This window comes from Podarcis bocagei (assembly GCF_964188305.1).
Source record: "Podarcis bocagei genome assembly, chromosome: 10".
Lineage (NCBI taxonomy): Eukaryota > Metazoa > Chordata > Lepidosauria > Squamata > Lacertidae > Podarcis > Podarcis bocagei.
In genome coordinates, this window is record NC_138135.1 from 61,249,112 (window position 1) to 61,321,200 (window position 72,089).

The window sequence follows — 72,089 nt, forward strand, 5'->3', positions numbered from 1 at the left end:
GAAGGGGAGTGAAAGGCGGGATATCAAATCCAAACTCTTCTTCTTCTTGAAACCTAGGCTAAATGGTTGTAGATTCTTGTAGAAGCAGGTTGTAAAAACTTGAATGGTTCATATGATCTTTGCTTTTTAGTGAGATGAACTGCACTTCTCCTGATTTTATTTGCAGGGAGATAACAGTCTCCTCTCTCTAGGTTATACCACCAAGGACTAGGGATATCAGGAGTGACCATATTCTGTTCCTTTATTGTGCCTCCATTTTGCCCAAGGAACCCCAAATTCGATTCGATTCCATTATACCCAGTGTTCCATTCCTCCTGGGCACCAGTTTACCTCAGAGAACTTCCACAATTAATTTCAGAATTGAAAATGCAGCCATTTAAGGTAGCTCTCTGTTTCTTCAGTTCGTTGTGTCGTTTTCAGCTTTGCGTTACTGGTGTGCTCTTATGTACTGACAAAACAATGCAAAATGCACTTATGTCATGGATGGAGAACCTGTAGTCATCTAGATTTTGCTGGACTACAGCTCCCATCATGCTTGATTATTGGTCATGCTGACTGGGGTTGGGGGAAGTTGGAGGAACAATACGTGGCAAGTCATAGGTTCCCAACGCCTGATTTATATGATTTTATGCATTTTTTTAATACAGTATTTTACAGATGTACACATCAGTCCATGCACATTATTGAAATGCCGCAGAGAAGAATCTTGATACTACTGCGGATACAGTCACATGAAAATTTACATTTTTTCTAGTGTTTTATCAGTGCACAGAAGTGCACAGCCACATTGTTAAAACACCAACGCAATGAATTTTGATGTAGTAGTGCATGTATTTTTTTGGGTATCATACATTTTGCGGTTTCCCCTCTAATGCATACATACAAATTGGACAAAGACACGAAGGAAGGAATTGAAAGCTGTGGCAAGCTCCTTAGGTACAAAGCTCTGTACAGTGGTTCCTTGGTTCTCAAACTTAATCCGTTCCGGAAGTCCGTTCCAAAACCAAAGCGTTCCAAAACCAAGGCACACTTTCCCATTGAAAGTAATACAAAACGGATTAATCCGTTCCAGACTTTTAAAAACAACCCCAAAAACAGCAATTTAACATGAATTTTACTATCTAACAAGACCATTGATCCATGGAATGAAAGCAAGAATCAATGCACTGTACTATAAAATAAGACATAATTTTTTAAAAAAAGATGATAAAAAATTTAATTCCCCCCCTTACCTGCACTGATGATAGTCATTGTTTAGATGGGGGGCTTTTATCCATTTCTGTAGTCACACAATCAATCAATCAGTAGCTGAACTGGGTTCTACACTGTCACAAAAACAAATTAACCGAAAAGCCTCAAAAACAAAAAAGCAAAATACCGTAAATAACAAAAGCGCCAAGCTTCATCCGTTCCAGAAGTCTGCTTGACTTCCAAAATGTTCGAAAACCAAGGCGCAGCTTCTGATTGGTGCAGGCGTCCCGGAAACAATAGCCGAAAGCCGCATCGGATGTTCGGCTTCTGAAAAACGTTCGAAAACCGGGACACTTACTTCCGGGTTTTTGGTGTTTGGGAAGCAAGGCGTTTGAGGTACCACTGTAAATAATTTAGGAATAAAGAACAAAACAATAGAAAATCCCTAATGCAGTTGTTCGGCTGCAGGAGGTGGGCAAACCTGGGTAATCTGGACCTCTAAAATCTGGGCGAAAAATTGGTTGAGGAACATTTTGGAAGTATCACTAAAAGGGGAGGGTCTGTAGTGCCCAAGCCAGTAGCAGCCAGTGTGATGGGGCAGAGTTTACCTGGACAGGGTGGCAGTGAGATTGCACCTGTGTGGATGCATTGAGAGAGGCAATATGGTACTCTTGCTGGTGCCCTCATGCAGCCCTGTCCTCACCACTGTCCTTGCCTTTCCCCTGCTCTGTCCAGGTAAGCTGTCACAACATCAGCATTGACAGGGGACTTCCTTCAGCTCTAATCCACCACACCAACCGCTAATGCCTCAAGCACTGGTAGTAAAGTGAAATTTCCCTTTGCTAGCCCCATTGTTACGATTAAGGACATGTATGTAAGGCCAGGGGCACCTATTGGCTAGTGTCAGTAACATCACGTGAGATGAGATACATCATTTCTCTCATCTGTGGCCATGCAAAGATTGCTGTTGCTTTGAAACTTTCACTTCTGTATATATTTTTTTAAAAAAGCATTGCTTTTATTTAAAAATATGTCAGCATCAAAATATTGATGAGGCATTGTGTTATAATGCCTTAAATGCACGTAAACTATACTGCTTTAAACTGAGTTTGAATGAACGGAATGCTCTGACCCAGATTTCCCTTCCCACAAGTTCAATGTTTTTCTAAAGGATAAATTAATTTTGACATGATTTAAAGCAACAACAACATCTTTCTAGTTCCCTATACAGTGGTACCTCAGGTTACATACGCTTCAGGTTACGTACGCTTCAGGTTACAAACTCCGCTAACCCAGAAATATTGCCTCGGATTAAGAACTTTGCTTCAGGATGAGAACAGAAATCGTGCAGTGGCGGCGCAGCGGCAGCAGGAGGCCCCATTAGCTAAAGTGGTGCTTCAGGTTAAGAACAGTTTCAGGTTAAGAACAGTTTCAGGTTAAGAACAGACCTCTAGAATGAATTAAATTCTTAACCCGAGGTACCACTGTATTCTTGGGCAAGATACATCCCTCACTTTTCTCTACTGCTGGACAGAAAAGGTATCCATCAATGTGTGCTAAATAAATGCTCATTTTGGAGATGCTTTATTCCAGGCTGAGGGCTTCTTTGTTTCTCTACATGAGTGCTGATAAAACCCTTTTAAAAAATGGCATTTGTGAGCAAGTTCCTCCTGCAATTTCCAGCTCCAGGACTCTGAGGACATTCGAGCGTAGTGTCCGTAACTGACCTCTGAGACCTGGAAGAGGTGGGGAATGGAAACTGAAATATTTCTCATGTTACTTCTGACCATCATGGATGTGGTGCTTCTGACCGCCTTGGATATCCTCCACAAAGTGAGAATACCAGCTGTGTCCATAAAAATACAAATCAAAATTTGCAGCATAAAACACCAAATATAGCAGTAGGCTAATAATACCTGTGATATTGTTTGGGCAACTCATAGAACGAATTAACTGTTAATAGGAATGTGTATAAGCTATAAATTCATATCCACGTTACTTATACACGTAATTATGTGCTGTATTTGAAAAAACATTTCCATGTTTCCAGAAGGAAGGAAACATTTCAAATAATGCAGCCAAGTGTCACGTGGGACCTTAAAGACATTTATTATGGCATAAGCATTCATGGACAGGAACTGATTCTTTAATACATTTAAACCATTCCCTTTGCGAGAGTAAAACCAAGTAAATCTTTCTCTTCATTTCATTTGAGGAATTGACAGGGGAAGATAAAGCAAGTTGACGTATTGTTTGGCAGACCACATCAATTTGCTGACTAGAGTTAATTTTGTGAATCAAGGATCCCTTTGAAATGCTCCCATTGGTTTCGGCAAGCTTGGACCTTTAACTCGTTCATTTTCAGGGGACCTTTTTTGTGTTTAAAATATGGAGCAGAAAAATTTCTGCATGCTTTTCTTTTTGGGACTCTCCTATGACTAGGAAAGAGATGTGCATCCTTTGGATGTTTAACTAAGCATGACAATGTGGTATTGACTGAGAAATGTCGGAGAATCTGTACCAAGCTGATAATGAGGTAGCAAACTGAATCATTAGCGCCTATGCTCATTACAGAGTTTGGGTTTAAAACTATGCAAGATAGCCATAGAAGAAAAAGCAGTGGCAGCCGTAACGAAAGACACCAGTGCCCCTTTTTTGTGCAATACACAATAATAAGCAATTTATTTATCATGGGATTTGGATACCACAGATTATTAATTTCCCTAAAATTCAGCTTTGCGTGGTTCAAAACGTGCTTTTTACATATTGCAACTGTAGGGAAATCTCAGCGATACGATTTCTCATTATTCTTGAAAGAGAATATGGAATATTCTATGGCATCTTCTGAAGACTTATTGTGCCCTCCAGTGAAGATTTGAGCTGGTGTAATGATGTCAATTTCCGTGGGAAATCCTGATCAATTAAAAGCAATAGAAAGGTTGCCTACTCATAGCCTAATCTCATGAAGCTTCATTAACAGTTTCATTGGCACACCCAGGTGGCTTCATAACTTTGGAGATGGTAGAGACCATGGTTTCCCCAAGGGAACGTCTCAAGGCTTGCTTGGGGAACATTGCCTTTGTGGGAGAAGAGAGCTTAAAAACAAAGAAAGAAAGTGGGGATGGAGGAAGAAACTTGGATAGCTAACAATAGCAGCTGCAACAGCTTGTTCACGATCCCCTCTATCAGGTCCCACACCCCGCCTACCAGGTGATTCACATTTGTTGTTTAGTCGTTTAGTTGTTTCCGACTCTTCGTGACCCCATGGACCAGAGCATGCCAGGCACTCCTGTCTTCCACTGCCTCCTGCAGTTTGGTCAAACTCATGCTTGTAGCTTCGAGAACACTATCCAACCATCTTGTCCTCTGTCGTCCCCTTCTCCTTGTGCCCTCCATCTTTCCCAACATCAGGGTCTTTTCCAGGGAGTCTTCTCTTCTCATGAGGTGGCCAAAGTATTGGAGCCTCAGCTTCAGGATCTGTCCTTCCAGTGAGCATTCAGGGCTGATTTCCTTCAGAATGGATAGGTTTGATCTTCTTGCAGTCCATGGGATTCTCAAGAGTCTCCTCCAGCACCATAATTCAAAAGCATCAATTCTTTGGCAATCAGCCTTCTTTATGCTCCAGCTCTCACTTCCATACATCACTACTGGGAAAACCACAGCTTTAACTATACGGACCTTTGTTGGCAAGGTGATGTCTCTGCTTTTTGAGATGCTGCCTAGGTTTGTCATTGCTTTTCTCCCAAGAAGCAGGTGTATTTTAATTTTGTGGCTGCTGTCACCATCTGCAGTGATCATGGAGCCCAAGAAAGTAAAATCTCTCACTGCCTCCATTTCCCCCCCTTCTTTTTGCCAGGAGGTGATGGGCCCAGTGGCCATGATCTTAGTTTTTTTGATGTTGAGCTTCAGACCATATTTTGTGCTCTCTTCTTTCACCCTCATTAAAAGGTTATTTAATTCCTCCTCACTTTCTGCCATCAAGGTTGTGTCATCTGCATATCTGAGGTTGTTGATATTTCTTCCGGCAATCTTAATTCCAGCTAGGGACTCATCCAGCCCAGCCTTTCGCATGATTCTAAAATGACAGATTTAAGGACTCTCAGCATTTCTAGGGTCCTCCAGATGTGGAAAAACTGCTTTGGGGTGTTGGGGAGAGCCTGATATGGCCACCTGAATATTCAGCACTATAAGGCAGTCTGCCAGGGTGCGAATGGAGCCCATAGACACTAGCGACATGAGAACTATGGCATGTAGGAAGGCCATGTTGAAGTTCAAGGAACCAGCCTTTCAACCTGCCTCACTGGAGCAAGCATATGAACATGGCCACCCCTCCCAACACTAATATCCAATGGAGGGGATTGTGTAGCTGTGGGAGGGTGGTAGAAAAGGGGAGCACACTGCATGTGGCATGGCCATATGTTCAGCTTTCCATGTGGCATGCTGTTCATATAACTGACCTCATGCTCCATCCCTTTTACCCCAGCTGCCGTGGTTGTTGCCTTCACTGCTATTACTGTCGCCGCACAATCCAGTGCTGTGCCATCATTGTAGAGTAATTTGGCAGCTACTTGGCCCGAGATGCAGAGGCCTGGTAGCTTAATACAGTGTACTGTGGGAGCTGACGGATGTGTATGATAGGAATGGGGGATCTAAGAGGTACCTAGTGAAATTCCTAACTATAGGAATTATCCCCTGCCAGATCCCTCTTGCGTTTGAGGGTTCGGAAAAATACATTACCAACACCCTTAAATTCTTGTTTCTTGGAAGATGTCAACAGGCATGGAAACCAAGGAGAAATAGAATGGTGGGATTATAATGGAACGGAACTTCAGTACACAGAGGGATCTGATAAGGAATGAAGGACCAGGGATGGTTACCATCAAACCTGTTGGAAGCATCAGAGGAAGTGATGAGCAAATAATCTGTCTCCTGCTCTGCCTACATATAGGGTTAGTGTTGGGCCCATGAAAAATATAACAGACTCAGAAGCAATAGTGTAGTGTAAATGGCTTGGCTGTTCAGTGGGGCTGGGGGAAGATGATGGGAGAAGTCATTTCCCAGTAAGGGGCCTCCAAGGAGTCTGCCTGCCTCCTCCCACTCAGCTGCCCTACAGCTGAGGGGGAGGCGGTGGGCAGAACATTTGGCGCAGCGTGGAGCCTGTGAGCGTCCAAGCCACCGCGTCACTCCTAGGAGAGATGCGTGGCTCGGGCACGCTGCAGGCCCCACGGTGAGTGCCACCCTGCATTTTGTCACCCCTCTCCTCAGTGGTGACACCCGGGGAGGCCCGCCCCTACCACACACCCCTTCCTCCACCCCTGGCTAGGCTACTGTACAAAGGCAAAATTTCCATTCATTGATCCACCCACTTTGAATGAAGGGATTTGAACTATTCTACCCATATAGGCATTATGGTGGCATGACAGCAACATCAAAAAATGTTGCAAAATGATGAGCCAATGGAAATGTTTAGCATTGAGATATTGCTGCTGTATGATAAATTTCATCTTGTAAAACACTTCCTGGAACAATTTCTACGTTGTCAATATGTTGTGCATTACATACATTCAACAGCTAGTAATAATAATAAAAAACTAATAAGAACCAGTAGGAGGGGGAAATGTATGTTTTATTTAATGTTTTTATAGTAATCAAACCGACATAGCAGGGTTTTGCTGATTAGTGACGGTTATTTTATCCATTTATGATGTGCTTTTAGAATGTTATTCAAGATTGGTTTGGAAACCTTGCAGGGAACTCTATTGCAATTCTGTTTTTGGAATTGAACTTTCATCAAATGACTGATTAAATTAATGCGAAAATACTGGTTCGCACAAACGAAGGCACACATTTACCTGAGGGTAAGGGACTATAGGGCTGGATTCAACTAAGTAGGGGCACTATTGAGAGCTACCACAAGTCCTGCTTGTGAAACAGGACTTTCTCTCCCACCAACATATGCCCTGCGCACAAGAGGAGGAGAGGAGAGATGCTAGTCAAGTAGAATGATAGCGTTGATAGAAAGTTTGCGTTAGCTTACAACTTGCATAACATCTGAGTAGGCAAGTACATTACAGTGCAATACTATGTGTATCTTCTCAGACTTAGTCCCATCAAGTTTAATGGGGCGTACTCTGAGGAAAGTGGATATGGAATTGCAGCCTTCATCCCAGAGAAACCAATGGAACACTTTAGTAATGACTAACCCAAGCTCCATTGATTTAAATGGGATCAAATCATGACTAACATTACAATCCTATGCATGCCTACTCAAATGTATGCACCACTTAGTTAATTTCACTAACTCCAAGTTTATATAGGATGACAATTGGATCAATCTGCACGTATTTTTCCAGGTCTACAACTTTTAATTCAGGCATGGTGAACCTTTGGCCCTGCAGATGTTGCTGAACTACAACTCCCATCAGCCTCATCGAGCATGGGCAATGGCCAGAGGTGATGGGAGTTGTAGTTTAGCAACATCTGCAGGGCCAAAGGTTCCCCACACTTATTGATCAATTCATGTCAGGGTCTGGGCAGAGGAGGAATGGTGGAGACTGCCTCCCCAGCCTGACCCTTCCAGAGAAGAAGGAGACAGTTCAGAATTACAACAGGGGTTTGAGGGAGGTCACAGCTCAGAGGCAGATGAGGGGGGAAGCTGGGAAATAATGGGAGAGGAAGGAGCACTAGTGGAGTGACAGCTGACAGACTCAGTGTCTTTAGAAAGCATTCCAGACCCGCCCCCTTCTCCCAAAACATTGCGGGCCTTGAAAGTAGTAGAGCAAAGAGCTCAAAGGCCGAAGTTGCTTTCCAGCACCCATAGCAATGACTCATGAGGAAGTGGGAGAGATGGATGGGGTGGGGTTTCACTCAGAGCAACGCCATTATTCTGAGGGGCCACGTTCCCAAGCCTCTCTCTGTAAATATTGAATAAAAGCAGATGGCAAGGACTTTCCTTGTCTTGTCCATTCCTGGCAACCTGCCATGGGCATTGGCTCCTCTGCCACCTGACAATGATGATGATGATAATAATAATAATAATAATAATAATAATAATAATAATAATAATAATAATAATAATAATAATAATAATATATTATTTATACCTCGCCCATCTGGCTGAGTTTCCCCAGCCACTCTGGGTGGCTTCCAATCAAGTGTTAAAAACAATACAGCATTAAATATTAAAAACTTCCCTCAACAAGGCTGCCTTCAGATGTCTTTTAAAAAGAAGATAGCTGCTTATTTCCTTCACATCTGAAGGGAGGGCGTTCCACAGGGCGGGCGCCACTACCGAGAAGGCCCTCTGTCTGGTTCCCTGTAACCTCACTTCTCGCAATGATGGAACTGCCAGAAGGCCCTCAGCGCTGGACCTCAGTGTCCAGGTAGAATGATGGGGGTGGAGACGCTCCTTCAGGTATACAGGACCAAGGCCATTTAGGGCTTTAAAGGCCAGCACCAACACTGAGAGGGGCAAAGTTCTTCCCGACTCTTGGTTGACACTGTTCATTACAGTTTCTTTTTTATCTCTTTCAGTTTTTCCTTTGATGAAGTTACCTCATACTATGAGCCACCTGTGGATTGAATACCTAGCACTGTGGGTGTTGCTGATGGTCGACAACGGAAGTGAAATCATGCAGGCGAGAGCGCCACTGTTCCCTAACAAACCATTTCTAGTAGTTTGGAATGCACCTACTGAGCAGTGTCAGCGGCGCTACAAGGTCGATTTGGACCTCAACGTTTTCGACATCCTGACAAATCCAAATGAGACCTTGAGCGGCTCCAGTGTGACAATATTCTATCACACTCATCTCGGGTACTATCCCCATGTAGAAGACAATGGCGAATCCATCAATGGCGGGGTGCCGCAAAACGAGAGCCTCATCAAACATCTCATCAAAGCCAAGGCTGACATTGAGCGTTCCATCGCCATGAAGAAATTCCAGGGACTCGGGGTCATCGACTGGGAAAACTGGAGACCCCAGTGGGATAGAAACTGGGGCCATAAAGCCATTTACAGAAATAAGTCTCTTGAACTTGTCAGAAAGCAGCATCCTCAGTGGCCTGAGAACAAGATCAAGAAAGTTGCGAAGGAAGATTTTGAAAATGCAGGGAGGGGTTTTATGAACAGCACCCTTTTCCTAGCTGAAGATATGAGGCCAAATGGGCTCTGGGGTTACTATCTCTACCCAGACTGCTACAATTATGATTACAAGAACCACCCAGACAAGTACACAGGCAAATGTCCAGACATTGAATCGTTCCGGAATGATAATCTGCTTTGGCTGTGGAAAGAAAGCACTGCCCTTTACCCTTCCATATACCTGGAATACATGCTGAAGTGCAATCCAAATGCTTTGAAATTTGTACACCATCGGGTTAAAGAAGCAATGCGCATTGCTTCGATCGCTCGGAAGGACTATGCTTTGCCCGTTTTTGTGTATGCTAGGCCATATTATGCCTATACATTCCATGAGTTGACGGAGGTAAGGATGCCGGTATCTAATAAGCTCCCAGATCCACCAACACGTGTTACCCTTTCTGATATTCTTGCATGTTGACGGGATTGTACAGAGGTGAAAACCATAATGTTAGAGAAAGGGACTTATGGAAGATCGCAGGACAGCTTTTGCTAGTAATCTGTACTTTGAAACCAGGACTCCCTGCTATGGAAGGTGGATTGCAGACTTCTCTTAAATCTGAGGGTACACTAGTGATGCCAAACATTCACATGAGCAGCAATATGCATAAAAGAGACGGCAAAGGTGGTATGGGAACCAGGGCCTAGCAGTTAGAGGTCCTCAAAGATGTTTCTTTATGGCAGGGATAGGGAACCTGTAGCTCTCCCAGATATACAACTCCCATCATTCCTTTTTTTTTAAAAAAAATATTTATTAATTTTTCAGGTATACATTTCCCACAATTAAATATACAGCAATACATTGAATGACTTCCCTTCTTCTCCTTCCATGGTTCCTTAGACTTCCAAAATTAACTGCATATTCTGTTTCCTCCATCTAGTTCCCCCCTTTCCATTATATCTTAATCTACATTATACTGTTGGATTTACAATTTTCACTTGCTTACAGTTTTCCAAATAGCCCACAAATATTCTCCATTCCTCTTTATACACCCATTCTTATTGTTTTCTTACCTTGCTGGTTAGGCCTGCTAGCTCTGCACATGCCATCATTTTCAGTTGTTCCTCCTCCTCTGGACCTTCTCCCACCTTCCATTTCTGAGCTAACATAATCCAAGCTGCTGTTGTTGCATACAGAAATAGCTTTTTCTGCCCCCTGTCTGTACCACACCCAAAAGAAATGCCTCTGGGTTTTTTTTTTTTTTGGGGGGGGTGTTCTTTTAAACAATTTTTTCATTTCATTATAAATCATTTCCCAATACAGTCATACCTTGGTTTTCGAACAGCTTAGTTCTTGAATGTTTCGGCTCCCAAACGCCACAATAGTTCAGTTTGCGAACTATTTTTGGAAGCCGAATGTCCGGCGGGGCTTCAGATTGGCTGCAGGAGCTTCCTGCAGCCAATCAGAAGCCATGTTTTGGTTTCTGAATGCTTTGGAAGTCGAACGGACTTCCAGAACGGATTTCGTTCGACTTTCAAGGTACGACTGTTCTCCTTAACTATTCTGCATGACCACCACATATGATGAAATGCTCCTTCTGCTTCTTTCCATTCCCAACAGATACCTGCAACTCCCATCATTCCTGACCATTGGCCACATGGACTGGACTTGATGGGAACTGGAGTCCAACAACATACAAGTTTCCCATCCTCGCTTTAGGGAAATGCATATTAAGCCTATCCCCAAGGCTTCATTGAGAGGGGAGTGGGACTCACCTGTCAAAGCACTCACTGGTGACCATGCCTCAAAGTTTCTGCATTTAGCATCTGTGAGGACGGGGTTTTATGTGGGTACATCTTCATGCTGTTGGGAATCCTGACTGAACCTGGGTTCTTGACGGTACGTGTAACGTCAGGGAACGGTGGCTGGCAGGCATGTTAATCCCATTCCTCTCAAAAAATCACTAAAGTTACCTGTGCCCCATGGGAAGGTGCTTATGTATATACCTCAGCTTGACTGGCAAACTGTTAAATGTCTCATGTAAAAGCACTGATCTAAAATACAGTGGAACCTCAGGTTATGAACTTAATTCGTTCTGGAGGTCCATTCTTAATCCGAAACCATTCTTAACCTGAGGTGCACTTTCGCTAGTGGGGGCCTCCCACTGCCAACGCGCCGCCGGCATGCAATTTCTGTTCTTGTCCTGGGGCAAAATTTGCAACCCAAGGTACTACTTCCGGGTTAGCGGCATTTGTAACCTGAAGTGTTTGTAACCCAAAACGTTTGTTTCCACTGTAACCAGAATAATTATGCAGTGATAGATTGAACTATTTTTATACAATCATGTGCATTCTTTGTAAAGTAATGTATAGCGCTGCATTTTCGCAGTCCACTCTATTTTCTGTGTTGGCCGGTGTGAGGAAAAATACAGGGCTGGCAACAAACAGAGGCTGGTGTGAGGTGTACAGTGGTGGCTCGCAAGACGAAAAGAATCCGTTCTGTGATTCTCTTCGTCTAGCGGTTTTTTCGTCTTGCGAAGCAAGCCCATTGAAGGATTAGCGGATTAGCGCTATTAGCGGCTTTTAGCAGCTTATCTGCTGATCGGATCAGCTGATAAGCGGCTTAGCGGCTTAGAAAAAGGGGGGGGAAGGAAAAAAACCAGCAGGAACTCGCAAGACATTGTCGTCTTGCGAAGCAAGCCCATAGGAAATTCGTTTTGCGAAGCACCTCCAAAACGGAAAACACTTTCGTCTAGCGAGTTTTCCGTCTTGCAAGGCATTCGTCTTGCGGGGCACCACTGTATGAGAATGGGAGGGGACAACAGTGTGTGATTTCTATCACCTCAGTGAGAACAAGGCCTCAGAAGCTGCATCCAGTTAAATGCAGTGTATAATATATCAGCTTTATTTGCTCTCTCGGGTCAAAGAAACGTCACAGGTTGACTGTGGTCACCTGCTGAATTACAAAGGCCAGAGTGAAATTGCCAGAAGCAGTTAAAATGACAAGACCAGATAAAACAAACAAACAGAAAAGCGTACCACTGATTCAGCTAGTACTGGAACTCAGCAGTAATTAGTAATCAGCACCATAAAATACAATACAATACAAAAACAGCTCATTAACTAACACAGAAAGAAAATATTCATCATAAATGTGCACGTAAGGACGATTGAAAGCAAAGAATTAAAAACATATTTTTATTATAATGTTTCCAGGCTGTGTCTCATCTTGGGGAGTGCACAACAGTTAATGAAATACAAAATACTAAAACCATAAAAAGTCTAAAATCAAATATACAATAATTGCAAACAGTACAGATCTCATCCCTCCACAGATGCTCGACAGAACAGAAACATTTTCATGTGGCAATGAAAATTTGGAAAAACAAGCTTTCCCCTTCCCAGCAGTTTTTTTTTTTAAAAAAAGAACTGGCAATATATATTTCCATTTTCACTGTCACTCAGAACCTGCAGAACATGTTTCAAATCAGCTATACTTTCCAGACCATCTTCATGTAAAGCATGTTACAGTCGTACCTTGCTGTTCGAACGCCTAGCGACTCGAACGTTTTGGCTTCCAAATGTGAGTGTTCCGGGTTGCAAACGTTTTTCGGAAACCGAACATCCGACGCAGCTTCTTGGGCTTCTGATTGAGTGCAGGAAGCTCCTGCACCTTGGTTTTTGAACATTTTGGGAATTTGAGCGGACTTCTGGAATGGATTCCGTTTGAGATGGGTACGACAATTCTAGCAAGTAAAGAAGTTACTACTACTACTACTAATTTTTATTTATACCCCGCCCTCCCCAGCCAAGGCTGGGCTCAGGGTGGCTAACAAGCAATAATAAAAACAAGTTGAATGAATACAACTTAAAAACAAGACTAAAACACAACATTAAAATATTGAAACTTTAAAATATTAACATGCAGCCTCATCACAGGAGGAGAAAGGAAAAAGAAAGAGGTGGAGGGAATCAAATTGGCTCCAAGCCAAAGGCCAGGTGGAACAACTCTGTCTTACAGGCCCTGCGGAAAGAGATCAGATCCTACAGGGCCCTGGTCTCATGAGACAGAGTGTTCCACCAGGTCGGGGCCAGTGTTGAAAAGGCCCTGGCTCTGGTTGAAGCTTATCTAACTTCCTTAGGGCCCGGGACCACTAGGGTGTTGCTATTTATGGACCTTGAGGCTCTCTGTGGGGCATACCGGGAGAGGCGGTCCCGTAGGTACGAGGGTCCTAGGCAATGAAGGGCTTTAAAGGTCAAAACCAGCACCTTAAACCTGAACCTGTACTCCACTGGGAGCCAGTGCAGCTGGAAAAGCACTGGGTGAATATGTTCCCATGGCAGAGACCCCATGAGGAGCCTCGCTGCAGCATTCTGCACCCGCTGGAGTTTCTGGGACAGCTTCAAGGGTAGCCCCGCGTAGAGCGAATTACAGTAGTCAAGCCTGGAGGTGACCGTCACATGGATCACTAGGGTGTAGACCATCATGGCTAGGCAACTCCAGGAAGGATTTCAGTTGGCAAACCAGCCATAGATGGCAATAGCTGTGGCTGCATCCACCTGGGTTTCCAATGTTGGTTCTGGGAGTATGTTCACCCAATTATGCACAGATTTCCACTTCAGACCTCCCACATAGGTTTGACACTGAAGCTGATGGAGGTGTTGGGGGGTGAAGTTAGCATCAAGAGCCCCTTCCTCTCTGTCTACATGTAGGAGGAGGAAGGTGGAGCAAGTGATCAGGGCTATGTTGTCTAAACTTTCTATCACTTGTATATATTCAAGGCAGTTCTGGTGGATACAAAATTCCCTACATTTCAGTTCTGTATTCAAACTGTGTACACACCATACGCTTAAAGCCCGCAACTGCCTCTGAAAAATCTGGGGAACTGTAGTTTATTATAAGGGTGGTAGAAATTGGAGCTCCGTAGGAGATAAACTAGGGATGCAGGTGGCGCTGTGGGTTAAACCACAGAGCCTAGGACTTGCTGATCAGAAGGTTGGCGGTTTGAATCCCCATGACGGGGTGAGGTTCCATTTGCTCGGTCCCAGCTCCTGCCCACCTAGCAGTTCGAAACCACATCAAAGTGCAAGTAGATAAATAAGTACCGCTCCTGCAGGAAGGTAAACGGCGTTTCTGTGCGCTGCTCTGGTTTGCCAGAAGCGGCTTAGTCATGCTGGCCACATGACCCAGAAGCTGTACGCCGGCTCCCTCGCCCAATAAAGCGAGATGAGCGCCGCAACCCCAGAGTCGGTCACGACTGGACCTAATGGCCAGGGGTCCCTTTACCTTTACCTAGGAGATAAATTTACAGTTCCCAGGATTCTTTGAGGGCAGCAATCTACTTTAAATGTATGGTGTGTACAGAACCTCTCAAAGCAGGACACTTTATGTCATCTGTAATTCAGGGTTGGTACAGGGATGGGATATCACAGGATCAGTGCTGAATTATAGAGCTGTCAGGGGATGGGGGTATAGCTTTCTGGATTCAGAACTTTTGAGTTTAATAGATGGTTCACTTTGCTTCAAAGGTTATATGTTTACTATGCTCTAACCTGATCATTTGGGTGTCTCTTGAAACCACCACCATTGCTTTTACTGCAGACAGTGTTTGCTTATTTTTAAAAAAAGAGAGTTGATAGTGGTGAGAGAGAGGTATTATTGCCTATGATGTGTGCATTCAACACACTGTGATCTCTGGCAAACAGGCACTACAGAGTATTACTGTAGTGTTTCAAAAGCCATCCAAACTTGTTTCACGAGAGGTGACCCCCCCCTGAAAAAATGGGTGGATACAAAATGGGCAATGATGCTTTGACTGTGCATCATGCTCTATTAGGGTTGCCATGTGTTCTCTTTTTCCAGGACATGTCCTCTTTTTCAGGGGTGAAATTTCTGTCCTGGTGGATTTCCCCCCCAAAAATGTCAAAATGTCTCTGGCTATACTTTCTGGATGAGACGAAGACATAATGGGTGGCTGAAGACTTGCTTTCCTCTTCTCTTCTCCTGATCACCTCAGCAATATATCACAGCTACTATAGGGATGCGGGTGGCGCTGTGGGTTAAACCACAGAGCCTAGGACTTGCCGATCAGAAGGTCGGTGGTTCGAATCCCTGCGACAGGGTGAGCTCCCGTTGCTTGGTCCCTGCTCCTGCCAACCTAGCAGTCTGAAAGCATGTCAAAGTGCAAGTAAATAAATAGGTACCACTCCTGCGGGATGGTAAACGGTGTTTCCGTGCGCTGCTCTGGTTCGCCAGAAGCGGTTTAGTCATGGTGGCCACATAACCTGGAAGCTGTACGCTGGCTCCCTTATTGAGATGAGCACCGCAACCCCAGAGTTGGCCACAACTGGACCTAATGGTCAGGGGTCCCTTTACCCTTTTACTATAGCTTACATGTCATAGGGGTATTTAGAATGAGAGCCGTCTCAGCGTCCTCTTTTTTGCTCGTCAAAATATGGCAGTCCTATTATATTATGCATATCCGTGGCTTACTTTACAGGAAGACTTGGTGAACACTATTGGTGAGAGTGCAGCCTTGGGGGCAGCAGGAGTTGTCCTGTGGGGAAGCATGCAGTATGCCAGTTCTAATGTAAGTGAATTTGGGTTACGAAAATGAGCTGAGTTTTGCAGGAATTCTTGAGATACCCCCTCCTCCTAAACATACCCCCAATCCTCAAAAGATGGCAGCAAAGATAGCAGGTTCTTGCTATTTCTATGGACCACAGATCTGGGAATGGCAATATGCATTCCAAGACTGGCCTTCCCAGAAAAAAAGATCTCCAATGGTTTAGCTCATGGGTAGGCAAACTAAGGCCTGCGGGCCGCATCCGGCCCAATTGCTTTCTCAATTTGGCACACGGGAATCAACGCATTTTTACATGAGTAGAACATGTCCCTTTATTCAAAACACATCTCGGTTATTTGTGGGGCCTGCCTGGTGTTTTTACATGAGTAGAATGTGTGCTTTTATTTAAAATGCATCTCTGGGTTAGTTGTGGGGCTTAGGAATTCATTCATTTTTTTCCCTTCCAAAAACATGGTCCGGTCCCCCACAAGGTCTGAGGGACAGTGGACTGGCCCCCTGCTCACAAAGTTTGCTGACCCCTGGTAGCTCATACAAATCCCCAAATCAAATTTACTTTATTTGATTTGTTGGTACTGATCCAAAGATATACAGAAATACATACCCATTACAAAGTATCTTTTTATAATATACTGAGATAAAATGACTAATTAATCTAAAAAAGAGCAAAGAAAATACAAGAAAATGAGAAATCTAAAGAAGGAGAAAGAAAAAAGAAGGAAAATAAAGAAAAAAACTAAAGAAAGAGCAGAATAAAAGGATTTCTGCTCTCTGCAGCTACATATAACATTCATTCTTTAGAACGCAATCATTCTATCTTCTATAAGCTAGTATTTTTTTCAACCTTCAAATCCAGATATTACAAGTTCATTTTCTCTTTTATTCAAAAGTCCATAAGGAATTTCCAATCCTTAACAAATGTTGTTAATGGTTTTTCCTCTAATTAAGAATGTTGGTTTAGCCATAATTATATCAGCCATTCTTCTGTAAGTGGGTAAGGCACACTCACACATCAAATTTAGAATACATCTGAACAGGACAAGCTCGGTGGCTCATCTGACTGAGAAGTAAACCTAGAGATTTGCATGTGGTTCTTGTGTGCATGCATTTGGAAGAATATGGGCTCAGCTACATTAGTAAAGAAAAAGCGTTTTATATGTGTTATAACACTGTGATGCCAGGTGGCGCTGTAGAGTTCTGTCTTTTGCCAGTGTGATTTCCCACTTTGAGGTTTACAACACGTTTTCCTGAAACGCTTTTCTGATGTGTCTAGATCCAGCCTGTAGTAACACTTGGGGTGTCAAATGTAGAATGCACGGGCTGTACAACATTTTGTGCTGAAGAACTCAAACCCAAATTTTATTTTTTTGGTAGCATGTAATAGAGATATTCTTGGGACGCGGGTGGCGCTGTGGGTTAAATCACAGAGCCTAGGACTTGCTGATCAGAAGGTTGGCGGTTCGAATCCCCGCGACGGGGTGAGCTCCTGTTGCTCGGTCCCTGCTCCTGCCAACCTAGCAGTTCGAAAGCACGTCAAAGTGCAAGTAGATAAATAGGTACCGCTCCGGCGGGAAGGTAAACGGCGCTTCCGTGCGCTGCTCTGGTTCACCAGAAGCAGCTTAGTCATGCTGGCCACATGACCCAGAAGCTGTACACTGGCTCCCTCAGCCAATAAAGCGAGATGAGCGCCGCAACCCCAGAGTCGGTCACAACTGGACCTAATGGTCAGGGATCCCTTTACCTTTTTTCAACAGAGATATTCTAATGAATGTACTCATTTTGTGCATGTGCGATTTTGGCTTCAAAAATCTGTGATCTACCAAACCTATTTATGCTAGACTTTGAATGGCGAAGCAAAGAGGAAGTTACTACTTGCCTTTAAGAGACTGGAGGATGGGGAGAACCTGGTACTAGGATTAGCAAATGTCAGACCAAACACTTTCCTTACCCACACATGTTGTCATTGTACTCCAGAAATTTATGAATAAACAAACAAAGCTGAGATTTTTGTGATTCAAAGAACTTTCATAATCACTCATGACTGAACACATTTTACATCCCCTTGAACAAATATCTGTGCTAGTCATTTAGACAATACAGTGGTACCTCGGTTCTCGAACAAAATCCGTCCTGGAAGCCCGTTTGGCTTCTGAAACATTTGAAAACCGAGGCACGGCTTCCCATTGGTTGCAAGAGCTTCTTGTACTCAGTGGAAGCCTGGAAGCCACGTCAGAAGTTCAGGTTCCAGAAGATGTTCAGAAACCGAAACACTTACTTCTGTGTTTTTGGCTTCCAGGAGCCAAAACGTACAATAACAGAAGCGTTCAGGAACCGAGGTTTGACTGTAGTGCCAACTGCTTAGAGGTGGAATCCTATAGTTCTACTTACCTGGGAATAAGATCCATTGCACTCAGTGTGACCTATATCTGAGAAGACATCTATAGGATTGCTCTGTCTTTGTTTTCTTTTAGGACAGCTGTTTAACTGTGAAAAAGTACGTCGATGGTCTCTTCGGACATTACATCATGAATGTGACCTCTGCGGCCAAGCTCTGCAGCAAAGTTCTTTGTAGGAAGAATGGAAGATGCATTCGTAAAAACAGTGAATCTGGTGCCTACCTGCACTTGTCTCCTGACAGTTTTAAGATTTGGCTCAATATCTCTGAAACGGAGAGAAGAGTAGTTGTACAAGGAAATCTGAAGCAAGAGGACATGGAGGTCATGAAAGAGAAATTCATCTGTCAGTGTTACCAAGGGTGGATGGGGTTATTTTGTGAACTGCCTACTCACCACAAAAAGCAGTGCAAACCTCATTCAGTCTAATATTCAATATTTCATTACCAAACTCTTATTGTGGAGTGTTAGTCAGATTTTAATCAAAAGCAGACAGACGTTTATTGACGGATGAATTCCCCAATACAAAGCAAATTACCCAAGAACCCAAGTATATTCATAAATCCATTTACTCTAAAATCAGCAAGTTGAGTATCCCATACAATTAACAGAACTGTCTTGAGTGAATACTATACTGCAGAACTCTCTGAACTTTTCATGCTGGGGACCAATGCTTCTTTTCTAAAAAAAAATGTTTAGGGGTACTCTCATTTTGACTTAAAGAAAATCACCATTTTATAGGTCAGACCAGGGAAAATAAATACAGAAAATGGACAAAAGTACAAAGATTCACAAAATGTTTAGGGGTACGCATACCCCTGCATCCTCCCAGAAGAAAAGCACTGCTGGTGACATACTTTTTAGATATGCATCATTTCGTGACACCATAATTCAGCTTTATTAGCAAACCGGAGGTTAAACTAACCTCTTTCCAGCCCTGGGAGGAGCGCAGGGAGTGTTTGCATGACACAACTACACAGTGCAGCCGACACAATGACGTGTCGCAACATATGGTTTGGAAAGCTCTGCTATACTGGGTCCAGGAGGATAATCCTCTCAGATTCTGTAAGAACAGGCTGAAGCTATTTCTCACTTTGAGATACCAAAATCTTCCAAAGATCTGTTAAGGAAGTCCTTTAAAAAAACTTTCTACATGCAAAGCTTATGTATCTCAGCTGCTATGCAAAATTAGTGATAGTTCACCTGTTCTCAGAGGGCTTGAGATTGTCCTACCAAAGGGATATACCTCAGCAGAAAAGGAACACAGACACCAGTATCCCCAGTTAGGACTACTGCCAGTCCATACTGAGGTCAATGGACTTGGTATAAGGCAGTTCCTATGTTGCTTGGTGGATAATTGTTTTATACTGTATGTCTTAGCAGAAGAGCTGGTACCCACCCCAGGTTATATCGTTTGTGCCTTCAGGATACACTTATTATTATTATTTATTGAATTTAGATACCACCTTATACCCAGAGGTCTCAAAATTGCATGTAGTATCATCATTGAAATGTGCATCCGTGGTGTGTCGTCGTTTTCAAAGTAACATCACCTTTATAAGAAAACACAAGCCTTGATCAATGATGTGTTGATCTGGTTTGCATGTAACACTAACACTAACACTAACTCTGTTGTAAAGTTCCTGAATTATCTATCTCATGTATCTGTCTCCACTCAGGTAACAAACCAGATCTCATTCACTGCCTCATTCATGGCGCAGAGGTTGCTGTCACTCCTCAATGCAAGGCATAAACAACACTGAGCTTCTTGGCTTCCTAGAAACTTCACCATTAAATAATGCCAAATACTCTACTCAACATAGCTCAGCATGTGAAAAATGGCACCAGACAAATGTTCTACCCAACATAAAAACCAGCACATCCCAGTTTTCCCTGCATTTGCCCATTTATGCCAGACATAGACAATGTGACTCTGACACGGTCCCCAGCCAGCATGGCCAATGCTCAGGGATGACAGAAGTTGCATTTCAGTCCAACAACATCTGCAGGGTATCAAATTGGCTACCCTTGATTCATGACAACTTTCCCCCCATAAGAACAATGCAAGATTCACATTGTGGGTTACTGCAGCAAAATAAAGAAGTACATTCTTCATCAGATCTAAAAGGACTTATGGAATAAGGTGGCATTCCTCTGTTCTTGAGAATGGGCGTCAATACTGTGGGAATTTTTTCAGTTACAGTGGTACCTCGGGTGACATATGCTTCAGGTTACAGACTCCACTAACCCAGAAATATTACCTTGGGTTAAGAACTTTGCTTCAGGATGAGAACAGAAATCGTGCTCTGGAGGCACGGCAGCAGCAGGAGGCCCCATTAGCTAAAGTGGTGCTTCAGGTTAAGAACAGTTTTAGGTTAAGGACGGACCTCCGGAATGAATTAAGTACTTAACCCGAGGTACCACTGTATACGCTCTCTTTAAAGTTCAAGTTCTATATTCTATGGCCCCATTTGCACCATGTCTTTAAATCACTCTTATACCACTTTAACAGTCATGGCTTCCTCCAAAGCATCATGGGAACTGTAGCTAGTTAAGGGAGCTGAACATTCTCAGGAGACCCCTATTCCCCTCACAGAACTACAATCCCCAGAATTCCCTGGGAAGAGGGATTGATTGTTAAAATGGTTCCCCAACAATGTTTATGCCATTAACAAACTGAAATTCTCAGGAGTCCTTGCAGGAAGCCATCATTGCTTAAAGTGATATGATGATGCTTTATGTGTATAATGCAGACCTTATAGCAAACTCCTTTTTCCTGCTCAATTTTGGGTTGTGCCACTTTCTGCGGCTTTCTTTTATTTTGTCCAAAACCCCATTGTTGCCATTGCTAGTTTTAACTTTCATCATTCTGAAGTAAGATAAGAAATACTAAAGGACTTGAATTATCCACAGTATTCATTTCCCAGTGTGCTATGATTTTGTAGAACCAAATCTCTTACACTTCTCATATCTCTCACCTGCACATTTTCTTGGACTGCTTATTGTTTGGTGCTTGCCCCTACATAAGACCTGTTTACAAGATTTTTCAGTGTGTTTGGTGTTCTGTCATGTTCAGTGTTTGCTCTATCCAGATTGAAGAAGAAGAAAATCAGAAAATCTTCCCATCATTCATTCATATTGCAGCAATGAGGTTTACATGACTCTCTGAATCATACTTTTTATTATTTAAGATCCTCTTCAGCTAAGTGGTAAAGGCTCTTGTATTTTTAAGATTTCATAAGAGTTGAAATTTGAATTTGGTATTAACATATTTACCTAATTTGACTACTGATTCTTTAGCACATTAAACTCTAAGAGCAGCATCCAGTGCATTTAAATTCATGTATCATACCTGGAGTCAACGGGAAATAATTCTCAAACAAAAACTTGTGATATTTCCCTTCCTCCTTGTCACAATTCTTTATTTCCTCATATTCACTGGGTCAAAAGAAAGAAGGGGATAGCTCTCTGTCTCTGCTTCTTGTAGAAACTTCATTGCTTTTTCCTAATGTTTATCCTAGGGACAAGTTTAATAATGGTTTCCTGTTGAAAATTGTAGCAGAAAAGATGAGTGAGTGTTCCGGTTTGCGAATGTTCTTCGGAACCTGAATGTCCCATGTGACTTTCACAGCTTCCAATTGGCTCCTGCGGCCAATCAGAAGCCACACCTTGGTTTCCAAACGTTTTGGAAGTCGAACGGACTTCCGGAACGGATTCCGTTCAATTTCTGAGGTACCACTGTATTGCCCAACATGCTCCTTGATTAATTTCACCCCTGACGAAACTGGGTGATTTGTAGAATCCAAGTTACACATTATCCCATGTGAGTTTTTCCACCCCTATCCAGAAGGACACCTAGATTTTTTGATGCAACTGTTCCACCTGGAATTTGGGAGAGGGGGAAGATATCTCAAAATTCATCTGGTAGCAGCATTATTGTATTTTTAGTTACATGTATATCCAACCTTTCTTTCATCCTGGAACACATGGCGGCATGCAAGTTGTCTCTCATCTGGGTAGCACTGACCAAACCGAGACCTGATTAACTTCAGGTAGACAGTGGTTTGACTGATGTTATAAGTCCCACTGAATTCGGTGACTTGTACTTCTGCATAGACATGCTTAGGATTGGCCTACACGAGTCATGGCTCATAATAGAATCGTAATGAATATTTTAAGGCGGTAATGGCCAGTTTAAACCAAGACACATAAGTGGGACTGACTTCAGTTAAATAGAGATTTAGCGAAAGTCTCCAGTTTTACTCTTTGCCCTGAGTCACCTCTGTAATGACATGTTTGGTGGAAAGCAAACAGAAAAAGGTTTGACATTACACTTCTCTCTTCTGCATGGGATAGCTGGCATGACTGATGGCAAATCGGAAGGTAATCATAACTGTATTTTTCATTTAAAATGCGGACCTGTTCTTTTAGATCCAAGTTGGAAGTCTTGAGATTTCTGTTATTTATTTTACCTGTCTAGGGTTGACTTTTAGTATCCATTGTTTTTGGGGGGTTTTAGAAATCATGGTGCATTGCAAATTTAGCTAAACAAATTTGTTAGAAGTCCAAACTTGCTGGTGCCATTTCTGCCTTGGGCAAAATTAATCCAAACTGTTATTTTGAACAACATGGAATTTAATATACATCAGGAATTATATTCTTAGATCCTAGTGACATCCCAACAATACAGCAAAGTGCTCTTAGATGCTACCTGCAAGAGACCTAAAGTTGGCAGTGGTAAGTAGTCTTGGGGAATAACTGTATTGCTGAGAATAATTCATTTTTCATTTCTGCATTATGAACAACCCTGTGTTATTCCAAAGCTTGCACACCAAAATAGCAACTTTTGTACTTTAAGATTCAAATTTAACAGGTGCAACCTTCCAAACAGGCGCAACCTTCAAAAAGAAAATAAAATGTTACAGTCTTCATTAAAGGGTGCAGACTACTCATTCCCTTCAAGTAGGTTGTTCCACTACCGCTCCCATTCTACATTTCCATTTCCCTTATCAAATTGGCACTCAATATTTCACAGCTATTGAGCACGCTCAACTCCCACAGAGCATTTTTTTTTTTTGCCCCATAGGTTTGTTTTAAAACTTTTAAAGTTTATGTCTGCAAATTTTGGGGTTAATACCTTCACATTTTTGGTGGCCCCGTTTTGACTCTAATCCAGCCAGCACACACTACCTGAATTCATTCTCTGAGGGAATGGTGATCATTATGCCGTTTATTCCGCAATGTTTGTTCTTATTCCATTTTGCACATGCTTTATCTGTCTAGATTTAGAAGAATGAAAAACCAATTGAAACAAACAGGAGTCCTAGAGAGCCAGTGTGGTGGGATGGCAATAGATTGTTGGACTGGGACCTGGGAGACCAGCATTCAAATCTCCACTCAGCCATGGGTGATGGTGGGCCAGTTAATGCCTCTCAGTCTAACCTACCTCACAGGTTGTTGTTGAGAATAAATGAGGCGGGGGAGAACAATAGATGCAATCTTGAGATCCTGGGAGGAAAGGTGGGGTATGAACGAAATAAATAAATATACTGCAGTAGCACAAATGAAACTAAATTCTATATAGAATACATATTCAGATTATGATGGATGTTTGTCTGATTTCTCCCCCCCCCTAACAACCCAAACTACATGTGAATTCCAATTACCCAAACCTTAGATAGCTGTGATCCTGATTTCCAGAATTGACCGTGTGCTACTATGGCCAACAAGGAAACATTCAGATAAATGGGCTATTTTATTTGCCACATTTTAATGATGCTGTTCCTCAAAGCAGCTCAGTCTAACTTGCATGGGATAATTCCATTTTATCTTCATAACACCCCTATGGGATAGAATAAGCTGATGAAGTAGGTTTGCTGAGGGCTGCCCAATGCAATCGATGGCTGAGTGAAGATTTGATCCCAGGACCCTGTTTCCAGTCCTAATATTCTCGCAATTGCACTAGAAGACCAACTTTCAACTAGGCATGTGAATATTGCATTTCCTCCTGAAGCATGATTGTCTAGCCTTGAGCGAAGTTTACCTTCTTGATTCAATGCATTTGAATAGTTTGTTACTGAAGCTGAACTCGTATCCTCCAACATTTCTCTGATGAAAATAAGGATGTCCTACATAATAATAATAATAATAATAATAATAATAATAATAATAATAATTTTATTATTTATACCCTTTTCTCTGATGAAAATAAGGATGTCCTACTTAATAATAATAATGATAATAATAATAATTTTATTATTTATACCCTGCCCCTTTGACTGGGTGGCTTCCAACACCTATAAAAACATAACATGTTTACAAATTTCTCTATACAAATTTCTCTATTCAAATGTCTTCTAAAGGTTATATAGTTACTTATCTCCTTGGTTCAGGGGTCACATAACCCTCCAATGAACATTTCTCCAGTGAAAATACAGATGTCCTAAGGAAAAGCGGGATATTCTGGGATCAATTCAGAAACTAGGAGAGCATCTTTAAATCAGGGACTATCGCTGGAAGATATGGAGAGTTGGAGGGTCTGTGAACTGGGGCTATCATTTCAATAAGCATAGGAGCCAACTCCTAGGGGCTGAGGTTCCTTCACCTCCCCAATAGAATATTTGAGAACCACCCTACCCCAAGTTAATGGGCATTGCTATTAAAATGTACACATAATGTGATTGATGATGTGGGGTGGGGTTTACCTGCCCCCCATATTTTATTCAAGTTTGCACCCCTGGCAATAAGGGGTACATTTTCATTGCCTCACAGAAATAACAAACTGTCTACAATTATAGTTGATTGCCAAAATCTCTGCAGTGCAAGTACAAAATATTCCAAAAAGTAGCTTAGTTTAGAATACAGTTGTACCTCGGGTTACAGACGCTTCAGGTTACAGACACTTCAGGTTACAGACTCCGCTAACCCAGAAATAGTACCTCGGGTTAAGAACTTTGCTTCAGGGTGAGAACAGAAATCGCACGGCGGCAGTGGGAGGCCCCATTAGCTAAAGTGGTACCTCAGGTTAAGAACAGTTTCAGGTTAAGAACGGACCTCCAGAAGGAATTAAGTTCTTAACCTGAGGTACCACTGTACTGGCTAATTGTACAATTCTATACATGTCCATTCAGAAGCAAGTCCCAGGGAGTTCATTGGAGTCTGCTCCCAGGTTATTAAATTCACAGTTTATACTATGAGAAAGTAATACAGTGGTAGCTTGGATCCCAAACGCCTTGCGAGTCGAACATTTTGGCTCCCGAACGCCACAAACCTGGAAGTGAGTGTTCCGTTTTGCAAATGTTCTTTGGAAGCCAAATGTCTGACACAACTTCCGATTGCATATAAGAAGCTCCTGCAGCCAATCAGAAGCCGTGCCTTGGTTGTTGAACGTTTTTGGAAGTCGAACGGATTTCCGGAACGGATTCCATTCGACAACCAAGGTACGACTGTACCTTATAAAAAGACTCAGCACCTGAAACTGATTGAAAATGATACCTTCCCAAAGGGTTACACATACTGTATTAGCAATTGCACTCTAAACATATTTTTTTTAATGAGACACTTGCAGAACACAATTCATTAGGAAATCAGATACAGCTTTTATGTAGGGAACACATTTCTCTTTACATTACAGGAAAAGTCATTTCCTGTCAATCTGTGCCAGGTTCAGAGAGTGGGAGTGTTTGCAAATACAGGTTGTGCTAAAAATAAATTGGAAATGATAGTTTTGCATACAGAGAATGAGAGTCTGGAAACAATTTGGGGCTTCGGGAAAAAGCAACAACCATACCAACCTAAGCTTCTATAAAACACGGTCGCTCCAATCAAGATAAGGATGCAATAAGGATTCCATGCATAGAACATCTGCTGGATTCAGATCCATAGGCAGAAACTAGATGTGCATTAGATGCCCATTTGAATGTGCATCTGAATGAAGCTGTTATCCATCTGTACTGAGTTACTTTCTATGGGCTTCAGGGAAGAGTGTTTGCCTTTATTGCATAAGATGAAGTCATTACCTCTTTATATTTTTATTGCACAAGATCAAGACATTACCTCTCTATATTTCAAGAAACCGCAGTACCTTTTGCATAAGATTCAGGAATTGCTTTTTTATATTTAAAGTGGCAACAGTACTTTTTAAATTTCCTGTTAACAGCATAATACATATGCCATTTTCACTGCAAGGTCATTTGTTACTTGGCAATCGCATTCAAATTCCCCTTGCAAGCACTTATGCTACGCCTGCCATTATGTGTGGAATTTTCCGGATATTGCCAGGATTCGTCCACAAAGAACAGTGTCTGGGTGGAATTTTCAGAAGTTGGTTAAAATGTCTGGGGAAACCAGAAGTGCGGTGTGGGTTTTTTTGCGAATTTCCTTAAAAAATAGCTTAAAAACTTCAATTTTTACTTTTTGAAATATGGCAACCCTAACATGCACATTTGCAGCTGAGGTTTTCTATCTTTATTGGGCCTCAGTATCTCCTCAGCCACAGGGAATGTCATCTGACTCAGTCACCATGGGGGATGGTGGAACCTGCCAATTTCACTTTGAGAATTTCCAGTTTCCCCCATCTTAAATCCAGTCCCCCCCTCCACAGTTTTTCACCTTTTTGTAGCAATTGACAATTAAAAAATAAAAACCTTTATGAAAACACATCAGCATTTTAGTACGAATTTCTCATAAAAACATTTAGGTACCCAGTTTTGACATATCTACATATTTTTGCAAAGCAATTCCCCCTAATATAATGCGTTTGTGCATGTTCCTTTCACTCACCTATGCATTTATATGCATGCACATTTTAACCCATTTGTACACATTACTTGGCTGGGGAATTGCATTGCAAAATTCATAGAAATGCAAATCTCAAAGGTTAGCTGTGTTTTTGGTTTACTCAGAAGTATTCAGCTCAATGGGACTTTCTCCCAAGTAAGTATGCATAGGTAGCTTTAATTTCTATTGAACTCCTACTTCTTTAGCAATGTTTTTCTTGGCTAGTATAGGCTCACCTAACACACACAGTTATTATTTCCTTCTTGATCTGTACTTTTAATTGTAGTTCACCCCCCTTCTCCATTTATTACACTCTGGAATGTCTCTCTGCCCTTATTCCTTATTCCCTTAGAGACCTCACCCCTAAGCAGAAGATTAGTCTTTGCTCTGCTTAGTTCCTCCTGTCACTTAGATTAACCTCTAAGCCACATTGAATTTGGAAAATACTTCTTAGTTTCAGCTGTGTTCCAGTTTCCATTCCCATGGAAAAGACCAAATACACATACACACACATATGCAAAACTGCACGATTTACTGACACTCTCTTTTACTGTATGTAGTAGCAGAAATTAAATCAGCACCCATGTTAAATTGAGATTCCCTATCACTGCCAATTAGGGACGCAGGTGGCGCTGTGGGTTAAACCACAGAGCCTAGGACTTGCCAATCAGAAGGTCAGTGGTTCAAATCCCTGTGATGGGGTGAGCTCCCATTGCTCGGTCCCTGCTCCTGCCAACCTAGCAGTTCAAAAGCACATCAAAGTGCAAGTAGATAAATAGGTACCGCTCCAGCGGGAAGGTAAACGGTGTTTCCGTGCGCTGCTCTGGTTTGCCAGAAGTGGCTTAGTCATGCTGGCCACATGACCTGGAAGCTGTACGCTGGCTCCCTCGGCCAATAAAGCGAGATGAGCGTCGCAACCCCAGAGTCAGTCACGACTGGACCTAATGGTCAGGGGTCCCTTTACCTTTATCACTGCCAATTAAACTACTGAATAATTTCAGCAACTTCAAGTGTATAACTCTGGATTTGTCTAGTTGTTCAGCTGGTACCTAACCTTTGAGAGATTTTTTTTTTTGGGGGGGGGAATCTCTCATACACATTTTGGAATGATTATAATTTTTCCCTAGTCACAAAATGCTAAGCAGACTTGCATAGTGTGGTGTAGTGGTTAAGAGCGGTAGTCTCGTAATCTGGGGAACCGGGTTCGCGTCTCCGCTCCTCCACATGCAGCTGCTGGGTGACCTTGGGCTAGTCACACTTCTCTGAAGTCTCTCAGCCCCACTCACCTCACAGAGTGTTTGTTGTGGGGGGAAAGGGAAAGGAGACTCCTTCGGGTAGTGATAAAGCGGGATATCAAATCCAAACTCTTTCCTCCTGCTCCAACAGATTCTTTTCAAACACTGACCTTCCATCCCCCCCCCCCCTATTATGCTGGGCTACATTAATATTACTTCCTCTTGCTAAGACAAATGTTCTTGCAACTACTTCTAGCTGTGAATAATGCATAGCGATGCCGTGAGCTTTCTGCACATGCAATGAAGTGATGAGCAGATAATGACAAAATGCCCTAATGGCATAGCACTGCAGTGAATGTCTTGCGCCCTGAGGTTCGTGCACAACAGGGAGAAGTTACTCACCTCGAGGTTATGCAGTGAACAACTGATGACTGATAATAGGAAGCCGCATTGTTCCAGGCTATGAACAGGAACATTTGGATAGGAAAACGAAGCAGCACATGATGATTCAGACAAGATCCTTTGTTATGCTCATAGGTAAAAGCTATCAATAACATTCCACCATTTTTTGATAAATCAGGATCTCATCCCCAACATAGGCTCTATATCCCCAACTCTATAAAGTTGAGGTGTCTTCAGCCCCCCACATGTCTATTGAGATGGGGCTGAGCTCCCCACCCCAATCTTGAGGGGCAGAGGAGGCTCCAATCTTGACTTCCTCCCTATGGTTGGCCTCCTCTGCCCAGCCCCTTTCTTGCAATGGGGCAGCTAGGACTGTCCAGAGTGTCCCGGGGGTGTTATATCATGAGGTTGGGGTCCTCACAAAGTTTCCTGGAGTGGCAGCGAAAGTATGGCTGCCCTCCCTAGCCCTGAAACAGTGCTGTCTGTTATGTATTCAGTGGTCTGTGATTGATCACTGTCTCTCAAAAGGTCTCCGCCTCTCTCCAGGTCCAGTCTCCAGGGGTTCTTGAGTGCCATCACACCTAGGCCCTGGTTGCTCCTCCTTCAAGCTCACTTCTGCTGCAGGACCAGTTGCGACGAGGCCAGGGAGCCAGGAGATGAGCCAATGTAGGGTGCAACTTGGCGCCTCCTATCCCCATGAGAAGCCTCCTATCTCCTCACAAGAAGAGAAGACTCCCTGAAAAAGGCCCTGATGTTGGAACAAAACAAACAAACAAAAAATCCTTCCAGTAGCACCTTAGAGACCAACTAAGTTTGTTGTTGGTATGAGCTTTCGTGTGCATGCACAAAGATGGAGGGCACAAGGAGAAGGGGATGAAAGAGGACGAGATGGATGGACAGGGTTCTTGAAGCCACTAACATGAATTTGACCAAACTGCGGGAGGCAGTAGAAGACAGGAGTGCCTGGTGTGCTCTGGTCCATGGGGTCGCAAAGAGTCAGACATGACTAAATGATTAAACAATAATAACAAATCCCCAAAGTGTGTGAGAGATTTAAACCTGTTGCTCGAAGACCAATTTAAAGAACACTTAAAAGCATAGTTGGGGGGAGGGTCTTCTGTTTTTAGGACAATTCATACACAGCTGCCGCACAATTTCTCCTTCCTGTTAGGAACTGCATTATACCAGCGAAAAGACCAGGTTAGAGTGGAGAAAACAACAACTACTGTTATTGTTATTTGCCATTTGAAAGCCAAGGCACAGCTTCCAATTGACTGCAGGAGCTTCCTGCACTTAACCGGAAGCTGCAGAAGCCACAGCGAACGTTCGGCTTCCAAAAAACGTTTGCAAACTGGAACACTTACTTCCGGGTTTGCGGTGTTCTGAAGCCGATTTGTTCGGGAGCAAAGCCGTTTGACAACCAAGGTACCACTGTTTTTGTCACTTACTACAGAAAATGTCTCAAGCAATTTACAGTGTAACCTTGGTTTTTGAATGTAATCCATTCTGGAAGACCGTTCGACTTCTGAAATTTCCAAAAACTGAGGATCAATGGGCAGTTGGCAAAATCCATTGAAAAAATGAAGACTTGCAAGGCTTATTCGAAAATGGAAGCAATTACTTCCGGTTTTTCGGCGTTCTGGTTCTGAATCGTTTGGCTTCCAAGACACTTGAAAACTTAGGTTCCACTGTATAGCTTTATAAAAGCATACAAAACTATGGCAGCTTAACAGAGAATTGTCCATGGTTAACAATCCAGTTAAATTTAGGATTGCTGTGGCCTTTGAGGAGATTTTTATCTAGCCTTCTGTTGGAGAAGTGAAAAATGATTCCTTCCCTTTCACACCCAATGCTTGTCTCATCATGAGGATTCCTGGGTTTGCTTCTTAAGGAGGCAGCACTCAACAGTCCCAGGAACTCCTCAGAACTCCTCCACCTTTTAAAAGTATATTTTTCTCGCTGGATTTGATCTAGGAGATCTTACAGCCGCTATTCTATCAAAGCAGAATTCATTACCTCCCAGTGCCATGGATGACCAAAGCAAATCTCTGCAGTTAGCTACAGTTTATCCCGTGCAATCGATCACCTGTGATGAAATCTGGGGAAATGGATGTAAGGGGGTTGATAGCAGTCGGAGCAAAAAGCAGAAGATATGGAGTTGACTATGAGCTTATAATGGGAGGAAGGTTGCACTATGATCCCACAGATGGCAAATGACATCGCTTTAAATTATTACATTTTGCTTTGGGTGTTGTAGATCAATTCCTCTTGACAGCTGGGTAAAAAAATTGATCTATTTATAAAGCTCAGATGATGTTATGCTTGCTTGTAGCTACTCCACCCTGACATAACAGCAGAGGTCATAGTCGTTCGCCAGGGGCAGTTCTGAAAATGTTTGTTTTCTGTTTCAAAACCCAGTGTTAAAAAAGCCATATATTTTTAAACAGAGGCATTCCCGTGCCACTTTGGTATGTTATTACTGTTTAGTAAGAACCCAAATTAACAGAAACCCATTCATCTAAGTCCAAACACTTGTCCTTAAATAGCTTTGTTTTATTTAAATGGCAGATGAAATAGTCTGGCAGTGACATCCAGTGGCAAAATTGAACAGCTACAACTTGGTGTGGAGTAAAGTGCCGCGATTTCTAGGCCCGGATTTGTGACTTTCAGGCATGGGTCCAAGCAGGGTTTGGGTTTTTTGTTTTGTCCTACCACCTTCACTGGGGAAATCCGCTTTTTACTGCTGAATTGGAACAATAATTGGGTTTTCTGCAGGTTGACACCAGTTCCGTGGTAAACAGTGGGTTTTCCCAGGGAAAGCGGCAGGTCAACCCCCCCCCCCACAAAACCTTGCTCAGACCTGTGCCTAGTTATCACGGCAGAAATAATTTTGTTTATTTGTGTTTTAAAAACATGTTTTCATATATGTTGGAAGCTGCCCAGAGTGGCTGGGCAACCCGGTCAGATGGACAGGGTATAACAACAACAACAACAGAATATGACATCCCTATTTCCCTCAGATAAATGTTGGAGGGTATTCTATTTTCCAGGGACAGTCGCAGGTTTACAGAAGCCATCCTGGTTTCTGATTTGATCCTGGAATGTCCCGTTTTTCCTTAGGACATCCCTATTTCCGTTGGAGAAATATTGGAGGGGAGGTCTCTATTTTCATCAGAGAAATGTTGGAGGGTATGCCAATGGCCTATTTTCTTTATAAAATTATTACTATTATTATTAATTGAATTTATATACCGTCGTATACCTGGAGGTCTCAGGGCGGTTCACAGAACAAAATCAGAATATAAAACCACAAAATATATAATCAAAATAAAAACAACCCAATAACACTCCCAAAAAACCCATCACATTTTAAAAGAGCATAGGATGTCAATCAAATCAGCCATGATACTCTTCTGAAAGTTTCTGAAACTGTGGGAGCCAAAGATCACCTCTGGCTTAGGTGTTATATTCAGCTTTAGATAGGTTTACTGTTTTAGATAGTTTTTGTAGTTCTTTATTGTTATTGTTATTGTTAATTCTCATTTTATTTTACTTTGCACTTGGTAAAGTTGGGAGATGCACTTGCAAAAGCTTCTCCTATAACAACAGCCATATTGAAAACCCAAATATTGCTATCTATTATCCAGCAGGTCCACTTCACAACTTGGATACATATGACATTTGTGTGGAGTTCTACTTTTGCCATGAAGCCAGCTCAGCTCCCTGTTTTCCGAAGGAAGCCTTTTGTAGCGGCCTGGAATGCACCGACGGATCATTGCTCCATCCGATACAACGTAACAATTAACCTGGAAATGTTCCACGTGACTGGAAGCCCGTTTGCCAAAGCGAGAGGGCAGAACGTGACGATATTTTATGTCAACAGGCTAGGATATTATCCATGGTACACTCCACAGGAAATCCCTGTCAATGGCGGCCTCCCTCAGAATTTCAGCTTGCAAATGCATCTGGAAAAAGCTCTCCAAGACATTGACTACTACATTCCTGATAAAGATTTCACTGGGCTAGCAGTCATAGACTGGGAACACTGGAGGCCGCAATGGGACCGCAACTGGAATACAAAGGATATTTACAGGAGGCAGTCGAGAAAACTCATTTCTGAAATGCACGAAAATGTTTCGGCAAACGCCGTTGAGCGTCTAGCTAAGCTTTCCTTTGAGCAATGTGCTAAGGCTTTCATGAAAGAGACAATTGAGCTGGGGATTAAAAGTAGGCCCAAGGGTCTGTGGGGATACTACTTGTATCCTGACTGCCACAATTACAATTTCCATGACCAGAACTATAGTGGTTCCTGTCCAGAAAATGAGGTTTTGAGGAACAATGAACTGTCATGGCTGTGGAACAGCAGCGCAGCCCTGTATCCTTCCATTGGCATTAAGAAATGCCTTGGAAACAGTGAAAATATCTTACGCTTTTCACAGTTTAGGGTGAACGAATCTATGAGGATTTCCATGATGACATCACATGGTTATGCTCTCCCAGTCTTCGTATATACCCGACTAGACTATAGGGACGAACCTTTGCTATTTCTTTCCAAGGTAAGCTATTTGGGGGGAAAGTAGCAACTGCTATGTTAGACCTTATACTAGGTTTAGTATAAGGTAAAATAAAAAGGTAAAGGACCCCTTTACCAGTCAAAATCCAGTCAAAAGCGATTATGGGGTTGCAGCACTCATCTCGCTTTCAGGCCGAGGAAGCCGGCATTTGTCCGCAGACAGCTTTCCGGGTCATGTGGCCAGCATGACTAAACCGCTTCTGGCGCAATGGAACACCGTGACGGGAACCAGAGCGCACGGAAACACCGTTTACCTTCCCGCTGCAGTGGTACCTATTTATCTACTTTCGCTGGCGTGCTTTCGGACTGCTAGGTTGGCAGGAGCTTGGGCAGAGCAACGGGAGCTCACTCCGTCACAGGGATTCGAACCGCTGACCTTCCGATCAGCAAGCTCAAGAGGCTCAGTGGTGCAACTCCATAGTCGCCTTTGACTGGACTTAACCATCCAGGGGTCCTTTACCTGTTTAGTATAATGAGTCCTGAACTAGGAAAACCTTCTTCACATTTTACCTCAGCCAAGAACTCAAGAGATGGACTTAAGCAACAAATTATTTTTCCACCATAGCCATGCATCTTTAATAGGGGTATAATAATAATTTTGGCTTTTGTAGAACAAACAAACGGAAAAAAACACCTTTAGATAATGTCTGCGAACTGCTTTATATGTTCAGGAAAAAAACAATATATAAATGCTAAGCATTATTTCACATTTCACAGAAAGGCTTAGTGCATTAGACTTGGGCATATAATCATTTATTTGAGTTGACTGTGTTAACAAACTTCATTTTGCACTCTTCTCCAGAGTATTTACACTGTTACAAATTGATTTTTAAACCGGGGTTTTCACTACACTGGGGTAATAGATGAGAAGAGCCTATTATAGGAATTCGTTTGCTATATTTAAGGTAATTCCAGGAAGGAGTGAAGATTTTGAGTGTTGCAGTTCGCCCCAAGACCTTCCAATACAACAACAGGCCTCCTGCTGTATTATGGGAAATGTGACCCCAGAGTACAGAAATACAAGGGGGCATCCAACTAAGTCATTATTCCAGTTTTACAATTCTAAAAAAGAAGGCCTATGCGTTAGCTCATAATACTTGGATTATTATTATTTTTTATTTTTGAAAGAGACAAGTAAACCTACTACTAGGGTGAAGAGTAGCCCCTTGTCCACATGGCCCATTTATCAGTTTTTTAACTACCTGTTTTCCCATCTTGAGCAAAATTTGTTGAGAATAAACAGTAATAGACACTGATGATGTTTCCTTCTGTTTCCAATATAGCAAGATCTTGTTAGCACCATTGGAGAAAGTGCTGCCTTGGGAGCTGCGGGAATTGTTATTTGGGGAGACATGAATTTAACGTCATCTGAGGTAAACCCATGCCTTGATTCTTCCTTGAGGATATTATTTAACCTAGTAGACAGAATTTCTATTGTATGCCATTCGATTTTATTTTATTTATCTTTTGAGGTGCAGTTTATCTGACAACTCATCCATAGCTAGCTGGTCAATAGCATAAGAAATTTCCTCTTGGCTAGGATGTGTTCATGGGTCACCAATAGGAAGGAGAGAGTGGCTGAGTCTAGGAGCTGGATCTAAGTTTTGAATAACTGTTTCTGTTTACGAATTGACATGTCTTTTTGCCCAGATGGACAGATACTTGAAGTAAGAGAAGATGACTTTCTTCTTATAGTCAACAAGGCAGGTCATCTGCAATACAGTGGTACCTTGGTTCTCAAACTTAACCTATTCCAGAAGTCCGTTCCAAAACCAAAGTGCACTTTCCAATAGAAAGTACTGCAAAATGAATTAATCCGTTCCAGACTTTTAAAAACAACCCCTAAAACAGCAATTTAACATGAATTTTACTATCTAACGAGACCATTGATCCATAAAATGAAAGCAGTAATCAATGTACTGTACTATTATTTTCTTACCTGCATTGATGATAGTCATTGTTTGGATGGGGGGCTTTTATCCATTTCCACAGTCACACAATCAATCAATCAATCAATCAATCAATCAATCAATCAGTAGCGGAACTGGGTTCCACACAGCCACAAATACAAATCAACCGAAAAAGCCTCAAAAACAAAAACGCAAAATAAATAGCAAAAACAAAAGCGCCAAACCTAATCCATTCTGGAAGTCCATTTGACTTCCAAAATGTTCAAAACCCAAGGCACACCTTCTGATTGGTGCAGGCAATAATAAAAACCGCATTGGGCGTTCAAAACTTTCAAAAATCGTTCAAAAACCAGAACATTTACTTCCAGATTTTCGGAGTTTGAGAACCAAAGTGTTTGAGAACCAAGGTACCACTATATAGACTTTAATTGCTTCCTGCCTTATTCTCCACTTCAACTATTAATTGCCCCCACTTCCCTTACTTCCATATATCATCTGTTATCTAATTCCTTTAGTTTACTTAGCTTGGATTGATTTTTCCAGCCCTATCTTCTAGAACAGAGGTAGGCAGCCTATGGTCCACCAGATGTTGTTGGGCTCCATCACCCATTAGCATGGCCAATGGCCATGGATTATGGGCCTTGTAGTACAGCAATATCTAGAGCAGTGTATCTCAAAGTTGGGTCTTCAGCTGTTGTTGGACCACAGCCCTCATCGCCCTTAACTACTGGTCCTGCTAGCATCCAGAGGCAGCATTGTTGTTGCTGTTGTTGTTAGATTTTCACCCCACTCTTCCAAAGAAGCCTAGAATAGCAAACAACAAAGCAATCAAAGCAGTACCTTGTAAAAATACACACAACCCCCCCCCAAAAAAAATTACCTCACAAGTAATAATTTCAAAGTTGTCAGAAACAATCTCTGTCAGCCAACAAACTCTAGAGTTTTTGATTTCTGCCTAAATGTTACAATGCACCTTCCCAGCATTCTGTAAGTGGGGCCCACTACCAAGAAGGCCCTGTTGTGGGTCAATCAATGTCAGGGGTGCCGACTTGAGCCCCAGGTTGTGGGTGCCCAGTGGCGCATGATGTGACATCATGACATCACATTGTGCCGTGATGTCATGACATCATGCGCACCACAGCAGTGCTTGGTGACCCTGGAAGCCATATTGGAGGCCCCATAGTGTGGGTGCTGATGGGACGTGGGTGGTGCTGTGGGTTAAACCACTGAGCCTAGGACTTGCCGATCAGAAGGTCGGCGGTTCGAGTGAGCTCCCAATGCTCGGTCCCTGCTCCTGCCAACCTAGCAGTTCGAAAGCACATCAAAGTGCAAGTAGATAAATAGGTACCACTCCAGCGGGAAGGTAAACAGTGTTTCTGTGTGCTGCTCTGGTTCGCCAGAAGTGGCTTAGTCATGTTGGCCACATGACCCGGAAGCTGTACGCCGGCTCCCTCGGCCAATAAAGCGAGATGAGCACCGCAACCCCAGAGTCAGTCACGACTGGACCTAATAGTCAGGGGTCCCTTTACCTTAACCCTGGGTGCTGAGCACCCACAACAAAAAAAATTGTGGCTGCTTGTGCCCCAAGGACTCCCTATAGTTTAAGGTTACCAGATTTTTTTCAGTGAATCTAGGGACGCTTTTCAACTTCAGTTGAAGGAGATAGATTTTGTCAGGGACTGATTGTAAATCCGGGGACTGTCCCTGGGAAACAGGGAAGTCTGGTAACCTGACTATAGTTGGCACCAGTGATCAATGCCATCTGGTCAGCAATTAGTGGTGGCACCACAATAGGATCCCCCTGCCAATTCTAAGGCTCAATATCTTAAGACCTGAGCTTACAGTGATACCTCATGTTACAGATGCTTCAGGTTACAGACTCCGCTAACTCAGAAATAGTACCTCGGGTTAAGAACTTTGCTTCAGGATGAGAACAGACCTCCAGAACGAATTAAGTTCTTAACCCGAGGTACTACTGTATAGCATAAGGCTCCTATAGTTTTTATACCTGAGTAGATGAGATAATTTAAACAAGTGTAGCTTGTCATTCCTTAGTGTTGTAGGGGTACAAAAAGTAAAAAACAACAACACAAGATAGTAAAAAACAAAACAAAACCTTAAGTATTGAACAGTACTGAACAGCAAAACAGATATGACATAATCAAACCAAATCAGTTGTGATCTTTGTCTAAAGAGAAATCATACTTTCCTTTTATGTCCCGTCCTCACCCACCCTCCACTGTGTTTTCTTCTGCACTATTCATAATGTTCACAATGAACATAGCTAGACTTCCATCTTCTGTATCTTCAAAATTGCCTAGAACAGGAAATTTCAGTAGCTGCAGCTTTCCTCACCCTTTAATGCCAAGCCTTGCCTGCCAAAATCATTTTTTTCTCCTCAGCGGCTAAGGAATCAGGACGCTTGCTCTTCCTTATGTAAGAGCATCCGATTGGCAGGAGAAACGTCAAATTCATCTGGAAAGGCATTGTTAGAAATCGAAAAGTTTCTACTGATCTCATGGGCTTTTGAGGTGTCATGCAATATAGGCACCATTTTACTATGCTGAATTGATGTGAATTGAGAAGTGCATGCCTTCACGCAATTTGCAACCTCTTATTTTTCTTCTCGCTCCGTCCAGGTCAACTGCACAAAGGTGAAACAATTCGTTGCTTCCGAGTTGGGCTTCTACATCATCAATGTAACCAAAGCGGCCGAGGTGTGCAGCTGGCATCTTTGTCACAACAACGGGAGGTGTGTTCGAAGGAACTGGAAAGCCTTAGATTACCTCCATTTAAATCCTCAGAACTTCCAAATAGAAGCGTCAGGCGGCCTGGGCTTTACCGTAAGAGGGGAAGCATCGCCTGTTGACCTTCAAATAATGTCAGAGAAATTCGCCTGCCATTGTTACCAAGGGTTTGAAGGCACTGATTGCAGGGAAATGAAGACTACGGGCAGCCAACCAGGAGATTCTGCCAATTTACTCCCATCTGGAATAGTAGTTGTGATAAATTTGACTTCTTTAATCTTTTTAATGCCTGAGACTTCTGCCCTAAGAGTCAAATTGCAATGAGAATGAGTCCCTCAGAGATCTATCACATCAGAGGAATTAAAAATCAATTGCCCTATGCATTTTTACCTCTGAAGCAACATGCAGAGGACGGTAGGCACAGACAATATTGAGCAAGATAAAAACTTCCTTGCATGGATCAGCTGTATCATATGGAGAGATTAAAAGATACCAAAAGCACCACTGGCTTGCAGAAATGTCTGACAGTGTCACAAAACTATTAATGTGATAGAGGTGATCAACACAACAAGTCATTGCCTATTTTTTTTCTCAGCTGAAACCATTTCAGACGACCTGATGAAATGTGTATACCAGCTGTCCACATTGGCACAATTTTTTTTTTTTGGGAGGGAAAGGGGCTTCTGAGTGATCCATTCCCCTTTCAATCCCCTCACAATGCCAGTTTGACATGAATATGTTGATATGGACTTAGATCCTAATAAACAGAACTTGCAGCACGATCCTAAAGGTGTCTGTGCAAAAGCAAACCCTTGCTAGTCCCAGGCTAAGGGAAGAAGGTGCTTGATCTGAATTTTTTGCAGCAGACCAACCTGATCCATTGTTCCTAAACTTTTTTTCTGTACCGGAATGCAACTTCCCATAGAATCACACAAGTCTCTGGATTTTGCAGCGCAGTTTTGGTGCATAAAAGTGCGAACAATTGATTTTTATGTAAAGTTGCATTAAAAGTGTGCATTTTATGGGGGGAAAGTTTTGAAAACTACATATTTTACAGTAAAAAAGTGCATAGAAAATGTGCAAAAATGTGTAGAATTTTAAACGTGGGTTTTGGGTGTGTTCTTTTAAAATATCTACACAATATGGGGTGGAACAGAGCTTTGATTGAGTGCTAACAAGACTGAAGCAGGACAGAATCAGCTGCTCGGATCATCTGTGCTCCCAAGTAAGTGGACATAGGATTGCAACCCTAAGGAAATTTGTGGAAGGAAAGTTCCCTGTCTTCACATTTCCCCTGCAGCTACCTGTGCCCCTAAAAAGTCTCCTGAACAACTTGGATAGAATGTAGTGCAGGGCCTCCCCATTTGTCCTGCAAGGCAGTCTTGGGCAAGCCATGCCCACCCATTGTACCTGGGGCAGGTAAGCAGGGGCTTCAAATCAACACTTGAGCACTTAAAGTGATCTCCTGATTATTTGCTTGCTGGAGCAGCTGATGGGTGGAGAGACTATGCCTTGGCCCAGGAGGGAGAAGTGGTCTCCACTGAAACTGCTGTTAAAGTGGAGACAGAACCTCCAAAAACTGGCTGCTCCAAGATGGGGCTGTTTAAAAGCCCTTTGGCAAACAGCCCTGTTCTGTTCTTTGAACCTCTGGGATTTGGAGATTTAAAGAGCAGGGTGGGGCTGTTGCTCAAGGGGCTTTTAAACAGAGCCACAATGAGCTTTCAGGGCATGAAAACCAGGGTTTCAAAGCATCAGCTGATGTCAAAGTGACACCAGGTGATTGACAGGTGGGCAGCCCTATCTCCCAGCAAATTTGGCTCTCCAGCCAGAAGGAGGGGGCAGTAAACATTCCTTCTGTAAACCTTAAGTTAATTTTTCTTAGGATCCAAGCCACTGTAATGATATGTGTGTGATTGTCCCAGAGAAGCAAGCAAATTATTATTATTATTATTATTATTATTATTATTATTATTATTATTATTATTATTATTATTTATACCCCTCCCTTCCTGGCCAGAGCTGGGCTCAGGGCGGCTAACACCAGTAAAATTACAGTAAAAACATAATAGGAAAAAAATATTTCCCCGTGTTGCAGTCTAAGTGGGATATACTGCAACCCTCAACATGTCTACTCAAAAGCAAGCTGCATTGCGTTCAATAGGATTAACTCCTTGTCCAAGACAGGAAAAGGGTTTCATTTGAATTTGTCTAGTGTTTGAGGCACTTTTGAAAAACTGGGAAAAGTTGAATTCTTACATCTAAACAATGCCAGATGGTTTAATATTTTCAAGAATTATAACATTATCTGTATTAAAATAGGAAGGTATATAATCACTCCTAAAACATTTGGATGTCACAAAAAAAAAAATCTATTTGGGAAGCTCAGCACTTTCCCCCTGGTGTGCTCTATAGCTGCCATGATTCTTTGTGCAATATTACAAAGACTTTTATTAACCGCGAAATAAATATTGATCTAACAAAGAGGGAAAAGATGAACAGTTTTATGATCCAGCAGATTCATTATGAATATCCCCATCCTCTGGGGTGGGGCCATGTCTTTTCAAGCCCTTCTATAAATTGGGGCTGCAAACTATCATCAGCTTAATTGGGAGATTAATTAACTCAAGCTTAATTGTGACATTACAATCATTAGGCTGCTTGGTTGTAAGTCAGCTTGAGTATTCGACGGGGATATGATTGACTGATGCTGTAAAAAGAACAAATAATGAATTACTTGATGAATTGGTGGAGGCATGTAATTGGCAAGGTAGCATTAGGACGCTACTATAAACACACCATCAAACTGTGTGTGTGGTGTATGTGTGTGTTTAATTTACTAAATTATGGGAATGCTCCTCTCCAAGCAGAACTCGATTTAATGGACTTCAGTTACAGAAAGAGAAATGTCTTGATAGTAATTGACCACTTTTAGGGCTGCCATACGCCCAGAATTTCCTGGACATATCTGGGATTTGTCTGCTGGAAACAGCGTCTGGTCGGAATTTCCAAAAATTGGTAAAATGCCCAGGAAAACCCTGGCGTGTGGCAACTTTGCCTCCCCCACCCCCAAATAGCTCAACAACTATTGTGTCTCTCCCTTGTATAGAGGTATCTGTTGGGAATGCTCTGGCTTCACGGGGCAGGAAAACAGATGAAATGACTTGCAAAGCCGCCTCCAATTCTATGAATCTGTGGAATTCAAAGCACTTTTGAAATACTTGGATTCGAGTGTGAATTTCATGCTCTTTATTCAGCTCATAGTAGCAATGAATGAAACTTTCCCCAAAATGTCTAGCGCTATATATATATATATATATATATATATATATATATATATATATATATATATATAATTTACACAATGGGCCCCGCGTGATTAGCTAATTCCGGGCTGCTCCTGTAGGCCAATCAGGTTGCGGATTCACCTCCTCCAGAAGCCTGATTGGCTGCTTTAGGCTAATTGGGTTGCTGACTCACTTAATCCAGGAGCCTGATTGGCTGCTCCTGCAGGCCAATCAGGTCGCTGATTCACTTCCACCCGGTGCTGGATTGAGTGGCTCCTGCGGACCAATCAGACTGCTGCATTCTGGATCCTATTGTTCTAGGACTCAGCTCAGTACATAACACCTTTTCATTCATTTTTACTTATTTACTGAATATGTATAGCCCCCCCAATCAACATGTCTCCTCTCATAGCCAAAGGAGAGAAGGAAGCTGAGTAGACCGCGTGTCTGCATGCACCCACTGACAAGTAGCGATGTGTCACCATATAACTGGAGGCATGCTTTCATTTTATCTAGAGAGAAAGGAAAACAAAGCTGTAAACTATTTTGTGTTTGAAAATCCTCGTTTGCATAAGAGGGATCAAATGTAAGCAGCTTGTTTTACAAGACACAGGTTAATGCATGAACAGGACACTCCGTGTGGAAAAGTTATTATACAAATAAGATGCGAAGCTGTTAAAAGCAATTAAAGCTATGAACATAACAATGCACGAAATCTATTATATACATTTCAAGCTTTGTAATAAAACAGCCAGCAAGGAGTTTATTTTTTTACTGAGGACACAAAAACATAGCGCATGCTTCAGCAGAAATGAAGTCCCAGTGGTTTCAGTGGGAGATACTATTGCTTGCAACGTGCTGAACTTTGTAACTCCACAATATCTACTTAAAGATTTGAAATCCCCTTTGTAGTCAAACACATCAGTTGCTCCCGGCCGCCATTGTTTGAGATTTCTCTTTTTTTCTTCATGCGAGCACTATAGCAAGCAGTGAGTCTAATATGCTACATGGAATATGTAAATTAAATTGTACTGAATGCTTCGGTAAGCCTCATGTACCCACCCGCATCTCAGGATGCCTCATCCTTGCCTGATTTACTCCTCGCCTTGCCTTCTTCCAATCAGCCTGCAGTGGAGACAGGTAAATTCAGGTGTGTCGCTGCATCTGATGTGTCGGCTCATTCATCACTCCTGATATTAAGATGCAGCAGAATTACCTGGCTTCACGAGGCTGCTTGTTGTATGAGCCACTGCTTTGGGCTGTCCCACTGTTCTTTGAATTAGGAGGCCTGCTAAGATCAGCTACAGGGGTGATGGCCTCCTCCTGGGGTAGGTAATCCCCCCCCCCTTTTATTGTTAAGAGTGAAACGTACCACCAGCTCTATCTCAGAAAATCCATCTCAAAAGATTGTGAAATACAGGAACCGATCAAAAAGTCAAATCACTAGAGGGCAGCAAAGAGATGAAATTTGAAGATCTTTCGCAACGGAACATAAACATTGTTTCCTCCCCCAGCCCTAATTTCTACCTGTATCTTAAGACGCACCGCCCCTCTCCTCTGTGGCATGTCCATACAGGTGCTTTAGCACATATCTCTTTAAATTTTATTTAGGAAGGCAAAGCAAGATTTTGAGAAATCTCATTTGCACATAAATAATGGTGAGATTTGCTCACTGACCTAACCCTGCAATGTAACCAGGGACAATTTTACACCCCGCTGCAGGTAGAATTGAATTATCCAACCACATGGTATCAGCCAATTGCATGGATTTTCTCCAAAGAACTGGCACTCCTGCCCTGATCCTCTTAAGGGGGTCACATTATGGCTGTTTATAAAGAGGTCTTCTTTGGACCCAGGAAATGACTGGCTAGTCTCAAGCAGGGACAGCACATCCTGTTTCGCCGCCTGAGGCTAAATAGGAAGTCTCTCCCTACCATTGCCCTGCTGTGTTGGGAAGCCCCCACCAAAGCATCTCTTGTGGGGTGGTGGGTTTAGGCGAGTCTTCACTGGAAATTGGCACCAATGCCACATATCATGGACTGGTTGGACACACAGGAATGATGGGAGGAACCAGCTGGGGAACTTGCAAAGGAAGGATGCTCAGAGCCCAGGAAGTGGTGGTGGGACAAGGAAGAGTGGTCAGCGAAGGAGAAGACTGTTTGTTGTTGTGTCCACACTGCGAGATGTGAGGTTACAAGCATGGCCGGATAATAATAATAATAATAATAATAATAATAATAATAATAATAATTTATTTGTACCCCGTCCATCTGTCTGGGTTTCCACAGCCACTCTGGGCGGCTTCCACAAAGACCAAAAATACACTGAGATGTCACACATTGAAAACTTCCCTGACCAGGGCTGCCTTAAGATGTCTTCTGAATGTCGGGTAGTTGTTTATCTCTTTGGCATCTGATGGGAGGGCGTTCCACAGGGCGGGCGCCACTACTGAGAAGGCCCTCTGCCTGGTTCCCTGTAGCTTTGGAAACCGCCAGAAGGCCCTTGGCGCTGGAGCTCAGCGTCCGGGCAGAACGATGGGGGTGGAGACGCTCCTTCAGGTATACTGGGTGAAATCCACTGAGGGCTGCGGCGAAAAGTGCCCCTTCAGCTGTTCCATTATTGTTTTGTATGGAACAGTAGCGACGTCTTCAGGCGCAAGGAGAGCCCGGGCAATTTCAAACGTCTCCTCTCCGCAGACGCTGAAGAATATCGCCCTCTTCTTGGCGTCTTCTTCGTCGGTGACCCCTTTGGCTTCTAGGAGGAAGGTGAAACGGGAGGCGTACGCTTCCCAGTCTCCAGATGCTGGGTTGAATGGCGAGAAGCTGCTGTTGGCTGCCATTCTGAGTTCCTTGTGTCCCGGAGCTGAAGCCTGGATACACGGTGTGAGGCAGCGGTGCGGCAGGTGGCGGTGCTGCGGTGCTGTGTGTGGCAGTCAGCTCAGCGGGAAATATACTCAGAGACAGTGAAATATACTCAGAGTCGCAAAGTGATTTCATGCTCTTTATTCAGCTCATAGTGGTGAGGAGGAATGAATGAAAGTCCCCTCACAGTATCTGCTTTATATGCATTATTTACACAATGGGCTGCACATGATTGGCTAATTCCGGAATTCTACTGTAAGCCAATCAGGTTGTGGATTCACTTCTATCTGGAGCAGGATTGGGTGGTTCCTGCCAACCAATCATACTGCTGCATTGTTCTAGGACCAATCAGACTGCTGCATTCTGAATCCTATTGTTCTAGGACTAATCAGACTGCTGCAATTTGGATCCTATTGTTCTAGGACCAATCAGACTGCTTCAGTTTGGATCCTATTCAACTCAGTACATAACACTGGGCCAAGGCCGTTTAGGGCTTTAGATGAAGAGAGGCCTTAGGCTACTCCACTTGTGAGGCCCCTCCCCATCCCCCACCCTCACAACTAGAAGAAAATGGAAGAGTGTTATAAGCAAAATTGAGTGAAGCCAAGGATGATGGATATTTAAAATTCTACAATTCACAATTTCTCCTCTAAAGGGCATAAGATATTATTGTTAAGTACCATGGTGATTTTAAAAAATGCATGAAATTAACACTGAAAAACTTTTGCAATAACTGAACTTTGTAAACCTTTTGTGGCCTGGGCAGGCCCGGAACTAGTTCCCATGTCTTGTTCCTCTCTAAGGAATCAAGTTCAGCCTTCATGGCATTTAACCATGGACCAGCATCCTCTGAGGTTAGACTTTGGACCTCTTCGAAGCTTGAAGGCACCCAAACCTTCTCTGAGTTAGTAACAACAGCTGTATCTGCTATGACTGTTTTACCAAACCTTTTGGGTGGTTTGTGGTCCTTTCAGATCTGTGTACTATACACAAATCTTCCATGCTAGGCTTCTCCTTTTTAGGAGAATGGTGGGCAGGCCAGGTCGTCCTCTTATATACCTGCTGGGATTGACAAGGCTTCTGACCCTCACCAGAATCTCATAGCTCTCCTGCAGCTGCCTCCGATTAGTGTTCATTTAACTCTTGGGGGAAATAATTAGCATACATGTCATGTGCATGGAAGTTGCCGAACCAATTAACCAACTAGAAGGATTATTGTTAATAGCGCCAGTTTTCCTATAACTTGATATTGCTGGATAGTTTTGATGAACTGCAAAAGCATTTTTTAGTTTGATTTCTATTGCCACCCTGGAACTTTTCTTTATTAGTGCCACTTTGTTTTGTACGATTCCTTGCAAATGAAGGAAAACCAATTTTCTGAAGGTAGTCCTGCTCAGGGAAGTTTTTAATGTTTGATGTTTTATTCTGTTTTTAATCTGTTGGGAGGGACGCGGGTGGTGCTGTGGGTTAAACCACAGAGCCTAGGGCTTGCCGGTCAGAAGGTCAGCAGTTCAAATCGCTGTGACGGGGTGAGCTCCCGTTGCTCGGTCCCAGCTCCTGCCAACCTAGCAGTTCGAAAGCACGTCAAAGTGCAAGTAGATAAATAGGTACTGCTCCAGCAGGAAGGTAAACGGTGTTTCCGTGTGCTGCTCTGGTTCGCCAGAAGCAGCTTAGTCATGCTGGCCACATGACCCGGAAGCTGTATGCCAGCTCCCTTGGCCAATAAAGCGAAATGAGCGCTGCAACCCCAGAGTCGGCCATGACTGGACCTAACGCTCAGGGGTCCGTTTACCTTTTTAATCTGTTGGGAGCCACTCAGAGTGGGCAGGCCGCAGAGTGGCTGGGGAAACCCAGCTGGATGGGTGGGGTATAAATAAATAAATAAATAAATAATAATAATAATAATAATAATAATAATAATAATAATAATAATTACTACTACTACTCACTGGTGGGGATGAAATTTAGCTTGACATGCCGGTCTATTGGACAGAAAGCCACAATTCCATAATGGAACAGGTACTGCAATGTGATAAGAATATTACAAAACAGAACTTCTAGCATTATATTAGGAAAACTACTGCAATATTCTCCTTGTTTGGGGTTGCAAGCGGCTGTGCAGTGATTGGCAGGTGGGATGAGTAGCAAATGAGAAACTTTCCTTCTATGAACATTGTTAAGTTAACTGATCTCAGCAGTATAAACCTTATACAACAGATAATACCCAGAGTCTTTCCCCTCAATCTGACAATCAGTAGGAAATTAGGTCATCCGCCTCTCAGGCTTGTGACTTGGTTGGATGCAGCTAGAGGCCTCCAGGTTATCGCTGCTTAGTCAGCTGCAGAGATCCACTGCAGGTTGCGAGGTGGGTGAAGGTAAAAATCAAAACACTGTTGCTTACTCTTCCATTGCCTTCCCATGGCTCCTCTGTGGACAGCTTTCTCCCTCCCTCTGTCTCAGATTGCTTTTACCTCACCAAATAATCTCAGTCTCTTGCTGCAGATTTCTCAAACCCCTACAGCTCCTTCTCAAACCCCGCTAATAAGATATGAACTGGAGAAGGCATATTCTCTTACTAGTTAGCTGTGCGTGCCTCAGTCCCTTGGAAGGATGAGGGTAATTCTTTAACTCCTGTGCTGAAGAAATGGACGTTTTGAAAGCTACCCTAGAAATTCTACAAACATGGGCTGAGGTTTCTGAGGCACTGCAGAGGGGATTTATATTTATTTTTAAGACGTGTGGCCTTCGATTCTGTTGAAAATATTGATCGGAATTCTCATGGGCTTCTTCTGTCCACTGTGTTCCAATACCTACATCCAAAGCTTCCAAAACTATACATTTGACTCATGGCTTCTGAGAATTAGAGTCATTTTGAAGCTTATAAATTATTTCCCTCACCCAGTGGCGTAGCGTGGGGGGTGCAGGGGGGGCCGGCCACACCGGGCGCAACATCTGGGGGTTAGGGTTAGGGGGCGCAAATCCATGGGTTAGGGGGCGCAAATTACTTGCCTTGCCCCGGGTGCTGACAACCCACGCTACGCCACTGCCCTCACCCCCAAAATATCCTGCAAAACAATACATATATATTTAGGATCCAGTTTCTCTTATAAAAGCTTCCTTCTTGTATGCTTCTAAACCCATATTAAAGTCAGACTGAGGAAGACACTGGCATTTCCTTCACCCTTTCATGTGATTGCCTCACTCCAGTTAGTGAGATTCCCATGAGCAGCAGCAAGGCGAGTCTAAGATATTTTGCTGTCTGAGCCAAAGCAGCAAATTGTTTCTTTCTTCCATCATGGAGCACAGCACCCAACGCTGGTCAAGTTATTTTGGCACCTGAGGTGGAAAATCCTGCATGTGTCTTTCTCTCTTGAAAGTAAAAACCAAACAAAAATAAAAATAAAGTAACTAATAATTTACTGCATATAGACAACACCCCAAATCAGGTGGCTGAAGTGACTATTACACACTGTCAATTGTTAGGGCCGGTCCTGTATGCTGGAAATTTGCCATACTTTTATGCAGTGCCGGATTGACGTATAAGCTAAACAAGCTATAGCTTAGGGCCCCACTCTCTTGGGGGCCCGCACAAAATTTGAAGCAAAAACCCTGGATGTACATTTCCAAAATATAAGATAAAACACAAATAAAATAAAACCTACATGCAGCAACATGATGTAAGTAATGGGCCCCGCCTGCTAGCCTGCTCCCTAAAATATCACTGGTTTGCTCATTTCTATATATAGGGTGCCTACATTCTGCATGGACTGGTTGCGTAGCAGCATGTGCAAATGGCTTTAGATACCTATTAGGTCCACAAATTACCATATAGAAGAAGGAGGAGGAGGAGGAGGAGGAGGAGGAGGGGAGGAGTTTGGATTTGATATCCCTCTTTATCACTACCCAAAGGAGTCTCAAAGCGGCTAACAAGCTCCTTCCCTTCCTCCCCCACAACAAACACTTTGTGAGGTGAGTGGGACTGAGAGACTTCAAAGAAGTGTGACTAGCCCAAGGTCACCCAGCAGCTGCATGTGGAGGAGCAGAGATGTGAACCCGGTTCACCAGATTACGAGTCTACCGCTCTTAACCACTACACCACACTGGCTTTAATATATAGCATATATCCAACACAAAAAACAGTGACAATTTGTTGTTGACATAGGACAGCTGGAAAGGGCCCCATTACCTTCAGCAGCTTAGGGCCTCATCAAACCTAAATGGCCCTGCTCTTATGTAGTTGGGATATCCTCAGTAGCAACTGGGACTCTGTTGTTCTCCTGGCTTCTCAATGCCATAGTTTGTTGGTGTTACCAAGAAGGAGAGGGGAAGGGGTGAGACGTGGTGTCAGGGACTGGATGGATGATGAAGAGTGCTGGGAGGCACCAGCCCAAGGATCCCCAGGGATGGCACAGAGGAAGAAGACTTACGAGACCCAGGACTCGTAGACCCAGGACAGTGGTGGTGGGACACCTTTGGCCAGCAACACAGTGGTGCAAGGGGAGGTGGAGGAAGGGATTCAACATTCCACAACACTCTTGCAAGATCCCGTGGGAATTCTCATCATCTCATAGGATCTTGCGAGACAGTAGAAGGGGTCAGGTACATTCAAAAGAAACGGGGGTCATTTTGAACGTGAGCTTTCCCACCCTCCACCCTGGGCTCCTGGGTCCCTGGTTGACTGGGCCGGATAGGAATTTTCCCTCCCAACTTCAACTGGCTCTGGTTTGAGAGCTATTCTGCCCTTCCCTCAATGAGTGCTTCATTCTATTAGGCATCTTTAGCCCTCTATCACAACTTAGTCTGGTAGAAATGTCACTGGATGGGATCTGAACTCCCCTCCCCCCTGGACCAGGAGAGGTCTGAAGCAGGAGGAGCAAAGGCAGGCATGCAGGCACAGTCTCTGATTGCTTGGGGAAAGCACATGGAGAGGAGGAGACACAGGCAACTGTGGGGAGGCGGGGACCTTGTGCGGCAACTGCTTCATGGGGCAAGACCTGACAGAGATGAGTCGCTGTGCTCATTAGGCCTGAGACTCCTGTGTAGATCCGGTTTCTCTAATAGAGAGTTAAGTACAACTCACTCGGTGTGATTTACTGCTGCTCGCGCTTGTCATTACCTGTGTTAGGAGTGCGTGCAGGAGACAGGCCCTGTGACCGGTAGGGCTTCACAGGACTGGGGCTTTCCTAAGTTTGTTCTGAAGAGGCAAGGTGCGCCCGCACAGGTGAGGCCGAATAGGTAACTCACAGCACCCGGTGGCAAGAGCCGGGAAGGGATATAAGGTCAGCATTTCCCTTTGGCTGACCTGCCTTTGGCTTCTTGACTCCTTGTTTCCTGATCCTCGGACCCTTGGCTTCTTGGCTCCTTGTTTCCTGATCCTCGGACCCTTGACTCCTTGACTCTTGGTCTCCTGATCCTTGGCTTCTTGACTCCTGGCTCTCTGACCCTCGGACCCTTGGCTTTCTGACTCCTGGCTTCTGGACTCCTGTTCTTGCTCCCACCCTGCCATCTTGCCCCTGGTCCCAACACCCCCTGCCAGGACCGCCTGTAAACCGGACCGTGACAACCTGTTGTGTAATCAATAGAGTTGTGGCCTAATGTCGCCCAACAAGGTTGCCCATTTTGTCCCATTTCCACTGCGCCCACATGCCACAAATCTGCAAGAGCCACTCCTTCTCCAACATCTGTCACCATTTGAGTAGTTCCACATTGTGCCGGGCTGTAGTCCAGGTGTTTATTGTACTTGGATATCTCCTGTATGTTGCACTCTGCTTAGTTGCACCACACAATCCAGGCTGCTAATAATTAAGGCTACCGCTCAGTCACAAAGTGGGTGCCACAAGATTTCTCCCCCGCTCCAGATTTCTTTAGTATTTAGTTGATTGCTTCTTATGGCCCTGCGCCCCCTAGACACCACCTCTGTAATGTCGCAAAATAAAAGGTACATGGTGAAGTGCTCTGACTCCTGAGGTGGGGGGGGGGGATACAAAAGACACCACTGCTGAATGATCACAGTGATAGCAAACAGTACATGACTTGTTTACAACTCAGCTTTGTACTTATACGGTGCCTTTCATCTGACGATCTCAAAGCATGTTTCGGAAATGGAGAGGTCTTATTAACCTTATTTTTTCAGCTGAGAAAGAAAAACACAGAGGGAATTCGAGTGACATTTCAAAGACAATAAGGCTAGATTCTTGGTCTCCTTTGTAATGGCAGGACTAAGGACTCTGACTCAGTTTGGAAGAAGAAAAAATGCTTATTTGGCAGACTTTAGAAAGACCAAAAAACCTTGTGTTTGATAACAAGATTTTGAACAGTTGGGTTCCAGCAATTCAGGCTATTGGGGGGAAAACACCCTAGATTTTAATAGAAGATTATATGTTATTTTGAGTTATGCATGTGTAGGATTTAAGCTATGTTTATAAATAGATGAGATACAAAAGAGTTGGGAGATGAGGGTCATAGGAATAATTTTGTAAAAATTCCGTATTAACAAGGAAAAAATAATGGAGCAAGAAGCCACATTCATCAAATCATATTGTACATGCATTTATTATTTTTGTTATACCCATTGCATCACTAAATTTGTGTATTATGAGTTGGTTGGATAGTGTGTTTATAATTAGGTTAAACATGAACTGTTTCTGCATCTTTTATTACACATCTTTTATTACACACCCACACACCCACACACCCAGATTATTTTTTTACACATTGTTTTTCCCATATACTTTATTTACCATTGAAATAATGAAGTAAATATAATATGGTAACAATTATAATGCATAGCATTCTTCATCCATCTTCCAAAACAGATCCCACTCTTTTCTCTGGACTTGCAGCTCCTTTGTTTTTAACAACTGCATGAAAAGCTGACAATCGGTAGGTGAACCTTTTCACACCAGGCATCTATATGCCAGGGCAGGCTGAGCTGCTTTCTACAAATCCCCAGGCTTTCCATGTGACAGCTAAAGAGAAATGAGAGATGAAGAAAATGGAAAGACACATGGCCTCAGAGGAGGACGCAGTGACCTTTCTTGCCTGAAACCTCTTGAAAGGATGATGATGGTGGTGATGATGATTAAATAAAACGTGCAAGAGGCAGATACCTTTGTGTTCTGCTCTTTACAGGGCATAAGAAGCAATGGGGTGCATTTGCGTGGACAGGCGGAGTCCCCCCAACCCCAGGTGACCTCCCAAGTGGAATAATGACTCAAGACAATGTGCTATGGGATTAAAATTGGCCACAACTTTATTAAATTTCAGATGTAGGGAGACCTTGGCTTAGACATTGGGCGTTTATCCTTCCCAGTCCCCAGCCGGGGATCTGGGGGACATCGGGTTTATCCAGAATGTGTGGGGATTGGGCTGGCTCTGGAGAACATATGTTCAAGCAGAGAGCCCACCCCCCATTTTGCCGCCGTCGCCTCCTCTGAAGACCCCTTTAAGGGGAACCCTGGGATTGCCACCACAAGGGAAGCGTGGGTCACAGTTTCACGCCCCCCCTCATTTAGGAAAGATAGACTAAAGGATTCCACCCAGGGCCTGAAACCGCCCAAGTTGTGACATTCTGCTATGGGAAAGGCAAAACCTGCCAATGCAGGAAAATTCCTTTCTTGGATGGCGTTGATGGATTATGGCGTTGATGTCAGGTGGCAATGCATGTGGCAGTGGTAGTACCACACAGCCACTCAGCTGAGAGAGAAACTTGCTGGCTATGTAAGAGGAATGAGCAACAGCTGGCTTTTACTTTTAAAAAGCCTGCCACCATTGCACCATGTCTCTTGCTCCTCAGCAGCTGAGCTGGTGAGCCTCATTGTCTCCATGCTCTCCTGAATGCCTATTTGCAGATGTGCACAAGGCCATATTGAGGTGGCAGTGCTCAGGGCAGTTTCCAGTTTGGGTTAGTGGCGGGAACCTTGCCATTTTGTGGACTCCAGATAATAACACTAGGTTAATATTTTTGTGAATAAACAACAACTATGTGTTATCATTCTGTTCCTTGTGTTTAATTATTTACTTGTGTTGCATCTTGCATTTTTTTCCCTGTGAACCGCCCTGGGATATTTTGTTGAAGGGTGGTATATAAATTTAATTAATCAATCAATCTATGAAATAAACAGAGCTGCCTGGCTATATGCCTTGAGGAAAATGAATGATTAATTTTAATACCACATGAATCGGGAAGGTTTCTCCTGGTGTTAGGAGTGTGATAGGAGAAGAAGGAGAAAGTCCTCGTAGAGAGATTATTTATTGAAATGAATCAGCTTGCATCATGGATAGGCTTTTCACCCTGATGAAAAGGAAACAAATGACGAGATGTATCCTGGATACTGAAGGATAGTTGGGAGGGTATATGCGTGTGTAAAAGGACTGAGTGTTTTTGCTTGAGGCATTTTTGCTGCCTGTCACATTTCCCAATCGTTTGACCCAAATGCAATCTGCCACCATTGCTTCAGAGCGCTTGCCCAAGGACCCCTTCGCATTTGCAATGAAGCAATCTTCCTCTGATAACTCAATGCACGGGAGCATGTACATTGCTTGCTCAAAAGAAAGCCCACAACCAAACTCGCCCCTTGTTTTATCTCCCATTTCCATTGCTCTTGATGAAGGCACCACCTTGTCGAATCAGAATGCCAGCCCCACTGACTTCCGGAAACTTCCTCTCTGGCACCGGGAGGTTGCACAGCAATGCAACAATCAAAGGCCTGAGTAATCAAAGCTCAGGGAATTCATAACTGTTCTGTGTTGTTAATCTTGTTGCTGGGGATGTGGGGGGAAACCCCAATTCTGTTCACAATTATGGACAAACCTACTTTATTTGCACTTTCTGAAACAATAGGCAAGCTGAAACACATCACCCTTCAAAATTTACACTTCTCTGAACTTTACAATGCATTTTTCCAGCCAAGTAAAGTCATATACTGAAGTGTGCATTAAATATGAATGTTATGTATCTGAGGGATTAAGTAGGGCTGTTTCTGCCTGCTGTACAAAGCCATGTGACTTGAGTGGTTTTAAACGTATGAGTATTTACTTCCTATTCTATAATCACTTTCCTTTACCAACAACACTTTGTTACTTTCACACAAGCTCAGCATGAAATATTATTGCGATTCACAATGATGTAAAAGAATCCTCACCTGTTCTAAAAGCGCATGCTATAATAATAGGCAGTGGTCTGAGCACTTGTACAGTAGACCCTCGGGTTACACTACTCTCGAGTAATGTAAACTCCGGGTTGCAAAAGCGGCAAACCTGGAAGTATTTTTCTGGGTTTCGCTGCTCATGCATGCGCAGAAGTGCTCCACAGTGGTACCTCGGGTTAAGTACTTAATTCGTTCCGGAGGTCCGTACTTAACCTGAAACTGTTCTTACCTTGAAGCACCACTTTAGCTAATGGGGCCTCCTGCTGCCACCATGCCACTGGAGCACAATTTCTGTTCTCATCCTGAAGCAAAGTTCTTAACCTGAAGCACTATTTCTGGGTTAGCGGAGTCTGTAACCTGAAGCGTATGTAACCTGAAGCGTATGTAACCTGAGGTACCACTGTATTGCGCCACATGGATATGGATTTTTCAGGGAGTGCATGGACCCCCGGAATGAATTAAATTTGTATCCAGAGGGTCTACTGTATTGCTTCATAGCTGACTTTATCATTTGATTCTGAGTAGCTTTAAAGCATCCACAAACTTTACCATACCCTCTAACATTTCTCTAATGAGAATAGGGACATCTTATTCAACCACCACCACCGCCACAACACCCCACCCATCTGACTGGTTTGCCCCAGCCACTTTGGGTGGCTTCCAACATATAAAAAATAATAAGAAAACCTTAAACATTAAAAAACTTCACTATACAGGCCTGCCTTCAGATGACTTCTGAAGGTTGTATACTTACTTATCACCTTGGCTGGGGGGAGGGTCACACAACTCCATAGCCTCCAACATTTCTCCAGTGAAAATAAGGACATGGTTAGCGCTGTGGTCTAAACCTCTGAGCTTCTTGGGCTTGCTGATTAGAAAGTCGGCAGTTCAAATTCCCACGATGGAGTGAGCTCCCGTTGCTTTGTCCCAGCTCCTGCCAACCTAACAGTTCGAAAGCACACCATTGCAAGTAGATAAATAGGTATCGCTGCTGCAGGAAGATAAACAACATTTCCGTGTGCTCTGGTTTCCGTCATGGTGTCCTGTTGCACCAGAAGCGATTTGGTCATGCTGGCCATATGACCTAGAAGGTTGTCTGTGGACAAATGCCGGCTCCCTCGGCCTGAAAGCGAGATGAGCGCTGCACCCCATAGTCTCCTTTGAGTGGACGTAACCGTCCAGGGGTCCTTTACCTTACCTTACCTTTTACCCTCTGACATTTCTCCAATGAAAATAAGGACATTTTACCATACCGTCCAACATTTCTCGGATGAAAATAGGGAAGTCTGAAGGAAAAGCGGGACATTCCAGGATCAAATCAGAAACCAAGACAACTTCTGTAAATCCAGGAGTGTCCCTAGAAAACAGGGGCACTTGGAGGCTCTGCTTTACTAAGCAGTAAGTATGCACTGGTGTAACGATTGTACAGCCATAGACTTATATGTCATGTGTTAGGGATTGATTAGCTGCTTGTGCGTAAAAACGTGCTCCCTCAGAGTTTGTGCGATCCCACAAACCTCAGTGTGTGACGGAGCTCCTCAGACATGTCTGCTCTAGTCACTAGTAGAGTCCGACAGTGGCTGTCTGCGGAAGCGTTTCCAACAAAGGAGCTCCTTAACGGAAACGCGTCTCCTGGACTCACGGCGTGACAGTTTCCGGCGAGGTATAGGTCTCCCTATGGGAGACTCAGATACCTCGCCACTGTTCTCGCTGGAAGCGTCCCTGAGCCCTCCCTCCTGCTCACATTCCCTCAGAGAACCACTCCTCCCCCTGCTGGTGCCTGCTTCAGCTGTTGAGTCTCTTTCTTCCTCCCTGAGCCCCTCCACCACCTGATGCTCCGATGGCAGTTCCCTGACATCCACCTCCCCTCCAGGGCCCCCCTCACCCCCTCCCATTACCTCCCCCCTGGGAGGTGAAGGGCTAAAACCCCGAAAAGAATCTTCCTCATCTTCAGACGTCTCGAACAACTCCCTCCATCGATCGTCGTCCTGGCTCGCTGAATCCTCTTCCTCTTCAGAATCTGGGAACCCCTCCAACTCCTCTTCCTCGTCGGTGGTGGCAAAGTATTCCCTTCGGAACCTCGCTACAGGCTGAGGTTTACGTGGGAACCTCTGATGAAAAGTCTCTATTAAAACTTCGTCATTGACATCCTCTGCCCTAACCCAGGTGTTTTCCGACTCCGGTTCCCCTTCCCACATTACCAAATACTCTACTTGATCTCCCTTCCACCTGGAATCAAGGATCTCCGCTACATGGTAGCTGTGTTCCTTCTCCTCCATTGCTGGTCCCCTAGTGACCCTCCCTTCACTGTCTCCTCTATACGGTGACAGCAACGACCTGTGAAAAACTGGGTGCAGCTTCATGTGGTTCGGTAACCGGAGTCTGAAAGCCACTGGGTTGACCTGTTGCATAACTTCAAACGGACCCAGCCTTTTGGGTCTTAACTTCTTACAACCTCCTTTGAATGGCAACCCTTGGGTTGACAGCCACACCTGGTCCCCCACCCTAATGCTTTCACCTTCCCTTCTGTTTTTGTCTGCCTGCCTCTTATATTCCTCCTTAGCCCTGTTTAAGTTGAGTTGGAGCTGGCGATGAATCGCTTCCATTTCTTCAACGAACTGTTCTGCAGCTGGAACGCTCCAGTTCTCCCCTTCCCCCCCTGGGAAGGCTCTGGGATGGCACCCGTGATTAGCCAAAAAGGGGCTCATCCCCGTGGACACGTTCTCTGCATTGTTGTAGGCAAATTCTGCCAACGCCAGCTTCTCCACCCAATCATTCTCTCTGTCATTAACGTAACACCTCAAATATTGCTGGAGAACCCCATTTGCTCTTTCCGCCTGCCCGTTGGTTTCTGGATGACGGGCCGTTGAGAAATTAACCTCTACATGCAGTAAGCTCATGAGCTTCCTCCAGAACCTGGAAGTAAATTGTTTTCCCCGGTCTGAAACCACCCTCAAGGGGGCGCCATGCAGCCGAAACACATTCTCTACAAACAATTTGGCTGTTTCTTCTGCTGTGACCGCATGTGAGCAGGCTATAAAGTGGGCCATTTTAGTTAACAGGTCTACCACCACCATGATGGCTGTTTTCCCTCTAGACCTTGGCAGATCAGTCATGAAATCTATTGCCACTGCTTCCCACGGTCTTTCAGGTGTGGGCAGTGGTTCTAATAAACCAGCCGGCGCCCGCCTCTCCCCCTTGGCTCTTTGGCATTGTTCACACCCTCTCACATACTCCCGCACATCTTCCCTGACCTTGGGCCACCAAAATTCCCTGGTAACCAGCCACATGGTCTTGTGTTGCCCAAAATGCCCTGCTGTGGGGCTATCGTGCAACTGCTTGAGTACCTTCTCCCTCAATTCCCCTTCGGGTATATATAACGCTCCCTTGTAATACAATGCCCCATTTCTCTCCTCAAAACCACCGGGTTTGTCTTCCTCCCTCCTGAGACCCCTGAGTTTGTCCTGGGCGTATGCATCAAGCACCGTCCCCTCTACCAATTCCCTTTGCCCCACCAAAGTCGCCCCACACACCCAGCGATCCTCTGGGATGATATGGGTTTCTTCAGGTGCTCCCTCCCCCTCCAAATATTCAGGTTTGCGTGAGAGAGCGTCCGCCCTAACATTCTCTGGGCCTGGCACGTAACAAATCTCAAAGTTAAATTTGGAGAACTCCTGGGCCCATCTCAACTGCCTTTGGTTGAGCACTCGCGCAGTTCTCCAATACTCTAGATTTTTATGGTCCGTGCACACTTGCACCTTATGTTGTGCACCAATTAGCAGATGCCTCCATCTCCGGAACGCCTCATGAATCGCAAGAAGTTCTCGGTCGTACACCGTGTAGTTCCTCTCGGATTTGTTCAGCTTTCGCGAAAAGAAGGCACACGGTCGCCACTCTGACTCCTCCTTTCCCGGCTGCAGAAGAAGCACCGCCCCTATGGCTCTGTCAGACGCGTCTGTTTCGACCCTTAGCTTTTTTTGTAAATCCACATGCAGAAGTTGTTCTTCAGAGGCGAAGGCCCTTTTCAGCTCCTCAAACGCTCGCTCCGCCTCCGCCGTCCATACAAACTTCTTTTTACTGCTGAGACAGTCAGTAATGGGCGCCGTCAGATGGGCGAAGTTGCGGATGAACTTACGATAAAAGTTTCCAAACCCTAGGAACCTCTGCACATCCTTCTTGGTTTTGGGTGTTTTCCAGTCCAGCACCGCCTGCACCTTGCCGGGATCCATGGCCAATCCCTTGTCTGACAGGCGGTACCCCAGGAATTCCACCTCCTTGGTATGAAACTGACACTTCTCCAGTTTCACCCACAGCCTGTTGGCTTGCAGTCTGCTCAACACTTCTCTGACGTCTCTCACATGTTGCTCCTCATTCTCCGAATACACCAACACATCATCTAGGAAAGCAACGCAATTCTTGTAGAGCAAAGGGCCCAGTACATGGTTCATAAAAGATTGAAAGCACGCGGAGCCTGCTTGTAATCCAAATGGCATAACGAGATATTCAAATGCCCCCAAAGGGGTAAACATGGTGGTTTTCCATTCATCTCCTTTCCTTATGCGTATCAGGTTGTACGCCCCCCTTAGATCCAGCTTTGTAAAAATCTTTCCCTTCCGCACCCTGGTCAAAATATCATCAATCCTGGGCATAGGGAACGCCACTGGTTCCGTCACTGCGTTCAACCTCCTAAAGTCACATACAAGTCTCGGCTTGTCCGCGTTTTTTTTGTCCACAAAAAACACTGGGCTACCCCCCGCTGCTTTGGACTCTCTGATGAAGCCTCTCTTCAGGTTCTTGTCAATAAACTCTCGCAACTCCTGCATTTCCCTGTCTGACATGGCATACAACTTGCCCACAGGAAGCTGTGCTCCAGGGAGTAAATTGATCTGGCAATCAAAGGGCCTATGCGGGGGTAGTTGGTCAGCTTCCTTCTCGCTGAACACGTCGCTGAGATCTGCATACTGTGGTGGTACCTTCACCTTCTCCATTACTTCAGTCCCTGCTAGGGTGGCTTGGGTCCCTGCTGAACCCTTTTCCCCTTTGCAGTGTTCTAAGCAATGTGCTGAACCAAAGGAAACCACTCTTTGATGCCAGCCCACCAGCGGATCATGTAGCGCTAGCCAGCTCATCCCCAAAATAATGGGAGCGCCTCCCAAGGTGGCCACATTAAACGCTATCAGTTCTGTGTGCCTTGCCACCCTCATGATCATTGGGACCGTCTGCAAGCTGACTCCTCCTCCCAACAACTCCCTGCCATCAATCGTGGTCACCTGCAGGGGGTTGCTTAAAGGGATAGTCTGTATCTGGTGTTCAGCAGCAAACTCCTTGCTCATAAAATTGCAGGAGCTGCCTGAGTCCAATAGCGCCTTTATTTTTAGGGGGTGTCCATTTTGCAGCTCTAGCGACACTTCAATCACTAGAGCAGGTCGAGGAGCTTCTGGCACGGGCACTTTCACTGCTCTTTGGCCTGGCTGCAGTGCCCCGATTGTGGCAACCAGGCGTTGGCTTTTACCTGCTCCGTTCCCCCCTGCTCTCCCCCCTCAACAGCTCCCACCATCCCTTGCCATTCCTTCCTCTGGGGGCAGACTCTGGCAAAGTGGCCTGGCTGTTGGCAGAGATAGCATTTCCGGGCGCCCTTTCCCTCCTTCTTAGCCCCCTCGCTGGGTTTTGAAAATGCGCGCGCGCGCGCTGTCCCGATTTCCATCGGCTCTGCCGGCGGGAAAGCTGGCTCAGGAATGTCTGGAATGCGGAACTCCTTCCAACGTTCCCCTCTCCCTTCCCGCCTCTCCAAGGCTCTTGCCTCCTGACGCGCTCCTATGGTCAGCGCAGATTTGGTCAGCTGATCCATAGACCCCGCCCTGGGGCTCCGTGACAGCTCGTCTTTCACAGCCGACGAAAGACCTTCTTCAAATAGCATCTGAATGGGTGCCGCCGATAAATCCCAACCCAGTCTGTGAACCAGCATGGTAAACTCAGTCCAGTACTCACGGACAGATCGGCTTCCCTGCTTGCAAGCCATTAGCTGTCTGCGCACCACCCCTTCCTCAATATCGCTGGAAAACATGATATCCATTGCACGAAAGAACTTCATCGTGTCCTTTAGTACGTCATTGTGCGTTGCCATCAGGGGTCGAACCCAGTCTCTCGCCCCCCTTTCAAGATGCCCAATCACGAAAGCAACTCGTGATTCCTCATCAGGGAATTCATCAAACTGCACATTAAGGGCATATTGCATCTCTGTCCTAAAGGCATGGTAATCCTTGGGGTCCCCCCCAAACTTCTGCACCAATCCTGGTACCTTTCTGGGGAACTGAGTGGCTCTCCCCTTCTTGTCTGCATCCTGAGCCCTTCTCTCCTCCAGCCTCGCCGTCTGCAGCGCCAGTTGGACCTCCAACGCTCGGTATCTATCTTCCAAGCTTGGACCAGCCCCAACTCCAGCTCCTCCGGTTCCGGTTGGTTCGCTCATGATGCTTTCTCTTGCACAGGCAGCGTACAAAGACTGTCGGACTGCTGTTAGGGATTGATTAGCTGCTTGTGCGTAAAAACGTGCTCCCTCAGAGTTTGTGCGATCCCACAAACCTCAGTGTGTGACGGAGCTCCTCAGACATGTCTGCTCTAGTCACTAGTAGAGTCCGACAGTGGCTGTCTGCGGAAGCGTTTCCAACAAAGGAGCTCCTTAACGGAAACGCGTCTCCTGGACTCACGGCGTGACAGTTTCCGGCGAGGTATAGGTCTCCCTATGGGAGACTCAGATACCTCGCCACTGTTCTCGCTGGAAGCGTCCCTGAGCCCTCCCTCCTGCTCACATTCCCTCAGAGAACCACTCCTCCCCCTGCTGGTGCCTGCTTCAGCTGTTGAGTCTCTTTCTTCCTCCCTGAGCCCCTCCACCACCTGATGCTCCGATGGCAGTTCCCTGACATCATGTCTTTAATGTTACTAAGCAGCTGGGTCTAGATAGCAAAATCTGCCTTTAAAAAAATGGCAAGAAGCCAAGGCCCTCATAGATGATGAGGCATTGGGCTGCAAGCATGCTCAGCCCATATGTCAATCTGGCACTGATTCCTGGAGATGAGGTGTGCATATGCAAACAGTCAGGAAACACATGTTTGGCTTCTGTTTCTCATATGCTTACAAACAAACATCTCCCCTTTAAACACTGCAGAACAGACACCGCCTACATGCAGTAAAACTCCTCTAGGTATAATATGCGCAGCAGCCAATGATTCATTGTTTAGTGGGCCTAGGTTATAATAGACTCTCCAGCTTTACTAATGGGCTATGGAGAGCCCAAAGAGTGAGTGTCACTGATAAAGATGGATGGGAATTAGTAGCCAGCGGCAGCTACCACCAGCTCTTCAAAAAACCAACAGTGACTGGATAAAGAGTTGAGCGAAGGGACCTCGCCCAGAACATTAGGAGCGCTGCTTCGTAATGAAAGCTCACAATGGACTCCATTTATCAATATTGACACTAGCCAGTAAGGGAAAACCTACAGGCCATGGAGTGAAGAGGAGAAACACCACACATGATTAATTCATTTGTCTTCAAGGAAATCGCTCGCTGCTCAAACTGTATACACTACAACAGATGTTAGGAGCAGATTGCCTTGCTAATGCACTGTTACACTGAGGCGGCAATCCTGTGCTCATTTGCATGGAAGTAAGCCCACTGAACGTGCTGGAACTTATTCTTTGAGCAGACATGGATAGGGTCATGCCGTCAAACAACTTCTTCCCAAGCACTGGAAATCTTGCACAAGGCTTTCCTTTGACTCCTGAAATTTGAATGAGTATTGCCTGCACAATATTTCTTGATAGACACTGTAAAAAGTAAAGGGAACCCTGACAGTTAGGTCCAGTCGCGGATGACTCTGGGGTTGTGGTGCTCATCTCGCTTTATTGGCCGAGGGAGCCGGCGTACAGCTTCTGGGCCATGTGGCCAGCATGACTAAGCAGCTTCTGGCGAACCAGAGCAGCGCACGGAAACGCCGTTTACCTTCCCGCTGGAGCGGTACCTATTTATCTACTTGCACTTTGAGGTGCTTTCGAAGTGCTAGGTTGGCAGGAGCAGGGACCGAGCAACGGGAGCTCACCCCGTTGCAAGGATTCAAACTGCCGACCTTCTGATCGTCAAGCCCTAGGTTTTGTGGTTTAGACCACAGCGCCACCCGCTGTAATTTCCTTTAAAACGGAAACTGGTATTTTCAAGAAGCTGAATTTTGCGCCAAATTCCAGCTTCTCTGCACTTGTTCAGTGGGACTGTGTGATATGTACACAGGACAGTTTATATTGAGGGGGGGGTCCACACTATCTGTTTAAATTAGTAAAGGTAAAGGGACGCCTGACTGTTAGGTCCAGTTGTGGATGACTCTGGGGTTGCGGCGCTCATCTCGCTTTATTGGCCGAGGGAGCCGGTGTACAGCTTCCGGGTCATGTGGCCAGCATGACTAAGCCGCTTCTGGCAAACCACAGCAGCGCACAGAAACGCCGTTTACCTTCCCGCCACAGTGGTACCTATTTATTTACTTGCACTTTGATGTACTTTCGAACTGCTAGGTTGGCAGGAGCAGGGACTGAGCAACAGGAGCTCACCCTGTCGCGGGGATTCGAACCGCCGACCTTCTGATTGGCAAGTCCTAGGCTCTGTGGTTTAACCCACAGCGCCACCCGCACCCCTTATCTTTTTAAATTAGAGGCTACCAAAAAAAGGAATAATTGCTGATGAAAGTAAAGGAGTTATAGTTCAGCAATATTTGAAGGGTCACTAGGTAGCCTTCCCCACGCTGGGGACACATATATGTCTTATTTGAAAATAGGGATGTTTAACCTTTTATCTCTTTAACATGGAGATGTAGGGAGTAGAACATTTTTCTGCTTCCCAGTAAAGCCAGATGGCTTGCCATCTTCAGAACTTTTCAAAACATTTCTTCCCTTATATGCATGCTCATTCCCTAACAGCTGGAACAGCGATAGAGGCTGTTATTATTTACAGGTATCGTTTGTGCTTCCGAGGGGCATCTTTGATATTTTCCCAGCAAAGTCTTTAGAAAGGTAACACCCAGCTAGTTTTGTAAGAATAATGGTAACTCCCTGTAGGCTCTTCATCCCCATCATTCCCTTTTATTTTCCTTTGAAACTAGTTCATATGTACTCATTTGCATGATTATTATTATTATTATTATTATTATTATTATTATTATTATTACTATTATTATTTTATTAACTAACCTATGGAGCAGAGATTCTGTGAGACATCTATTGCAGATTTTGTATTGTTAAATTTTTAGCCGGTATTATGAGCTGGAAATGTAATAAGCTCTGGCTCTTTTGTCATCCTCATGAAAGAAAGAAAGGAAGGAAGGAAGGAAGGAAGGAAGGAAGGAAAGAAAGAAGGAAGGAAAGCAGTACGAATTCCAGCAGAGCTAATAGATGCAAGAGCCTCAACATCTCATGCATTTTCTCTCTCTTGAATGAATGCCTACACATTATAGCAAAACAGGGTAGCATTTGCTTAACCAGCCTTAGAAAGCATAAAATCATTCCGTGCGATAGATGCTCCAGATTCAAACTTTATTATCTCTTGAAATGCAGATGTAACTTTAGCATCATCCCAGCCTCTTACTGCTTACATTCTCCAGCTGTTTCTAAATATAAAACAACCATCAGAATTGAATTTGTGTGTGTGTGTGTGTTTAAAGGCAGTTGAGTCGAAAATGTCACAGGAGTCTCTGTGGCATGTATTGTAAGTAGGGGTGGGCTACTCTGTTTCGTTGCTTGAGGTGAAATGAGAAGTGCTACCCAGCCCTGCCACGGCCACCAATGTCTGTGCCGCCCACCCAACCACCACCACCATTCATTCCTGGTGAGGTCTCGCCAAAATCATGTGAGATCTCACGCGCTCCAGAATGTCTCACACGATTTCAATGAGATCTTGTGAGAAGCCAGCGTGAACTCACTGGAAATCAGTGCTGATGCCAACGCTGCTTCTCTGCTGGCAAGGCAGGCAGGGTGTCCAAAGGGTGCCGCCTCGTGGATTTCTGCCACCTAAGGCAGTAGCTTCACACTGCCTAATGGCTGAGCTGGCCATGTGTATCATGAGATCATTTACAGTATTGTTCACGTGCTCTTACCTTCACCTGCTGGGATTTGGATGGCAACCACAACGCAAGAGACCAGGCATGCCAACTCCTAGGGGTGGAGGGTTCTTTGGCGCCCTCAATATTTGCTAGCAGGGGGCAGGCCCCCTCGATGTCAGTTTGCATTTCTTAGTGCAGAAAATATTGGTCTGATGTGTAGAGATCTTTCCTATTCCGATCAATTCAAGAGGGTTCTGGAAGCTTCTCTGTGAGAAAGAAACAAGCAGAAGGATCGTGATGTTTGGGTTATTCCTTCAGAGAAGCTGTGCAGCTGGTTTAAACTGGTTCTGTTATCTCTTCTGTCCAGGTCATGCTGACTATAATAACAGGCCTGAAGGAGCCTGGGTTTTCACTTTCTCTTTCTATCTTCCTTCTGGTGTGGTGTTCTATATATAGTGTTAAGGTTTAATCTTATTATAAGCTATTGTGAGTTTAAGTTAAGTCTGCTGCAGTTGGATTTCTTATGGACAGGGCCAATCCTGAATATTTTGGATTTGTGACCATTATGCTCATTTGCCTTCAGTAGCAGTAAAGCTCTGCTGGATGAAATTTAATTGTCTCTGGTCTATTTATTTTTTTAATCCCGCAATGTGTTTTTATTCTGCTAACTATACATTGGAAGGGACGCGGGTGGTGCTGTGGTCTAAACCACAGAGCCTAGGGCTTGCCAATCAGAATGTCGGCGGTTCAAATCCCCGCGACGGGGTGAGCTCCTGTTGCTCGGTCCCTGCTCCTGCCAACCTAGTAGTTCGAAAGCACGTCAAAGTGCAAGTAGATAAATAGGTACCGCTCTGGCGGAAAGGTAAATGGTGTTTCCATGCACTGCTCTGGTTCGCCAGAAGCGGCTTAGTCATGCTGGCTATATGACCCGGAAACTGTCTGTGGACAAACGCCAGCTCCCCCGGCCAGGAAAGCGAGAAGAGCGCCGCAACCCCAGAGTTGTCTGCGACTGGACGTAACGGTCAGGGGTCCCTTTACCAAACTATACATTGGCGCTCTGGTCTGGATCACTATTAAGCAGAATTCCATGGCAGTTGAGGGGGCGGAGGAGGCTGAGAGCAGTGAAGTTCAATGGCTTGCTTCTCCTGAGCATGAGAGAGGAAGCCACACTGCACTGGGTTCCATGTTTGGCCTTCTCCCAATGCTACAACATTGCATAAATGTTGTGTGTCGTTCACATGATGTCACACATGTGCAATGCACACCGGGTGCATGATGTCATGCACCTGTGATGTCAGCAATGTCTAGGCAACATGATGACCATGTACATACGCAATAGACATTCTTTATATAATTCCTTCACAAGTACAAAATGAAATCTTTAGTCTCAAAGTCTCTGAAAATCTTTAAATGGAGCGAGGTACCAGACTTTGTACGATGACAGACAAGCTGTGAAGCTTTGTGTATTCAGCAAATATGATGTCTAACACTGAACAGTGCTTCTAGATATTGACTACTGTTTCGTAAAATTCTTCGTCAGTGTGGTGGGAGGATATAGAATTGCTTTATAAACCCATCTTATTTCGAATGAATGTATGTATATGAAAATATAAAATGCTGTGGAACAGTGCTCATGTAATAATGTAGTCACGTGTGATGAACATCATGCACATGACATCACACACACTCTGCACACTGCCCCCCCATCTTGGGCACAAGATGGTGCCTCTGTAGGAGACTTAGCTTCACTATAACCAAAGTCAGTTATGCATGAAATCAGTAGAGCTCAATGAAACTGTTGCGCTCAGTTGGACATAATGGCAACTGATTTTGGTTGGATGGGATTTTCTGCTTGTGCACTTGCTGACAAGAAAGTAGCAGTAACCATGATGATGGTGATATTATAGGGCCTCTACTGTCCAGCCTAGTTTAGGTTTCCCTACAGGAAATAATTGAATAAACATAAATTGAAACTTACACTGTAGGTGTGTTTTATCAAATCAGTTCCAAGCACTTGCTTGAAAAGTGTTCACCTAGGGAGAACCACGAAAAGAGTGGATAGGAGCTTAAAATGGATATAAAGGTGAGAAGCAGGGTATATGTGTCGAAGATGAATATCAAAAGGAATATCTACAAGCTCCACCATGAAAATCTTCCTGCAGCAAAGTCCAAATTGCCTGCTGTCTAAAGGCTCTGTGGAAGGGCTTCCAAACCAGATTCAGCATGCCGAGATAACTTAATCATCATGCTAATTAACCTGAACTCCCAGAAGTGAATTCATTATCTCAAGGTGTGCCAGCACAGGGTTTTTTTTTGGGGGGGGGAGGGTATGTGGCTAGCAATGCAATCCTGTGCATGCCTATTTAGAATTAAGTCTTATTATGTACAGTGGGATGTACAGGTAAACGTGCATATAGGATGGTAGCATTAGAAGATTTGTTCTGTGGCTTTTCTTCTATGTGAGTCCTAGTGACATTGGATTCACTCACTGATTCCTAAGTCAAACTCTGGCCGATCCCAATCTCCCTGTACCCAACTTCCAGACCTTCCAAATGTGCCTATTTTCCAGGGACAATCCTGGATTTACAGAAACCATTCTGGTTTCTGATTTGATCCCAGAATGTCCCACTTTTCCGTACGATGTCCTTATTTTCATCAGAGAAATGTTGGAGGATATGGAGTTATGCAACCTCTGAGTCAAGGAGATAAGCAACTATACAACCTTTAGAAGACATTTGAAGGCAGCCCTGTATAGGGAAGCTTTTAATGTTTAATGTTTTGTTGTGTTTTTATATATTCTGGTAGCTGCCCAGAGTGGCTGGGGCAACCCAGTCAGATGGGCAGGGTAATAGTAATAATAATACCACTACTACTACTACTACTACTACTACTACTAATAATAATAATAATAATAATGGAATAGGACATCACTATTTTCATTGGAGAAATGTTGGAGGGCATGAACTGCCCTCTAGGATTAACATGTTCTTCTTCAGTACTAAATTCAAGACGCTCAAGGCATCAATGTGGGGGAGATACAGTTGTACCTTGGTTGATGAACGACTTGTGAGTCGAAAGTGAGTGTTTCAGTTTGCGAACATTCTTTGGAACCCAAACGTCTGACGCGGCTTCCATGGCTTCCGATTGGCTGCAGGAGCTTCCTGCGAGCGAATTGGAAGCTGTGCCTTGGTTTCTGAACGTTTTGGAAGTCGAATGGACTTCTGGAACAGATTCCGTTTGACTTCTGAGGTACGGCTGTATAATGGTTCAAATTCTACTCATAACAGAACATGCCAATAAGAACACACAGAATGTAGCCTTGCAACCAATTAACAAAACAATTGCTATTTTCAGCTACTAAGTCATCTATACAGACAGCTCATAATATAATAAGCAAGTACGGTACTTCCTTCTCTGTGGAAAATATACACTCTAGGAAACAATAGATGAGTCAAATGAAAAGGTCTCTCTTTTCCTGGCAGAGATGCAGCATGGGATTTAGGAAGCATGGTTAGGTAGGTGCAGCTGCAGATTACAAGATGGAAAACTGGAGACTTGGAGAAACTACACATCAAAAGGCCAGGTTTGATAAGATGGTGTAGCCTTTCAGACCCTTCCCATTGGTTGGATGCGCGTTGCTCCCGGGAGGGAGGAAGGAGTCAATGGACACTGAGGGTTGGTTCAGAGAAAGAGTTTATTTCTGCTCCCTAGGATAGCAGAAAGGCACTGCATGATCAGTCACTGCGAGCACACCTAAAGAGTAGTTACATACAGCTTATATCCTCTTCAGGTCCCCTTTCCCCCTCCCCAGGAATCCAGCCTCATGAGTTTGTACACGTAAGTTTGCATCCTTGAACATGAGTAAAAATTCCTGTTTCTGTACTCTTATCTTGGGGTAAAGGTCACCCAACTATAGGGGTACTCCTGGTGCCATCCTTGGACGCGGGGGCTGACAGGCTTGTCTTGCAAGGTCTGTGCGTCAGCGTGGTCAGGATATTTACAACCTATAAGACCCAGATCCGCCATCCTGTCTCTACTCGGAACTGACAAGGCCATCCATTAAGCCTTCATGGACTGATAAAGGAGAAGGCCATCCTGCCATCCTTGCTCTGGTTTGTGTTATACAGCTCAAGCTAATGGATTTTAGCTAATGGATCCTTGAAGAAAGAATTTGGAAAATTTGGGGCCCAGTTCGGGTGACTGCACAGTCAGGTTCGGGTAACCTGTTCCTTCAACTGTGCCTCTGAAATTGACACAGTGGGAAGGTCTATGTGGGCAGGGTTGAAACAAAGGTCAAACTTGATTACAACATGTTGTCCCATCACGAAGGAATGAAGAAACATTGGGTCCTAGAGGTAACAAAAGAGCAGAGCCGTAACATTTGTCTAAAACACCTTATATTTAACCTCTCCACCCTAGGTTTACATGACATTTTCATACATTTATGACTGCTCCTTCCACATCTGTTTTCTCTACCATGTATGAAATTTGCTAGAAGAATGCCTAGGAAATGTATTTGTGGTAGGGTTATCAGTTAACCATGTAGATAGACCCTGAATTGAACTTCTTTTGTATTTTTCTGGCTTCTCACTCTAGGATGTTATTAGAGTAGATGTTTTGCAGGATCTCACTTCTTCAGAATTGAACTAAATGAAGAATTACATTAGCAGCATAAAATCTTGCAGAGACGATGCCAAAAGAACAGAGGCAATACAACCAATATTGATGGAAATAGCAGTTACAAGAGAAATTAGTTGGGATATTGAAGTGGGATTGTTATTGATCCTTCCTTTAGTAAAATAAGGAGTCGGAAAGGACACAACACTAAGGACCATGTGAGGTGAGATTTCACAGAGAAAGGAAAACATGGGTTGTACGTAATAAGTAAATGTGAAAAAGCAATATATTTACCATCAAGGGCAGTTATAGCATCCCCAGGGATGAACTTGGCCCATTGCTTTTTAAAAAACAAAAGCTCTTGTAAAAACAATGCCTTTGTAATTCAAGGCAACCTTTGTGGCTAGTGAAAAGGTCTCATTTATCAAAACAGTGCACTGACCTTTCTGATGTTGAAATAGCTCCAGTATTCATTTAATACTATACGGCTAGAGGAGATTAAGGCCGTGGAAGCGCCCATCTTCACCACTTCAGTGGGATTTCTGAGATCCATTTATTTTCCATCTATTACACGGATACTGTTTTTAAAGCCTGGCTCATTAATCACGTTAGCTTTCAAAGATAGGTAGTAACATCTCCACTCTGGAGAACGACAGATGGTGGAAATAATTGGCTGTTCGACCCGAAAGAGGCACTTGGTAAAGCAATGATGGAGCAGTTTCCTTACAAACAGGTAAAATGTTGATATGCTTCACCAATAACTCCCAGTGAAGACCAACTATATCTCAGAAGCGTTTGTGTATCTTACAGACCGCAAGCTAAAAATACTTAGGAAGGAGCATTATTGCACGATTTCCTTCAGAAACATGGAGGATCTGTGAGCAGCTGTCAACCACTTGAGAAGAGCTTGATGCAGTTATCTGTGGAGATGTCCTACTGACATAATAATAATAATAATAATAATAATAATAATAATAATAATAATAATAAATTTATTTATTTATATCCCGCCCTCCCCAGCCGAAGCCAGGCTCAGAGCGGCTAACATCAAATGTATAACACATTAACATAAAATCAGACAATCAATTAAAATACATCCTCAAATCAGATCAGGATCAGAATAAAATCCAATCAGATGGCAACCCGCAGATTAGGGTTGGGGACCTTAAATGCTCACCAGGCCCAGCTGTTTGTGCTGAACTTATATGGGCCTGTGAGAAAAATTGGGAGGCCACTTTCATGCAAGTTCTTATGAAAGGGGAGAGGGAGTCAGACTGAACCCCGACCAAAGGCCAGGCAGAACAGCTCCATCTTGCAGGCCCTGCGGAAAGATGTCAAGTCCCGCAGGGCCCTAGTCTCTTGTGCTCCACCAGATTGGAGCAACCGCTGACAAAGCCCTGGCTCTAGTTGAGGCCAGCCTAACCACTCTGTGGCCTGGGACCTTCAGGATGTTTTTATCTGAAGACCGTAAGTTTCTCTGTGGGACATACCAGGAGAGGCGGTATAACATGCCATTCCACAGGTAGTAAGTTGGCTTACAGGAACACTGGTGTAATAAGGTCATTTTAGACTCTGGTTTTAATGGTCTTACTAGAACCCCCCCCCCCCGGCAACTTTAGATGGTAATGCATATTTCTTCACATACTTCAAAACACTGTAACACAGCCCTGCTGTGTTTGTAGAGTCCTCCTGCTGATTCTGTTGAGTGGGACCCAAGACTTCTCCAATTTCCTGCCTTGTTTGTTCCACTGGGCAGAATCTCACATGACCCAGTCAGCTGACCTACTGAAGAACCTTGAGGGTAGATTTGGGTAAGGAGGCAACAGGCCTGAATAAAGGATCCAGAAAAGGTCAAATTTTGGTTGAAAACTGCTTTGAATTCTTGGCTGTTGGGTTGAAGCCTTCCACCAGGCTAGTGTGGAGATGCCAGGACAGTGGCTGGTTTTCCATTTTGATACCCTCTGCAACGTAGCCATCAATGACGAAAGCAATGCCTTTAAGATGAGGCAATAGATCTCTGGAGCAAGATTCACAGGAAGAAAGGGATGGACTTGGGGAGGGGGGCTGCCTGAATGCATGGCATGATGAGGGCTTCTTTTGACTATCTTAGGCCCAACCATGATAAACAGATAGGCAAGAGAAAATTTGTTATTAGAATGCAATATCCAACTTCATTGACCTCAAGGTCACTTCTTCTGAGGGAGCTGCTGATGGGCCACAGTTTAAATATTTAATCATAAATAATAGAGTTTAAAAGACTTGCAACTCAATCTGCATTCTTGTTAAGATAAAAGACTTGAGTGCTGATGCCTTCCTGTTGGCTCCAATGGTACTAAACTTGTTTCTGTATATTTCCATGTAATAAGGTTATAGATCAGGTTTCCAATTAAGCAAACAGTGCAATTATTTTATTAAGGACTAATTAAACCTTAGCTTTTTGTCACTGCTGCCCCTTTTGAGCAGTCCTGATGGATTTGCTGTCTATCTGAAGTTCCAGGCAATGAATCTCTAGATGTTATGTCAGAAATGCTTTGGTTTTTTTTTTAATGCTTTGGTTTATTAAAAAGTAAATCTCTATTAATCAAGGGATCTAAGCAGCAAACCCAGAAGCAGGGCTTTTTTTCAGCCAGAACTCAACGGAACTCAGTTCCTGCACCTCTCAGATGGGCACCTTTGACATTATAAGAGAACAAGGCATTCATTCATGGTGAGCTATGGCACCACCTTTTCTAGAAAAATATCACTGCCCAGAAGATCCACTACCCAGGACTGTATTAGGAGGAGTGAAAGTAAGTAGAAATAGAGAGACTCAGACGATCTCCCAGTGGGAAGCAGCTGAAAAAGGAATCAGGAAGTACTGAGCAGTTAACTCAAGCCTACTTCAGCATGCCAAAGACAGACAAGTAAGACTACAGCTTTATAAATATGTCTTTCGGCCAGTCTGATATGTATAAGCACTTTCTCTTAATTAATCTAGCATTGTCAAAACCTATAACGGGGTAGTCAATGCGATGCTCTCTAGTAATAATAATAATAATTTATTATTTGTACCCCGCCCATCTGGCTGGGTTTCCCCAGCCACTCTGGGCGGCTTCCAACAAAGATGAAAAATACACTAAAATGTCACATATTAAAAACTTCCCTGAACAGGGCTGCCTTCAGATGTCTTCTGAATGTCAGGTAGTTGTTTATTGCTTTGACATCTGATGGGAGGGCGTTCCACAGGGCGGGCGCCACTATCGAGAAGGCCCTCTGCCTGGTTCCCTGTAACCTGGCCTCTCACAGTGAGGGAACCGCCAGAAGGCCCTCGGAGCTGGACCTCAGTGTCCGGGCAGAACGATGGGGGAGGAGGCGCTCCTTCAGGTATACTGAACATCTCTAGATGCTGTTGGACTCCAGTTCCCATCAGCCCCAACCAGCATGACCAATGACTATGGAGGTAGTAGCCTAGAACATCTAGAGGGTTTCCTGGGCTTATAGCAATGGTCAACTATTTGTTTTTGTTTTTCAAAAAAACCGGAGTCCTTTCTGTTGGGATAATTCAGATGGAAATTCCCGGGTGTCAAAAAGGTTATTTATGTATGCCACCACTGTGGCCCGTGTTTCGTTAGCCCAAAAATGGAAAACAAGCAAGGTCCCAGCTAAAGAAGAATGGCAACTTAAGCTGATGGAATATGCGCAGCTTGCGGATCTAACATATAGAATAAGAGAACAAGAAGAGCATACGTTTAAAGAAGATTGGAAACCGTTTATTGAGTATGTGGGGGGGGGGGAATTGTGTATACGTACTTGAAAACGTAGGTGGCATTAAAATAAATTCAACAGTGTAAATAAGTTTTGATGGATGTAACATTGGGATACTGAATGGTTCAGCTTATATAAAATATGCAGGGATTAATGTGAAAGGGAAGTCATTGATATTTTAAGGTTGTTTAAATTAATATTATAAATTGTAAAACAGAAAATTTAATAAAATTTATCTCTCTCTCTCTCTCTCTCTCTCTCTCTCTCTCTCTCACACACACACACACACACACACACACACACACACACTATTTGGTGGGTAGGAAGGAAGGAATGGGATGCTGGGACTCTGGTTTCCCAGCAACTGATTTACACTTTCAGAAATGACCGATCACATCTTAGACAGTACACCCATGGTTCAGAAGATTGGCAGGTGTATAACTGGATACAGTAGTACCTCAGTTTACAG

The 72,089-nt window shown here is 44.0% G+C and overlaps 2 protein-coding genes across 4 annotated transcripts; both read left to right on the forward strand.

Moving 5' to 3' along the window:
* The first annotated feature begins 2,853 nt into the window (after positions 1-2,853).
* Positions 2,854-18,702, forward strand: LOC308596543 (hyaluronidase-like). 3 transcript variants are annotated; one of them, XM_081211740.1, is made up of 5 exons: positions 2,854-3,039; positions 5,848-5,995; positions 8,725-9,674; positions 15,769-15,858; positions 18,324-18,702. In XM_081211740.1, exons 3-5 carry the CDS (start codon positions 8,736-8,738, stop codon positions 18,672-18,674), a joined length of 1,380 nt encoding a protein of 459 aa, XP_081067866.1. In that variant the 5' UTR covers positions 2,854-3,039; positions 5,848-5,995; positions 8,725-8,735; the 3' UTR covers positions 18,675-18,702. The 3 variants fall into 3 exon arrangements, with proteins under 3 accessions (XP_081067866.1, XP_081067865.1, XP_081067867.1); XM_081211739.1 differs by lacking the exons at positions 2,854-3,039; positions 5,848-5,995 and adding an exon at positions 6,003-6,140; XM_081211741.1 differs by lacking the exons at positions 2,854-3,039; positions 5,848-5,995; positions 15,769-15,858 and adding an exon at positions 6,003-6,140.
* A 13,614-nt stretch (positions 18,703-32,316) lies between these two features.
* LOC308596584 (hyaluronidase-4-like) lies at positions 32,317-38,319 on the forward strand. The gene is made up of 3 exons (XM_081211833.1): positions 32,317-33,216; positions 34,517-34,606; positions 37,783-38,319. Exons 1-3 carry the CDS (start codon positions 32,335-32,337, stop codon positions 38,212-38,214), a joined length of 1,404 nt encoding a protein of 467 aa, XP_081067959.1. The 5' UTR covers positions 32,317-32,334; the 3' UTR covers positions 38,215-38,319.
* Positions 38,320-72,089: the final 33,770 nt, after the last annotated feature.

Bases quoted from the DNA above. Each gene is read 5' to 3' on its own strand.
- LOC308596543 (XM_081211740.1), top strand. From the start codon at position 8,736: ATGAAGTTACCTCATACTATGAGCCACCTGTGGATTGAATACCTAGCA. The intron at 9,675-15,768 runs GTAAGGATGCCG...CTTACTTTACAG, and splicing joins CATTCCATGAGTTGACGGAG to GAAGACTTGGTGAACACTAT. The intron at 15,859-18,323 runs GTAAGTGAATTT...GTTTTCTTTTAG, and splicing joins TGCAGTATGCCAGTTCTAAT to GACAGCTGTTTAACTGTGAA.
- LOC308596584 (XM_081211833.1), top strand. From the start codon at position 32,335: ATGACATTTGTGTGGAGTTCTACTTTTGCCATGAAGCCAGCTCAGCTC. The intron at 33,217-34,516 runs GTAAGCTATTTG...TTTCCAATATAG, and splicing joins CTTTGCTATTTCTTTCCAAG to CAAGATCTTGTTAGCACCAT. The intron at 34,607-37,782 runs GTAAACCCATGC...CGCTCCGTCCAG, and splicing joins TGAATTTAACGTCATCTGAG to GTCAACTGCACAAAGGTGAA.